Here is a 72089-nt window from a genome sequence, read left to right as displayed (position 1 = left end):
TTCGTAAAAAAATAGTGTTGGTAAAAAAAGTGTAATTGAGTAACAATGCAATATATCTGAGTAAAGTTTATAGTTCAGTGACAACAGCTATTAACAGTTTGGCTAAATAAAAAGCATTTTGAATATAAATCTCCATTTCTACTAGAATATCAGTACAGTAGTGCCACATTACAGAATTGGAATTTGAGAGAGTAATGGGTTCTGTAGTATATAGTGTTATGGTTAGGCAAAATTGCTTCACATATTTAGATACTGTATTTGTCATATTGTGAAAATGGATGGTTTTAATGGCAGAAGGTATTCATCTGGGTAAAACAAGTAAAATGTATTGTGCTGCTTAAGCTAAGTATACAAAAAACAATCTGTGGTCTGATGTCCCTCTGCCATTACAATACTGTGTGTATATTTTGACTTCTAGTGCACGAGCCATGATGGGGAGCACCCTCTTCACATCGTCAGGAACAAAGTTCTTCCACATGTTTAATATTTCACTTTGTGGAAACACCAGTGTCACCTGTGCCAACAATGTTTCCTACAACATGGAAGGAGAAGTAACTTCGGTGAGTATGAACTTCATAGTGGTACACCAATTATATCTGATGCCTATCAAACTACTACAGGGTATTGGTAATAAATGTGAATTATTTTCTGATCCTACACATAATATTGTACTGTACTGATATTCTTTACTTACAAAGACGGTACATAATGTTTTTATAGCAATTTTGACAAGTTTGTAATAATGTCTTAATCTTTTTACGGTATTTTGTCTACAACTTTTTAGTAAACCCAAATGTAGTTACAGGATGAGAGCTGTGCTTATGGTGTCCCATCTTCCCAGTACTCTTTGTCACATGAAACTTTGAAACTACTGATGGTTTTGACCTCCACCACCTTACTTATTCCAACCATCTACCACTATTTGCAAAAGGGAACTTTCTAATGTTTTTCAGCATCTTTGTTTCCTTAGTTTGAACCAATGTCCTATTCTTCATGAAGTTGCAGTTTTAAAAATTTTTAATTTTTTAATTTTGTCGATATGTTACTATACTGGGTATTTTATACGTAGTGATATCACCTCTTTTTCTTCTCTCTTCTAGCTTTAGTATTTCTAATACTTCAAACCTCTCCTTATAGTTCTTGTTTTCCAGTTCTGGGAGGCATTTATCTGCTTGCCTTTGCACCTTTTCTAGTTTATTGATGTACTTATTGAGATGAAATAGTGAATAGTAGTGTAGTGTATTTAGCAAGTCTTCATGAAAGAGGTAGGCTGAGAAGACACAAAAACAACAATGCTATGTATAGTCTAAATAAATTGCAAGTACGTACTGCACATTAGTAAGTAATTCATGAGCCTAGTTGTGAATGGGAAGGTTAATCTGTGAGAGCGAGGTTGGCAGAGAAGCAACAGGACCGTAGTATACAAGGTAGCTGCTGCTGGACATTGCAGGGCTGAGGTTGGGGAGAAGAGTATCAGGTGCTTAGTATATGGAGGGTAGCTGCCACTACTGTAGCTGCTGCTGAAAAAGGAAAGCTGTAGTGTTCCTGGTGTTGGTCTGAGACCGAGTTGATGTCATTGGCAGGGGTATGAAGCTTAGGGGTTGTTCAGCAATTGACCACTGGCAGAACCCAGAACCCTAGTGACTTCATGATCCTCTCTTCCCTTCCAGGTCATCAGGTAGGTCTTATCTGTTCATCTGCTCCAGAACTGACAGCTCAAATCTTGGGACGTGATGAACCCCTTTTCCCTCCCCTCAAACAAGTGGAGGAGGTAGGGCAAATGAGCTCGTGCTAGTTTTGAGAGATTTTATCGCTTATTTACATAGTTGGAGTTCATTAGGGAGGTTTTGAGGCTTTGGTCTCTTTTGAACCCTAAGTGGTTTGTTTTAACTCACTGACTTTCTGGATGTATATTATAATAATTAGTGTTAGCTTGGATTAGTTTGGTATAGCCGAGTTTTTACCATTATAAATTGTTGCAGGTTATATCACGTGTATGCCGGTCTACCATCGTGCCAGGGATGGAAGGAATGGCTGAAGCAGGAAGGATTGGTGCGGTAGCTACGCAGTCTGTGACCCTTGGTGACCACCTAGTTGGTGTTACTACAAACATTACACTCATGGATATCACTGTTATACAGGAATTCCAACAGCCAAATAATTCTTTTAAAAAGGACCTACACTTTTTCTATACAACACCATTGTAAGTTGAACATGTATTATAACGTTCATTGCCACACACAACCCTTCTGCTAATGTCTCGGTGCAGGTTCTTAAGCACAACTTGAAAATAATAACACGTTAAAAAATAACATGTTAAGGCATTATCGGGCTTCTACCCATGTTGCAAGATTAGAGACAATTTAATATTAGAGGTCTTCTCTTAATAAAGTGGAGTAGTTTAGGTCTGTATGACTTGTATAGCTCAGAGAACAGTTACAGCCAGTACACAACATACACAAGAAGGAATTATACAAAAAACTTACTGTAGAGATATTTATTTTAGTTAAAATAAAACTTGCTGAACCCTGATGGGGCCAAGTGCTGCTTTCAATATTTTTGGAAATGTAGACTGTAGAAAATCATATAAAAGTACAGTACTGTACATGCACTTTACACTGATATAGTATCTTGATTATCCGAGACAATTGGTTATGGGCTCTCCCAATACATTCCATTTTATTGTTTCTTTTGCAGTGGAGGGGGGCACAAATTGTGTGATATATTAATACAAATAATATTCATCTTTTATATGCATATTGTATTTTGATACCACAATAATATAGGAGAAGTCAATTTAGTATTGTAAAAACCTTTTATAAAATTTGTATTTGTTTAGAACTACAAATTCTGATTAGTTTGTATGACATAAACTGAATCCTTTAAGTGTCTGATTTTATATTGAATAATGGTATGTGTAAGTGTGATATCACTGCTTTCAGTCACCACCTCAGCATTGTACAGTATAATATGGTACAAGAACTGACAATTTTCACGTGTGTTTCCTTTGGAGATAGTCATATGAAATGCGTGTTAAATATATATTTTGCTATAATGTAAATGACACATTACCAAAACATTTCAGATCAACACATGCATGTCCCAAGGGCAGGAGCACAACCGTGACCCTACGCTGTGATCCTGATGAGCTAGGTGAAGGAAAGGTAACCCTGCCCCATCAGTGTCCGGACGGCACCTGTGATGGCTGCAATTTCCATTTTCTCTGGAGCTCTGCACTTGGCTGCCCTGAATGCTCAAAGGATGATCTGATGTAAGTTATTTATTATTATTGATTGATGAAAAACAGGTTTTTAAAAATTGGTAGTGTTTCGATAAATTCAGGTAGCTATTTATGATTACATGCTGTTAATAATGCACGCCTCAGATGCTGCTCAGAAAGGAGTGATTCATTCCACTCGATGCCTTTGTATTTTTACATGGTCTAGTGTGGTCCATGGGGAGTGTGAAGGAGGAAAGCAGGAAGTGCACTACATTGCTCCCAAGAATTGTCGTGCTCCAGATGCTATTCCTGGGGGTCATTCTGTCCGCTGTAGCACCAGACTTCCATTCCTTGTGGAGGTAAGATGACTTTAATACACAACATGTTTATTGCACATTTTACTGACCAACTTATCTTTTCATTATAATTAGTAAACTTTTAGTTAATATTGAATGTGAAATCAAGGTAATTGGGGGTTGCGTTATTTGAAACTGTTCTAGAAGTAAATTGGTATTTGGAAGTTAAGTTAGGAGTTTAGTTGTAGCCTAGAAAATAAGCCCAACAGGCTTACTGTTTCCCAACAGCAGGCAACTATAATGTCATGGAAAGATGTGGTTTGTGAAAGTGTGTGCTTGTAAGATTTAGGAGTGTCTATTACAATGATATGGATGACATCTCTACTCTGGCAGTAAATGTTTTGATGAAGCTAAAACTCATCATCAGATTGCTATTCATAAACATTTGTATATCCATTGCTGGCATGCACAACCTATTATAAGGTCAGTTAGTTTTTGCATCTGTTCTCTGAAGAATTCACTTGCAAACACTTTGACACCAAATTTATAGTTATGATCCAACAAATAACTTAGAAAACACAAAATGATTGTAAACATTTTTCACATTACTGAACAGCATTGTGAAAAATTGTGAGCGGCCTGGTTGGCTTAGAACATTCACAGTCGGGAGAGCATGGAGGGGCCAGACCATCAAAGTGTTGTTATTAATTTATTAACTTGACAAGTAATTTGACTTTATTCAAACCATTTAAAATGTTATGTTTTTGGTAACTTTTGCAGGTAATTGTTTTGAGCACAATAAGCATGGCATTGATGTTGTGCTTACTCCTTTTCTGTCTCTGGAAGAAGAATCAGCGCCTTGAATACAAATACATGAAGTTGGTAGCCAGCGCATCATCAAAGGTAGTTCTGAGGAAACTGATGTTTAAGAGTATTATAGTGTATTTAAAGGTCTTTGCCTTCATGCCCAGCAAATAGACACAGCTTAAAATATCCTAAGTTGAAGACTATATTTGATTGTCTTACACCATTTTAGTAATGTAGGTTTCATAAGAGTTCAGATAAGAATATAAATAAAGACAACCACAGAAGAATCTATTGGCCCATGTGAGGCTTCTCCTATTTATATTTTCTTATTGAATGAAATAATTTCTTTATTACCTATTTCATTGCCACTTTGTTCAACTGTCTTACTTGTTAATTAATCTTGCTGTAGTAAACATAGTTGAGTGTACCTGAAGGTATTCATGTTCATTTGCCTTACAAGATTGGATAATGGAGATTCTATAAATTTGTTTTTACAGCCCTGTGTATGTAATTTCATTTTTTGCAGGATGGGATGATTGACTTGCCACCAGCAGAATCTTGTGCCCTGGATGATGGAGAAGAGGAGGAGGTGCAGTTTACACAGACTCCACCTAGGGGTATCCTTAGCAAACTTATGCATAACAAAATAGCAGTAAGCAAATCATCTTCATGTTAATACACTTTGAAATTTGACTAAAATCAAATGCCAAATTTAAATTGAATTATTGCCTAAAAGTTTTGTTAAAATATGTATATATTTTGTGTAAGAATGATGTGCAGATAATACCGTTATTAAATTTAATGCAGTTGAAGATACTGTATATAAAAATAAAAAGTATTAGATAAATGACTGAAATAAGTCTAAATCAACAACAAGAATATAGTACATATTAAGTACTGTACACGAGTTGTAGCTCAGTAGTACAAACACAGGAGGATATAGGTCATTGCTAAACCATGATGGCAAAAAAATGGAGCATACAGGTAGAGTGCTGCTTCTGAGTCGGTAGCTCATTTACTCCCATAGCTTTAATGATCCGCCGAGAGCACTGTTCACTAATAGCCTCTATGCCACTTAACACCTCACTATGACACAAGACTTTTCAAACTGGCCTTATCTTGTAATTTTTGAAATGGGGAGATGGTGGAGAAGGTATCTTAACCCATCAACACTGCTCAACTTGCTATAATTTAAATTAACACTTTAGTCCGGGCATGACGCAGCATTGCGTCATTCGTTTACTGTCGGTAATCTCGGGGATGACGCAATGCTGCATCGTCCACTAAAATAATTGCCAAAAATCAGGTTTTTATCCGATTTTTGGGGGGACTGTTTGGTAACTGTCAACAAGCCGAATGCAATCTGTGACTACAATACAAACATGAAAGGTGTTGATCACTTTGACCAAATGATCAAATATTATCACTTCATAAGGAAAACTCACAAATGGACGAAGAAAATTACCTTCTATTTTGTGCAAATGACTATCTACAATGCTTATGTGATGTACAACTACTACACAAAAAATATTAAACTATAATACTAAATATACTAAAATACTAAACATTTGTGGGCAGGAATTGGGAGTGTAGGTGGAAGGCGTCTGGGCGCTCGCTCGCGGTTAACACGTGGCCCGTCTTCAACTCGTCGGCGGGTGGAGCGTGACCAGGTTTTTTATTTTATATGCTAATGTTCCTCTAGAGAATTCTATTGCAAACCCATTGATACCAAAATGAAAGACCTAGGACGAAAATTGAGGTGACCAGAGTGAAAAGAGTGAACACATTTATCACTTTTGTGCGCTCCTGGGTAACTCGTTCGCACTTTCTCTGTTTGCTGTGGGTAATTAGCCGGGCTTTTGGAATTTATATGCATTTAGTGCTGTAGAGAATTGTATTGCGAACACAATGATACCAAATTTAATCTCGTAGGACGAGAATTGAGGTGACAAAGTTGAAGAGAGTATACACTTTTCAGAATTAACGCGCGCTCCCGAGAAACGCTGGGACCCAAATCGCATAGTTGAGGGGTGGCGTGCTGGGTACGCTAAAGTGTTAAGCACCCCATACATTCAACATCCTTCTCAAAATGATAAATGGAAACCCGAGGAACACCTAATATTGATCTGCAAACCATTGTAAACTAATAAAAATTGTCTACAACTCTTGCTCTATAAAAGTACAGACCCAAGCAACAACACCAAGAGGAGCAGAAGCCGGCATGCCATCTAACAAGCAAAATGTTGATGTAATATCCACAGATTTAGCAAAAGCTTTCAACAATATGACCAGTGTTATTGCACACAAAAGGAATTACTGGCAAAGTATAGAGATGGATCTTTTACTTTATAATTAAAAGAATCCAGAGTGTAATAATCAACAAAGTAAAATCTGGATCATCCGGTGTGAAAAACTTAATCCCCAAGGTACTATGCTTACTCCAGTATTTTGTTCTCATCCTCATATCAGACATAGACAAGGATACAAACTATAGTACAGTATCGTCATTTGCCGATGATACTAGGATTTTCATGAGAGCAGACAATAAAGAGGACACAGCAAACCTCCAATGTGATGTTAAGTCTTTCTGAAATATTGTTGCACACTAACAGCCCCATTCAAAGCTGGAGAAATTGCTGACCCGTAGAAAATGTAAAGATCTTTTACTATTATAATCCACTCGGTAAAACTTCTAAATTATTAGCCCACTTAAAATCTTTTAATCTGGATTCCCTAGATTGCAGGCAGGAGAGATACATAATAATTTACACTTGGGCAATACTATGACTGGTTCCAGATCTGCACATAGAAATAACATCACACGAGACCAGAAGGCATGGCAGGATGTGCAAAATACCCTCGTTGAGAAATAGTTGTGCAATAGGCATGCTGAAAGAGATCTCAATCATCATCAAAGGCCCAAGACTTTTCAACACTCTCCCTCTACACATACAGGGCATAACTGGCCAACCTCTCGCAGTGTTCAAAAGAGAACTTAATATGACACCTTAAAGGGATATGTACCTGATCAACCAGGCCATAGCTTATACGTCAGGCTGCGAGCAGCCACATCAAATAGCTTGGTTGACTAGACCACTGACAGGGTATATGACAGGTAATACCCACTGGGTAAAGGGACTGAACAACCATGTGTCCAATGGTTGTTCAGCCTTTCTTTTTAGTTCGGTGTCAGTAGTTCACAGCAGGTAGCTTACTGTTTCATACAACTTTAGTCACATCCTCTAGACTGTTCTTGACACAGGTGTTTGTGGCAATGCATTACATCTGTTAGGTTATTTCATCGCTCCGTGTTGACAATTCATTCTGTGTATCTCCAGGTTAGGTAGTCAGTCACAGGTATCTGTGGCCTTGTATTCACGAGCATTTAAAAAGATCCCAGCAGAGCGATCGCCTGATTGTTCATGTATCTGGTTTATGACAGTGGTTTTTTACCTTAGGGAGTAACTGAATATGTTCCCTCAGAGAGGTGCTTTTCATACTGAATCAAAGCCTTGTTTTTAACTTACCAAATCTCCTTTGTATTCCTTCCTAAACAGCCAACTGAAGGACGTGGATTGCTGACGCCGACTATGATACTTTCTTCCAAAGACGCTTTAACGTGAATGATTCATTACTTACTACTGTAATGAAGATTTTCCCTTTTCAAAATTGTAGAAAGACAGAACTGAAAATTAGTTATAAAATACAACAAAGTTGAATGAAAGTAAAAGAATTCTGTTATGGCAAATGTTATATATAAACCAAAGATCTAAGCTCTACTATTTGTACTGGCATACACAAATTTAGGTACAGTTCTAGTAAATATTATAATAATTGATGTATGTGCTATACTGTGCAAATCAGAATTTTTGGTATGAGAAATATACTCAGTAGTATAAAACAAACATACTGCTGTATTATAAATGTAGAAAAATAATATGCCATAAAATAAAGATTAGCATTTTACTTTATGATATATTAATAGCATGAAGTTTCTGCTAATCATATTTTGTAACACTGTTCATATAACTATTTACCATTTTCATTATTAATTTGTCAGTTATATATATTTCAGAGTGCAAAGTGAATGAATGTTTACTTTGAACCCACAGTCTGTTTATATCCTAATGGGACTGATGGCCCTTTGAACCCATAACCTGTTTGTAAAGTCAATTTTGGGCTGTGACAGTTAATGTTTGGGCATTGCACTTAAGATGTTTGTTTGCACAAAGTTGATTGACTCAATATAACCACAAAAATATTTTTAAATCTATTAGATTGTATAATTTATTTTTAAGAGTATTACTGTATTCTAAAATTGTATAAAGCTTCTTATAAACTGAGAAACATTTAAATTTTGAGCATAGGCTTCGATAACACTTCATTTACAATTACTATGCCTATAGGCCTATTTTCTAGTCCTCGCAGAATATATAATTACAGAATTATGTCACGGCTATTGATACAGTAATATCAATAGATTATATTTCAGTTGTTAAGCCATTTGACAAACATTTTGATCTGATATTTAGTTTTACAACTTTCTATTAATGTGGTGCTTCAGGCACAATAATATATTACTGGCACCTGAAACACATTGCAGGTAGAATTCTACTATTAATGTGTCTCGGGAAAATGTTAAACAGGAAAATGTTAAATTTTTTTGGCATCTAAAACAGTTTGCAAGAAATTCTTTTGGTACGATGTGGAACCATGTAACAATACAACAAAGGCCATTATCATAGGATAAATAATTCATACTTGTGTAAAGATTTGAACCACACCAAGTCTTTCACACACTCCTGAGTGCATTATCACGGTCTAAGTATATGGTTTGGTTCCAAGAAGCTATTCTTGGAATTAAGAGTTGACTAAGTTATGAGATTTGTGTTGTTGCTGTGTACTGAACCTTTCCAGTGCAGTCATTTCTTTGAAAAGTCATGGAGAAAGTGGGGTCTCCATGCATGGATACAGTATTCCAGATGGGGGTTGTACAAGGGATTTGTACTACTAAAAAGCACAAAAACATTAAAAATACTGTAGTGTACAAAAAAGAACAAATCAATATAGTATCCATCTGGCTTCCATGATGAGTGCTATGGGAATCCGTATGGAAGGTGACTTCTCCAGACAATGTATGATAGGAAAATTAATTAGTTATTTGGATGCACAGTACGATAACTGTTTTAGAGTTTATTATACAGAACTGTAATTAAAATAAAGGCGCGAGACTAACATTCACAGTCGCAAATGGAGTGCTGTAAGCACAATATGTACTATTTTTAGATCGCAGTACCTGTATGCAGTAATCATGAAGAAGAAATGCATTTTATGCAACAAATATTTATGCGATATAAACAAATCCACAAGGGCTTACTGGATGCCTCTCCGAGGCACAAACCAGGGTTTTACAAACTCCCCCCATGCACTCGAGCTATGTCAATAGGCCGTTCTTCCTTTTCGCCCTTCATTACACACAGAAATCACAATTGCGTGATGCATCAAATGAACAAATCCACAAAGGCCGTGACGAGGATTCGAACCTGCGTCCGAGAGCATCCCAGACGCTGGAGATTTGTGATTTCTGTGTGTAATGAAGGGCGAAGAGAGAGAACGGCTTATTGACATAGCTCGAGTGCATGGAGGAGTTGGGTAAAACCCTGGTTTGTGCCTCGGAGAGGCTGCAGGATCCAATAACTTCTGTTTCAACTCCTTTTGACCATGTAGCTCAGTCGATTAAGGCAGCGTCTCAGACATAGGTTCGAATCCTCGTCACGGCCCTTGAGGATTTGTTCATTTGATGCATCACGCAATTGTGATTTGTGTGTGTAATTTATGCGATATAACCTGGAACAGCAACAGTACAGTAATGTTTTGTGAGTGCTCCAAAATATATTGCTGTAAAGTATGTTACATGGTTTTCTTGTAATCTTTGAGACATAATTAAGGTCACTACAGTATTTTTTATTTAAAGAATATTAAATTGTATATTTTATTTGTAAAGAATTTAAATTTATTTAAAATATTAAATATTTGTGTACATTTTACATGTAAACAAAATTGTAGGAATCATGAATATTAAATAGTAAGACAAATTTCCTGTCCCATTTTTTGCTTTTAACCCTGTTTACCCTGGGGTGCTTGTGTACCCCAGCACCCTATGTTAGTACCCTGGAATGTTTGTTTACCCCAGCACCGTATGTTAGTACCCTGGGGTGTTTACCCCAGCTCAAAAAATATACAAGAAAATTATTTTTTGGTTGTTTATATAACTTGACAGAGATTTATATTAATAATCTATTACAGTATCTTGTGGTTCTCTGCAGTAAATATTTTTCTGTGTACATTACGGTATATAGAATGCAATGCAGCAAATTTAGTGTTTTGTACATACATGGTGGCCAGCTTCCTGTCCTCATCGAGGCCACTAGTATTAGTGGCCCTGAGGTAAACGTTAGTACGGTAAAACTAATTTTTTTGTCAAGATGAGAACAAATACAGTATGGCTAGTTATTTGGCAGGTGCATCATTAATGAACAAAATTATTTAATAGAATTAAGCTTCAATGTTCCACAATCCAATGTATTTGTGACAAAATTTACTCCTCTCTGTGACTTATGATCTGTGGACTGTTGTTCCATTGAATGCAATTGACAACAACTTGCAGTGGTCACAACCAACATGCTTACCACAAGTGTTACACACTGCTTTTACTTTCTGATTTCATGACTTTTCACAAAAACTACATGGCTCTGCCCCTTGTGACATTTTGTGCTGGGAGGCTGTGGAGTGTGTTGCTGCTTCTGTCAAGATTCTAATGATATTATTTTGGATTCTACTTTAGCTTTCTGCTCTGCAGTCTCCTCTTCAGTAATTCTACTACAAACTTCATACATAAATTCTTTATGAATAAGCATCACTTCAACTTGCTTGGACGGTTGTAACAATACAATATAAAGGAATTTATGGTTGAGACAAGCAGAAGTGTGTAGAAAAATCAGAGGTCAACAACAAGAATTTCTTGATGTATCATATTTTTTGCCATCTGATCTACCATGTCACAGTGCCTTCTTTTGGTGAACTGTAGAATGTGACAATCTCTGGTTTCTTATCCCCCAGATTCTGGGTAAATTTTGTTATGGTGATGCATGCTGCTGAAGAGAATAAAATTTGCCATTTGTTTGGTGGGTGGTATGTTAGAAATAGTCACCTTATCTCCAATGCCAAACATATTATCATGAAGTTGGGTCTTCACCTTCAAACACTTTATAGGGAATTTTTTTAGTTTTCTCTCTTGTAAATATGTCCACAACAATCATATTATGGTACTCAAGCAGCCTCTGAATTAGTGGGTAAGTTGTGTACCAGTTATCAGACATCTCAGAATCTGCCAGATTCTGAGATGTCTAAATTAAGCCTTATGACTACAGCACAGGCAGAATTGTCTACTTTGAATGGACCATCTGGTTAGTAATATAGGGTGACTGTACGCATCCCCAACAGGAAGAAAGTCTGCCTCTCACACAATGTGCATTAGGACTGTTGGAACTTAGGTGCTTATTCCACTCTGTGATTCAGGAAGGTACTAGAAAGATCAGTAATTTCATTATTGCCAAATGAAATATGCTCATCCCAAAATTTGAGTTGGGTTGGGAGAGGGTGGGGGGGGGGGGGTATTTGCATATCCCAGGGTGCTAATGTAGGGTTACCAGATGAATATTAACATTTATATAACAAATTTTGTAATTTAATTTAGGATTGATACTCATTCCTTCACATCAATCTAAACTGGTAATGTCATCCAAAGTAGCCATTTATATAATGTTTTCCCTTATTTTATAATGCTCATACATTTACTGGCAAGCAGGTTAATAGACATCCTCAGTACTTCACATGTGCTTAAATACCAGGGGCCAGATTCACGAAAGCACTTACGCAAACACTTACGAACCTGTACATCTTTTCTCAGTCTTTGGCGGCTTTGTTTCCAATTATTAAACATTTAATGAGCTCCGAAGCACCAGGAGGCTGTTTGTAACAATAACAACAGCTGAATGGGAAGTTTCCATGCTTGTAAACTGTTTAATAAATGTAACCAAAGCCGTCAAAGATTGAGGAAAGATGTACACGTTCGTAAGTGCTTGCGTAAGTGTTTTCGTGAATCTGGCCCCAGGTATTAGTGAGCAAACTAAAAACCAATGTATGTAATGCATACCATAGACATAAGTGAAAACTATGTACTGTACCTATTTCTGCTATATAATTTTTTATATGAATAAATTATAACATTAAATTATGATACTTTCATAAATGATGTCCAAGCTTTCATTGCATCCAGCTTCAATTGACTGGGGTGTCATACTTAATTGGGGCAATAAAAGACTAATTAAAATATCTGTAGTGAGACAATTACTTATTTATCATACTTTATGTAATCAAGTTGGACCATAAAATTTTACTGTATTATGCATTGTAATTTATCTTTGGGAAAGGAAACAAAAAATTCATTTACCAAAAGCACTCCTGTAATACTTAAATAATAAAATTTACAAATGAGTTCATCGCATGAGCTTCTGTGAGTGATCATGCTTGTTGCTTCAACAAATACGTGAAACACAGTGTACATAAATTATACCAGTAAATTGCAAGCTAGATTTGTAAGTCATTGTAAATAATTTAAATTGTGCATCGTAAATTTTTTTTTTATGTGGAATGTATTGTAACTATTTCAAATGAGCATGCATTATTAAAGTACAAGATCCTGTAAAGCAGCAGGTCTTGGAAGACAAAATTTGCTTATTTTTATTACAGTATGCTATTTATAATAAAAGATTATTGCATATACAATAACTAATAAGTGTATTATATAGTGATATACAGTATAAGTGTACGTTATTTCTTTGTGTATTTTTCCAAATTTTGGGACTTCATCCAGGGCAAATGGCACTCAACATAGGCTTGCTGGCAGTTACCAAGTAATGTCAGTGTTATATGACAAAGTGTGCAGGGAAGATGGGACATGACAACCGTAGCTCTTATTCAATAACTACACCTAGGTAATTACCAGAAATGTTTTATAGTTTCTGTATTATTGGCAGTCACCAGGTGATTCCTTAAGTCACCAAGTACTGTATATCATTTATTAATCAAACAATAAATTAGTTGATTCAAATAATATTGTTTAGGGCAGTAATTTTTGTATTTTGAGGCATTCTCTCAAACAGTTTTCCATTGTAAGGACCAAAGTCTGTCAGACTTTTCCAAGTCCCTCTAGTCTAGTACTAGCCATTTCAGAGGATGCAACCCACAACTGTTAACCAACTCTTGGATGTACTCGCTTAGTTGTGATTGCGGGGGTTGAACTCTGCTCTTTCGACCCGCCTCTCAACTGTTAATCAACTGTTACTAACTACTAATTTTTTCCACACACACACACACACACCCCAGGAAACAGCCCGTAACAGCTGTCTAACTCCTAGGTACCTATTTACTGCTAGGTAATAGGGGCATCAGAGGTGAAAGAAATTCTGCCCACTGTTTCTCGCTGGAAAAGGGGAATCGAACCCCGGACCACAGGATTGTGTGTACAGCGTGCTGTCCCCTCAGCCACCAGCCCCCTCATGTACTCACCTATTTGTGCTTGTGGGGTTGAGCAGTGGCTCTTGGTCTCACCTCTCAACTGTCAAGCCAATTGTTTACTGTTATGCTAACAGAGGCATCAGGTGTAAAGAAACATTCTCATACATTTCACCCTGCCTGGGAATTGAATCTAGAACCAATCAGTTGTGAAGCAGCTGCAATATAAATCACATTGTTGGTGAATGAATTTGCAATTTAGTCTTTTATAAAGCCCCTAATTACACTCTGCACTTTGGATAAGCCTTATGGTTAAAGAAAATAATGAAGATTTAATGAGAATAGTAATAAATTGTGGTGATATTGTAATTTAGATTTTTATTTTTGTAATTCTACATTAGCTTCATTTATCTTTTTTTTCAAAGTTGATGCAGCTTGTTCTCAATTAAACAAGCATAAAATTTTAAATGTTTTTTTCCAAATGCCTGCAAAAATAGCCAACCCACTAGGTTTATTAGTTCGAGGAAGAACGTGTATTATGTTTTAACTTCACTAAATCATTGGAATTTTGATGCTGTGGTCAGTTGGGTAATGAGTACAGTATAATGCTCTAGGTCGAGACGGTTGTCATTCGACACTTTCCTTAGATTTATTACCCTGAAAGAAGATTTTATTGTTAACTTGTGCATTGTGGCTTGGCTAGCTTGGAAATGTTGCCTCATGTGTCACTGAAGTAATCAGAATTTGTATTGTCGTATATTATGTATCTTAACATCTCAAAGATCAGCACTGTTGTGCCTTGTTTAAAGAGTAGTCAGTTCTATAGCACTCAGCATTTACCGATATGGGAGCTGAATAAGTTTTGAGATGTTTTTTTCAGTGAGATGATGCTTTTTTTCATGCAATGTCTCCATACTTGAATGACTGTAAACAAAATTGTAAAGTTCCTCAACTACTTTTGTTCTTGTATTCAATTTTTTTCCAAGACCTAATGTTTAAATAATTCACTTTTATTATGCAATTTATATTTATCTAAAACATTTCCTAAGTTTTAAATAATGTTAATTATTGACTTTAACAATTATAATATACAGTCAGAGTGTGAGTGAGTTTGTATCCTAATAGCCAGACTGCACTACTTGGCCTAGTATGCAAGGTTTGATTTGCCTAACAGGCAGAGTAATTGTTGTTATTTTCAAATTAGTTTATTTGAAAAGAAATATCTTATTTATATTATCAGCATTGAAATTTTGATCTGTTTGAGACTGATTGCTTCATACATACTGTACAGTAGTACTGTACCAATGTAAAGACCAATATTTATACTAACTGTACTTGCTACTGGGTAAGTAGCATGTTTTTCCCCACCCTCATAACACATCTGTGGCATACTTCATAATTATAGGCTCTGCTGTTCTGCATAAACATTGTGGCAGTGTTGCTGTGTTTAATATATCTCCAGCAGAAGAATTGCTGTTTAATGTATCTCCAGCTGACATTCTATGAGTTAGCATTTGTGATTACCAATCAGTTGTCACTAGTGCTTTATTAAATTAAAGTACATGTACAGTATATTATACTGTAATTCATATATGGATTTGAACTTGTGACTGCTACAATAATTGTTCATCTCATTGGTATCTAAACCTAAATGAATGCAGGTACAGTATTGTATGTTTGAAATAAATATTTCATTTGGTATGCTGATTTTTAACTAGCCTACTAATTTTTGATTGCACTGTCTCAGTTCCATTTTGTCTATTACATGGCCTCAAATGACCATTCATGAACCCAGCAATGAATGTAATGAAATGCTTACTTTTGGTAAATACTGTTGCAGAGATTGTTCCAATTTAATGGGTCACATTTACCAATACAAAATTAAAGATCATGTACTTTTTTGTTTATTAACCATCTTTTATTCTGTATTATTAATACGGGAAAATTTACAGCATATAGTAATGTATATACAAAAATACAGTCTACAGAGAAGAATCATGTTAAACGGTTACTACTTTCACATAGCTGCTTTTTTACTTTTTCCTTAGCTGTAGCGACCACGGTAGCTTGATTCCTTTCCTGATCTCCATAAAAGTCGAGAAGCTCACGCAAACGCTGTTTTAGGCAATTTACTGAAGCTCTATTCTCTCGAGCCGAGCATGGTATAACGTCATCAAAATTAACTAATTCGAGTGGGCGAAATTCTTCTGGGAAATTCATGCATAATTCTGCAGAGAAAAAACAAAACAAAATGTGATTAAGAAGCAATAAATGATTTACCATCAGATGCTTTAATTCTCTACATGACAGATTAGTGAAAACAGGACACCATGAGTTTAACTTTCAAGCAGGTGCTGAAGCTAGAGCAAACCTCATAAGTAATTACAGTTCACTAGAAAACTATATTTACAAAATCATTTATCATCAACTGATGTGTGAAAAAATCTCTGAATGTTTTACACAAAATATATTAATTGGCATGAAAATACTGAGCAAAAACATTGATAAAATTAAGAACTCACCCTTCATCTGGCTAAGGTCTTTCAGGAGCTTCTTCAGATTGTCTTCAGCATTTAGGCAATCCATTTTGTTGATCATGAGCAAGGCAGGCTTATCAAGGAGGTCCGGGGAATATATCTCCAACTCCTAAGTAAAAGATACTACTGTAATTGAAAAGTTTATCTATAGTAAAAAGTAAGAGTAAAAACATGACCAAACCACACACCAGAAAATGAAGAGATGTGTGATTTGGTCATCATGTCTTCAGCCACATTACTGTGACTCATCGTCTGCATCAGAGTAAAAACACATCTGTTACAGAATACAAGTGGCTCTAATGAGCAATAGTTAGCAATTATAGATCTAATCATTTAAAAATGAGAAAAATGATTAGCTGAATTAATGAATGAATTAAAATGACAGACATGAAAATTAATCAAAATGCACTGAAATAAATTAAAAGTACAGTAAGCATCTGTACAGCATTTACAGACAGATAAAGTGGAATGTGAAAAGTGCATCGCTTTAGATTTTTTGCATGTTCGGCATTACTATATAAATATTTTTTTTAAAGTTTACAGCCAATGTGCGGGACTGTTCTGAAAGTATTGTTTAGGAATAAAGTGGCAAGGATAAAAAAAATGCAAAACTCATTTAACTAGCATATCTCTCACCACAGTACTGTATATCAACTAATACTTACATAAGTTTACATTTACTGAGGTCTCAAAAAATATCTTACCTTATTTAAGAGAATAATGTTTTCCACTGCAGTTCGGTATGGATGCTTGGGTCCCAACTGAAAACCATTGATATCAACAACAAAGAGAAGAAGCTTTGTTCTTTCAACATGTCTAAGAAATTTATGCCCCATGCCAACATTGGCCCATGCTCCTTCTATCAAACCAGGAAGGTCTGCAATGCTAATTTGGCGTCCATCTTCGAATTCTGCCATTGCAATATTGGGTTGCAATGTTGTAACTGAAACCAAACAGAGAAAGAGTATCATTAAAACAACCATAAACCAGTAGAGCTATTCACAATCAGAATTAGAGCTGTCTCACACACTTGTCTTGGAATCTACAAAAAAGTTCAATTTACTGTCATCATTACTACCCCCAATTCCCACTTTCATGGTGTAGAGACATATCAGGCCAGAAGAAATAGGAGAGCAACATGGAAAAAGAATAATAAAGATATAAAAAAATCCATTTGCAATATTTTCTATGCTACATACTGCATCATATAGAACTAGCACTATCATATGTGCAAGAAATTAACAAAAGTACTCCCAATGTTCCATACAACTAGGCAAGATGTGCTTTCCAAGAGTTGCCATTCAATGTTTTTTAAAAACTATTTTAAACTAATTCCATTTGGCATTTTTCCTTATGACTTCTTGAGTACTGTTCATATTTAATCCTTGCTTCCACACGCTCACTGTATCTGTCCATTCTTCTCTTCCACCTCCACATTCACTTCAATACACTCTTAACCACTACTCGCATTCTGGTATTCATATATATTTTCAAAAAGGTACTATGGTTGTCAAGTACAAATTTTGTTAGTACAGTACATTCATGCAAAGAGTCGTCCTACAAACATTGTATATATATAAATGTATATGTATAACAAGAGGCTCCATCTCATAATTGATAAAAAACTGTTTCCTGTTGCATTTTCTGTTACCAGAACCCTTCACTGGCACAATTCTTGTAATCTGAGTTGACAAGGTGGCAGGATGCTTAGTCTTGACTAAACCACACACTAGAAAGTGAAGAGATGACGACGTTTTGTCTCTTCACTTTCTAGTGTGTGGTTTAGTCAACATTTTTCAGCCACGTTATTGTAACTCCTCATCTGCAGGATGCTTAGTATTTTCAATTAAATATCGAGACATGCAAGACCAGCCTTTATTGTCAATGCATACGGTGAAACCCAAGCCGAGTCAATGTTGTCTGTAATGCCACAATATCCTCCTCAAGGTCTGTTCCCACTTAACAATTCACATTGCCCTAACAATGATTCTTTAACTTCTTCGTATCATACCAATCTCGCTACTAAACTATTTCCCCAAATTATTTTTCATTCTAGCTTTTGTCACCACCAGAGTATTTGCAATTTAACAAAATTTCACATGCAAGCACCTTCAACTATGCCATGAGATATCGTTCGTTACCCAATGCAAAGCCAGTTCTCTTGATCTGCCACAAAATACAAAACCCTAACCTAACCAGAAACATAAGAACCCAAGCAATACACCTAACCTAACCAACAGATGCACTGAAAAGGTGTATATCTGCGAGCCACTTCTTTCCATAGTACAGCTGTATTTTGAACATTGGGGGACCATAATGTACAAAATGAGATGTATTAGTTGAGAGGACAGGTTGCAATACCACTCTCCATCCATTCAAAGGTTTACTCCTTTCATTCTCTCTCTCACTCTTGCTCTTATAATCCTAAGCCATTCCCTCTCTTGATTGCTTTTTTAGCTTTGTTTCACATAAATCAAGAAATCTCTCCATAAAAACTTGCACCTCTTTTAAACTTCTTTTGCATTTCATTTATTACAATCATATTTCAAACAGCCATACAAGTCTGCTTTTGCTTTCTAGGAACCAGGCGGGGTGCAAGCTGCAAGCCGTAGACTCTGAGGGACGTTCAGGTAGATGGGTAGATGGGCTCAACATTCGAGGAATATGGTTATTTGCATCTCTCAGTGGTGGCAGGCAATAAGGATTGCCATATCCCTACCCTTCTGAGGAATAGGCACATAGCAACCAGTGGTATACCAAATTTGTACAATTTTTTGTAATTACTCGTATATACAACCAACAGTCTATCTCCAAGAGTTTTTTGTCATTCATTTATACTAGTATTTGGAACTACAGTAGTCATAAGAATTAACAAATATCACAGAAACACTACTTACATGGGTAACTAGCAATTTTGGGTTTAGCCCTGGAAATTGCTCTTAAAAGTGTTGATTTACCAGCATTTGGAAAACCAACAAGACCCACATCTGCTAGCAACTTCAGCTCAAGTTGCAAATCCCATGCCTGTAGACAATAAATTGGGGTTAAGTGATATTAAATACTTCTTTCTGAGCATTCACTTAGTTTTTTTCCCTAAGAAAACAGCCAGAGTCTACACAGGACACTACAAAGATGCCAGGTTGTCATTGACCTTCCCCCCACCACAAGGAACACTATAAACAGTATTGCCATGTAACTGGGGAGGGAAGACAGTCGAGCAAATGCTCGCTATCATACAAGATACGTGGCAACACGATTAATGAAGATGGAGATAGTGACCCTGACAGGCAATTAAAGAAATAAAAAACAAGGAGAAAGAAGATAACAGAACTAAAAATTACAACAGGCACGAGGATGGAACTGAGTAGGAGAAACAGACTTTCAGTAAACACCATGGTTGAAGCAGAGGAATAGAAGAAATTAACCAATGCAGAGAAGTGTGTCAACTAGCCTAAGGCAAGTGTTAAGGTAGAAGAGGAAGAGGAAAAGTGCAAAGGAAACAATAACAGGAAGATTACAAAAACTGGAGGTTGTTGGGTTGAGGACAGCAAAGTCTTTTGCAAAAGTAGTCAACAACAAAAAAAAAAAAAAAACCAGCGTTGAATGTAATGAAACGCCATTTTCTGGGTGAGACCCGGAGGCTCCCCGGAGCTTTACCGGCTGATATGCTAATGTCAGACTTTGGCATCAGTCATGTGTATGGAGTTCTAGGGCCTACCGGGGACCACGAGCCAGAACCTGGCCCCCTCAGAGAGGCAAGGGGAGCAATGGCCTATAGAAACCCCCGTGTGGTTGGAAGCATTCTATGTCTGCCATCGACCGGGTCAAGCATCCAGAAAGGTAAGCATTCCAAAACAAACCCCTATTCTGGTGAAAATTGCTACCTAAGCCGAACTAGTGGATAGAACTCTTCAACAGAAAACAAGGAAACTAGTATGACGTCATACGTCACCGCGCCGCTGTCTGCGCAGCTCCCCCCTCCCCAGGAGGGGGAAGGGGGAGCCCCAGACCTCCCACGCCGGCTATCCACCCACCAGTTCTGAGGCTGGATGTCAAAACACGCGAAAAACGCCGACCGGAGGGAGGGAGGGTTGCCGGGGAGCCTCCGGGTCTCACCCAGAAAATGGCGTTTCATTACATTCAACGCTGGTTTTCTGGGGGGAGCCCCGTCGGCTCCCCGGAGCTAACTACCCACAGAGGAAGGTCAAAGGGACAAAACCGGGAGGCGGACACCACGCACCCCCCAAGGAGGCGAGACAACTGGCAGCAAATGCCAACCCAAGGCGCCACAGCCCCGAAAATCCTGGGAACAACTCGAGAACCACGAGCAGCAAGGCCCCTGCACGAACACCAAAAATCCATGCCCGAAAGACTGCAAGGCCACGTCGCCCAGACGGCAGCGAGAGCAGCGAAGCCACGAACGCCACAGGCATGAGGGAAGAACACAGGCAGCTTAGCCGCAAGAACACGGCTGACCACCTGGGACACCATCACCCGCGAACCAGGAAGAACAGAACCGGATCAACGCAAAACGCGCTCCGGACCCAAACGCCGTGGCACGCAAACAACAGCGGAGGGCCGCCACTGAACACACAAACGACACCCCCGGCCCGACCAACGAAGCACCAACAAACCCTGGACCCCTCCAGAATGCAGCAGCCCCACCCCGCGCCAGAAAAGATGGAGACTGCTGCCATCAAACAACCAAAACGCTAAAACCGAAGGAGCAAGAAAACTCAGCGAACCGACCCCCAGAGACAAAGGCCCAAAGGAAAGAGCCGACGAAAAAACACACCGGAACCGAAGGGGCACTACCAACCGAGGAGAAGACAGAGCACGCTGACCAGAGACCAGGATGGTGCAAGCGGCGCACGAACAGGCCGGAGGTGAAACGACGCACAAGACAGCTGACTAACGGTGCAGAAGCAACACCAAGACCGAAAGCAAGCTGAAGCGGCTCCGCCTGCGCCGCACGAAAAGAGGCGACAGTATGTGGCAAGACGACGGCCCCCAACCCCCACTAGAAAACCAAGCCAACAAGAGTAACCACCTAAGAAGGGACAGGAAAAGGAAGGACCGCCAAAATACCCCATACTGCCACCAAGAGAAGCACGCAGGTGGGACACCTACCACGAAGCCACCCGACCACCAACCGGAGGCAAGACCCCAAGGCAGAACATAAGCAGCCCTGACAAGGCCCCCCCGAGCCCAGGAAAAAGGCGGAGCCGCGAGAAGATCTCGGGCGCGACCACCGAAACCCAGGCGGCACAAGGAGATGGAACGTCTGCCGAACAGAAAAACTCCCCAAAGCATGCAAGCCCGCCAGGAGTTCAGAAACGACGGGTCCGACGCGAGACATCGCAAGAACCCCCCCCCCCCAAAAAAAAAAAAAAAAAAAAAAAAAAAAAAAAAAAAAAAAAAAAAAAAAAAAAAAAAAAAAAAAAAAAAAAAAAAAAACGGCAGGGCAGGAAAACCAAAGAAGGCGGAAGGGTCGCCGCCAGAACAGGACCCGAACCAAGGGGCACGAACAACTGCAATAGACCGAGACAAATAAGCACATCACAGGACACAGGCTGACCAACGCCTAAGAATACACGCAGAACATCCCTGCTGCAGAGGAGGCAGGAAGAAAGAGCAGAAGCACAAAAAACCCCAGGAGAACAACCAGGGGTGGACAATCAGGCAGGGACAAAAACCGCACGCAATCCCCAGGCACAAAACAGCAGCAAAGTGCCACTCCACAACCGGACACAGGAACAAGGACACGCCACCGTGAAACACGGTACCAATGCACACGTGCAGCAGCAACAGCAACTTGTAAATAGCAACTCCCCTCTGCAAAGGCAGAGAACGGAGCAGGCAGACCCCAGACAGGGCCAACGGAGACACGACAAAAACCTTGCAGGCCCAGAAACCTGCACCAGGCGACCGACGGCGGAGAAACCCCGCTCGATACCTGCTGGATGAGGTACTGGGAGCTCTTTTACAACCGAAGCCTGGTCCAAGGCTAGGCCAGACCGGCCAGAGGATGGCCCACCAGGCAGCTGCTAGGAGCAGTCCACCGGCCCACATACCCCCACAACCAGGACGGGCCGGAACTGCCATACGAAAACAGGCCAGTGCGCCCTGGAAGTCCACGGACGAACCAGCAGGCTTATGCTTGCAAGTAGGTCGTGTAACAAGCACAGACCACTGATGGTAATACAGTGTCCCCCAAAAGTGCCAATAGCACCACTGCACTCCACTGGTACTATCCCGCAAGTTCTACCAGATAGGCGGGACCCAAGAGCCAGAGCTCAAATCCTGCAAGCACAGCCAGGAGCCTCACCAGGTGAGTACAGAACCAACCCTACAACCCCCACACCTCACCACATTAAAAAGGGAGGGTTCCCTGAATGACACCAGCATGGGTTGGACATGCACATGAGGGGGGACAGGAAGGGGTGATAAGGGACAGTCACTGGTGTGCGAACGGTCGCAGTCGTACAAAATATACCTAAATAAAGACAGGTATAGAAACACCGCCGCATCCAGTGCCCGGCCAAAAGACGCCAGACTGCAGAAACTCACCTGGCGAATGGTGGCACGAACTGGACACGACTCAACCGTGCCCAGAAGAACTTGAGAGCACCGCCAGGTGAAGACGCCAGAGCCGGACCCTGCCGGACCCGCAGGAGAACAGGGAGAGGCGAAGGAGGCGGTCCACACCCATGACAGGGAAAACCGCGGTGTCCTCCCCACAACAGGGAACCAGGACACCCCCGGCGCGAAGGGGCACATACCGCAGCCAGGGAGAACGAGAGGCGAAGCACTGAAGCAAAAAAGGGCGCAAAACCCCAGCACTGAAACACCGCCCAGACCAAAACAAACTCCACGGCGCATGCGCAGAACACGCCGGCCGAACCGCACACCCTCCCTGCGGGAAGGCGCCAGCCAGGACTACTGCACGAGAAAAGGCGCCAAAAGAGGAAGCAGGAACAAGAAAACCGGCCAAAGAAGCAAAGAGCCCAAAAAGGAATCCAACCGGGCGACAAGCAGCCCAACCGGGCGACAAGCAGCCCAACCGGGCGACAAGCAGCCCAACCGGGCGACAAGCAGCCCAACCGGGCGACAAGCAGCCCAACCGGGCGACAAGCAGCCCAACCGGGCGACAAGCAGCCCAACCGGGCGACAAGCAGCCCAACCGGGCGACAAGCAGCCCAACCGGGCGACAAGCAGCCCAACCGGGCGACAAGCAGCCCAACCGGGCGACAAGCAGCCCAACCGGGCGACAAGCAGCCCAACCGGGCGACAAGCAGCCCAACCGGGCGACAAGTAGCCCAACAGGGCGACAAGTAGCCCAACAGGGCGACAAGTACGAGGAGCCGACAGACGTTCCAATAATGCGGGAAGTAGCGAAAAAACCTTCCCGTACCCACGAGAACACAGAAGCCAACACTAGTCCCGAAGGCACACGAAGGCGCAGGCGCACCCGAGATCAGAAGTCACGCAGAACCCCACCGAACGGGGAAACATGACAAAAACACCGTCCCAAAAAGGGGGGGGGGGAGGAAACATCCACCCACAGGACGGAACCAACCGACTCAAAGGCCAAGGAACCGAGCCCGGGGAGGGGCCGACATCCAACAGCACGTACGGCGAGTGGGGAGGAAAGACCCCACTCCGCGTAACCACAAGCCCCGCCTAGAGGGGGATAAAAACCCCCACGGGGTCTAACGGGGCCAAGGCCCCCCCAAGTCAGCCCCTCCCCAGCCCCGGGAACCTACACGACAGGCCCCGGGGCCGAGCCGTTCCCCCAAAGCCCCGGCCGTACCAGAAAACCGGGGCAGCCGTGAAAACACTAAGGAAGGGAGCCCACTGGCAGACTCATACAACACGGCTGGAGGAACAGGCCCAAATGCCCCCGTCACTACCCCGGAAGGGGAATTCCCCGAGACTGCCCGAGTCTCAACACCACCAAAAACCCCGCCCCGAACCTACAGACCGTAAGGAACCGGATGCAGGCAGGGTGAACCAGGGGAAAAGACAAGGGGGCGTGGATGGAACCGAAGCAGCCAACACCCCCAAGTCCCAAAACGAACTACAACGGGGCAGCCCCGGGGCTCCCGGGGAGGAAACCACGAGAACGTTGCCACCACCAAGGCTCAAGTGCAACGCCCCTGCTGCCCGCACCCGCTGTGTTAGCACAACTGGGTAACCGAGCCACAACGAGCAACCAAACTCGCAGGACTCCGGGTCGAAGGTGTCACCGACCCCACAGGCAGCAGACGGAGGCAAAACAGAGAGTCACCCAGAGACAAAAGGTGAGAGCAACCCTCAAACTCGCTGGAAGCGAGGGGGGGGCTCTGGGGTCACATCCATCGGACCCGCGCGCCCCCAGGGGTTTCCCAGGGTCCCGAGCGTTTACTTTAAGAGGACTCGCGCTCAGGTAGTCCCAGGCAGGGTACTGCTAACCGGCACCCAAAGCTACCAAACAACTTTCTAAGAGCTAAACCCCCGGGACGTGTACACTCACGGGGACCTAGGAGGGGGCACCACCAGAAAATACTCAGAACACAAGGGACACAAGGGGCAAGAACGAAGGCAGACCCCCCCACCAGGTAGATAAACAAAAAGAAAAAGAAAACCCCGCAAGAGGACAGCGTACCCAAGCGGAACAGAGCCGGCCGCTATGATTGGTAAAGACAAGCTGCACAGTACCCCGCGCCCCACCAGTGCAAACACTGCCCCTTACTCTAAGGCGAACAAGGGAGACAGAACCCCCGAGCACACAAAGAGCGGCCGAAAACCAAGCAGTAAACGGCCAAGCAGGGGCAGGACCCAAGGAACTTGTGGAAGGTGGCCCCAAGCCCCAAGGGCAGTACTTACAGGGCACCTAGGGAAGGGAACCCTAGACGCATGCAGCCCGAGTACTGAAGAATCACTCCCGGCTCACGCACCACCTAGAAAAACAGACACCACACTCTAGGTACAGTGCTGAAACAACCACTGGAGCCGGAGCACATAACCATTGCCTATAGCATCAGCCGAAGAACTGGTGGGTGGATAGCCGGCGTGGGAGGTCTGGGGCTCCCCCTTCCCCCTCCTGGGGAGGGGGGAGCTGCGCAGACAGCGGCGCGGTGACGTATGACGTCATACTAGTTTCCTTGTTTTCTGTTGAAGAGTTCTATCCACTAGTTCGGCTTAGGTAGCAATTTTCACCAGAATAGGGGTTTGTTTTGGAATGCTTACCTTTCTGGATGCTTGACCCGGTCGATGGCAGACATAGAATGCTTCCAACCACACGGGGGTTTCTATAGGCCATTGCTCCCCTTGCCTCTCTGAGGGGGCCAGGTTCTGGCTCGTGGTCCCCGGTAGGCCCTAGAACTCCATACACATGACTGATGCCAAAGTCTGACATTAGCATATCAGCCGGTAAAGCTCCGGGGAGCCGACGGGGCTCCCCCCAGAAAAAAAAAAAAAAAAAAAAAAAAAAAAAAAAAAAAACAGAGGGAAGGGAGGCCTCATGGTAGGAGGAAAGAGGGATGGAGACTGAGTAGTGCTTGTGCTGCCACCTAGTGGTGAACAGGTGGCTGGTAGTTCAATAACTAATACAGTAGTTAGCAAAGGATAATGGGTTGTCGTGGTGATCTCAATTATTGCTAGAAGTGGATGTTGAGTGGCTCATGTTTATTCTTCTGTATGACAGAGTGGTGTTCTGATGATGGATTGTTAGCTTCCACTGTCATTCTCCAATCACATGTAAGACTAGAAAGGTTCCTTGTCACAGTGGGACAAAGGTAACAAGGGCCTGGCAAAAAGCCAATCATATTTTAAATGTTTAAAGAATTAATTAACTGAAAACAAGTATTGTGAGTATGGCAGTACCTGTAATACTATGGGGCACAATTATAATTTTAATGAATCAAACAGAAATAAAGTTTAGATATTAGTCCCTGCCCTCAGTGGATCAAGGTGAAACAGATATTTCTCTCTATCCCTTATCTAGGAAATAATGCATATAGAAAATATCTCAAATGTCAAAAGTGATAATGACATAGTAACTACTATATCCCTCCACTTAGTTAGGATTATACAATGTCATTTGAATACCAATGTTTCATCAAAATATAAACTAGATTTTTTATTTGGATGGGGGGGATAGTGGTAGATGATCAAGGAAGGAATCCTTTATTCCCTCTGAAAAAGACTATTTTATAATACAGAAATATATATACTTGTAAAACTTCTACACAAATACGTGCCAATACTACTGCATCTGGCCAATAACCAGGACAGTGGTTGCTAACCTTCTCACATGGACCACAATCTTGATCACCAATACACAGTAACTGGTTAACTTTTCAGTCGGTACAGTAGCTGAATCTACAGACTAGTGTCTCATGTCAGTTTATAGACCAACATCTCATTTATCAATTCATACTTCAGTTTTTGCCCATCCACTAAAAATAACTTTACCTACTTGAAAACTGGGATAAAATTAGATAAGCAGCAACGGCACAAACCTGCCCCTTCTGTCCATTGTACTGGTTGACAGGTGAGCCACCTGCTCCACCCCTGGCCACCAGCACCTTGTCTCCTACACAGTTAACATCACCTGAAATGTAAAGATTTTATTATTAAGCATACTGTTCTGTTCTATACACAAGTTATATAATTACATATATACAGGACATTGTATTTATTGTCCAGAATGCGTGAATAATTTGATTTGTCAGGGACAGGAAGCCTGTGTATAAACATACTTTAAGCTGGTATTAAGGTCCCCCCACGGACCAGCTACTGACATTTCCTAGGCTGAAACCCCACAAGTTGACTAACTGCCAGGTAGCTATTTACTGCTAGGTGAACAGACACATTAAGTGAGAATAAACATGTCCAACCATCAGGAATCTAATCCGGGATCCATGATTGTAAGTCAACAAGAGAACCAAATATACTACGAGATCCTCTGAATAGTGTCGGAGTGGAACATAAACAGTTCCACATAAACATTCTCACATAAACAGTGGAAAAGTTAGAGGTGGGTAATGGCAGTGTTAGTTTCTAGCTTGGATTAACTGGTTTCTGTAATATACTTAGGGATAAATTTAATCTTGCTAGAAGCTGAATAAAATAAAAGTTTCAGTGAAGATGTATAATTCAAAGATTAAATGCAGGAAACACCAAGATCAGAGAAGATTTCATTTGCAAATGATTATGTGCCTCTAAGGGCTTTCAGAAATTTAACGAAAATACAAAAGGCAAATGCTCATAAACAGAAAAAAAAGGACAATGGGGTTAGGTTAGTGACATTAAGGTACTGTGTTATACATAAAATAGGATGCAAGTAAGTACTGTAAGTAATTATCAAAAGAAGGCACCAAACTGGGAAGGCTATGTAGCATCATCAAATGTGCAGAATAATCAGAGAGCGCTAAATATCACCAAGGATGCCAATATGAGAACAAAAACGCATAAGGCGAACGATATCAAAAGTATCCGAGTCGCCAAGAATTCTATTGAGGAACAGGTGACCGCGAGGGGCAGTCGAAAAGCAAGACACACTCGTCCTGGAAGTCAGGACATTCAAGAAGGACATGCATGACCGTAAGAGGGACAATGCAACTAGGACAATAAGGAGCAGGGCGGCGCTTCATCAAGTGACCATGGGTTAAGCGAGTATGGCCAATACGCAACCTTGCCAGAGCCGTTTCCCATCGCCGGTTACGGTGGTAGGAGGACGGCCACAAGGAAACACAACATTTAAGAGTACTGTACGTAGTTTGTTACCAGTAACAGACGATCAAGAAGCCTGCCAATGGGTAAGGACGGAGGAATGGATAATCGGGTAAAAGTTGGAATATGGAATACCTTTAGGAGGGATGGGACAAGAGCGGACAGCTTCCTTGGCGGCAGCATCCGCAAGCTCATTTAAAGACACACCAATATGGCTGGGAACCCAACAAAACTCAACCAACTTAAATTTACTGTGAACAAGAAATAGCCAATGCTGGATCTCAACAACTACTGGCTGAATCGGATTAAAGGACCCGAGAGCCATGAGGGCACTAAGAGAGTCAACAAGTGTTACGACCCTGGGTTCTTTAGTTGGAAACCAGAGGTCAAAATTGAACTAAACTACCTTGTAGTAGTGGACACGCTTGTCGACGTGTAATTGTTCGTATCTTCCCTGCCAGACGTAGACAATTCTTGTTGCTCACAAAGCATTCAGACTCTTGAGCTTGTTGTGGATTAAGAAACATTGTTATAAGATTAACTCAACAACAACTACAAAGGAAGACTGACAACGAGAAAGCAGGAGACGAAGAGCATAGAGAATAGCACAAAGCTCCGCTGTAAAGATGCTAGTCTCCGGAGGTAAGTGACACATATAAGTGCGATCAGGAAAAACAACAGAGTAGCCAACACCGTCCGCAGACTTAGACCCATCGGTGAAGATAGAAACTGAGCGGGAGTGAGAAGAAAAGTGCTCAAGGAAAAGGCGTTTTAGAGCCGTAGAAGGGGTAAAAGCTTTAGTGATACGGGTCAAGGATGTACAAAACCGCGGAAGAGGGACTCTCCACGGGGGCAAAGAAGGAACAACACGAGGAGAAACATTAGAAATACGAACGGAAAGAGAATCCTGTAGGCGAGATAACTGGACAGAAAGAGGGAGGTGGTGAAGAGGAACAGGAACAGCAGGAGGGGTAAAAGTTAAAGCACGACAGAGGTGAGAGGAAGGATGTTGTAAGGACCGCGCAAGATAGCGAAGACAGTAGCAATCACGGCGGTCCTGGAGAGACAGGAAGCCAGTGTCAACATACAAGCTAAGGACGGGAGTCGAACGAACGGCACCAGAACTGAGGTGCAACCCAGTATGGTGCAAAGCATCAAGACAGCGAAGAGTAGAAGGAGAAGCAGACGAGTAAGCAGGGCAACCATAATCGAGCTTAGACAGGACGAGAGAGGAATGCAAAGCAAGGAGAGTGCGCCTATCTGCCCCCCCAAGAAGTATGGGACAAGACCCGAAGGAGGGTAAGGGCCTTAGAGCACTCAACACGGAGGTAAGAGATATGGGGAGACCAAGACAAACTAGTGTCAAGGAATAACCCCAAAAGCTTCGCGGAATCTTTGTACTCAAGGGGATGACCATAAAGTGACATAGAGGGACGAAGAACGACTCGTTTCCGCGTAAAAGTCATGGCACAAGTCTTAGAAGTAGAGAACTTGAAGCCATGATCAATGGCCCAAGACGACACGGCATCAATTGCAAGTTGAAGCCGGCGCTGAAGGAGAGGCGAATCATCACCCTGACAGCAAAGGGTAAGATCATCGACATAGAGAGCGGAGAAGACACCTGAAGGAAGAGAGGAAAGAAGACCATTGAGGGCAACCAGAAAAATAGTGCTCAGAACACTACCCTGGGGCACACCTTCATATTGCTGAAAAGAGGCAGAGAGAGCAGTACCAAGGCGCACCCGAAAGGAACGACGAGAGAGGAGCTGCGGAGAAAGAGAGGGAGATGACCACGAAGGCCAAAAGAATGAAGTTGAGATAGAATATGATATCGCCAAGTGGTGTCGTAAGCCTTTTCCAGGTCAAAAAGGACGGCAACAACGGAGGTCTTCGCAGCAAAAGCAGTACGAATATAGACCTCCAAGTTCACCAGGACATCTGTCGTGCTGCGGCACTTGCGGAAACCAAATTGAGAAGGGGAGAGGAGGTGATGGTGTTCCAGGAACCACATCAGACGAACGTTAACCATACGTTCAAAGAGTTTGCAGACACAACTTGTGAGAGCAATAGGGCGAAAGTCCTTAGAGGAAGTACCCAGAGACCCCGATTTGCGAACAGGGAGGACAACGGCATCGAGCCAGTCCTCAGGGACTGACGACGACTCCCAGATCCGATTATACAGACTCAGTAAATACTGAGACGTGCACGGAGGGAGATGGCGAAGCATCTCATAATGAATACCATCGGAGCCCGCCGCCGTAGAACCGCAGAGGGCCAGGGCAGAACGAAGTTCAGAGAGAGAGAAGGGATCATTATAGGGAAGCTGAAGACGAGTGCAGAAATCTAAAGGACGAGACTCAAGGACAGGTTTATGAAGAAGGAAAGATTGGGGAAGATGAAGATCAGAGCTAACAGAAGAAAAGTGGGAACCCAGTTCGGAAGCGACCTGCAACGGGTCCGCCACAAGAGTATCATGGTGGTAAAGGACCGGTGAAACAACGGGAACGAACTTAACCGCTATCTTGCGGATACGCTTCCAGATCTGGGGCAGAGGAGTTTCGGACGTAATTGTTGAGACATAAGATGCCCAACATTCACGTTTAGCCATACAGATGGCCCTACGGGCCACCGCACTCGCTTTCCGAAAGAAAAGAAAAGAATTGGCTGTCTGCCGACGGCGGTGCCTCTTCCAGGCTGCACGCTTACAGCGGACAGCTCGAGCACAATCCGCATTCCACCAGGGAACGCACTTCCGCGGACCCCGAGAGGAAGAGCGAGGAATAGAGCAGAGGGCAGCATTGAAGACAGTGTCATGAAAAAGGAGGAGAGCACGAGGGAGAGGCACAAGGGAGAGGTCAGAGAGAGCAGCACTGAGGGTAAATAGGTTCTAGTCCGCCTTAGCAAACTGCCACCTAGGGAAGGAGAGGGAAGGGCGAAAAGAGAAAAAGGAAACAAGGATGGGGAAATGGTCACTGCCATGGAGGTCATCAAGAACCTGCCACGTGAAATCTACGTAAAGAGAAGAAGAGCAGAGAGAAAGATCAAGACAGGAAAGGGTGCAAGTCCAAGAGTCCAAGTGAGTAGGCTCACCAGAATTCAGAAGAGACAGGGAAGAAGAGAAGATAAACGGTTCAAGAAGGCGACCTCGGGTATTCGTCAGAACATCACCCCAAAGAGAATGATGACAAATGAAATCACCCAGCAGGACCACAGGCTCCGGCAAGGAGTCCAGGAGGTGTTTCAAATCAGGAAGAGAAAGCGGGACACTCGGGGGGAGATAAATGGAACAAACTGTGTACCATTTCCCCACAAAGATACGAGCAGCAGAACAATGTAGAGGCGAAGGAAAAAGTAAGGGGGACAAAGGGAACATCAGCGCGAATCAAGAGAGCAGAAGAATTAGGAGCCCCAGCAACAGCTGGGGGGGGCAGAGAAAGGAATAGCCACGAAAACGACCAGGACGAGCACCAAGCATCGGCTCCTGAAGACAGACACAAAGGGGCGAAAAACGCGAAATTAGAAGTTGGAGTTCGAGGAAATTGGCGTAAAAACTTCGAACGTTCCATTGAAGAATAGACATCGACGAGAAGAGAAAGGACAACAACAAAGAACAAGGAAGAAACAAAGGCGAAAGAGCAACAGAGCATGTTAAAGAATATCAGGGTCGGGATCAGGGTCAGCAAAGTCAGGGTTAGGGGGCATGGGTAAACTGAGCAAAGACGGAGGGAAGGAAGCGGGAGAACAGACTAGAGGTGGGCGGGCGGGGTCCGGAGGAGGAGGAAGAGGAGGAGACAACGGAGAGGAGCAGTCAAGGACAGCAGCAGGAAGAGGGGGAGTAGAAAGAGGGGAGCGCACCTCAGCAAGGGCAGCAACCGAGAGGGAAGGGGGGGCCAAAGAAACCTCCATAGCAGAAACAGGGGGCACAACCACTGAAATGGAAGGGGAAGGAGCAATAGAGCTAGTAGTAGGGGCCGAGGAAGAAAGCGAAGCCTTCTTACCCGCCGGGGAGGAGGAAGGAGAGGAGCCAGGCTTACGCTTCTGACGCAGAGAGACCGGTGTCCCAGCAACTACGTACTGGGCAACGGATTCCAGCGTCTCAACAGGAGAAGCTGAACGAGAGCACACACGACGGCCGTTAGGAGAGCGATGGACATCCGCCTGCACTGACAGGTGGCGGAGAGAGTCAATAGATGGAGGAGAAGGATGGGAAGGAGGATCAGAGGGAGACGAGGAAGAAGATACAGGAGACATGACAGACCGGGTAGAAAGAAGGGGAACCCCAGACAGAGGACCAGGAGGGGACCCTTCGGGACAGAACTCAAAGGAACAGAGGAGGGGACAGTGGGCGCATCAGGGTCCAAGGCCCGGAAACAGTTGAGAGTCTGAGGAAGGTGGGAAGGACGAGGAGAGGAAGAGCGCAACACACGAGCATAAGAGACGTTAGCATAAGGCGGGAGCCGGCGAACCTGGCGCCTCGCCTCGGGAAAAGATAAACGCTCCCAGTGCTTCAAGTTGAGGACGGCTGCCTCAAGCTTGTAATGGATACAGGCACGGAAGAAGGTAGGATGGGCCTCACCGCAGTTGAGGCAGCGAGCTTGGGGAGAAGTGCACTCCGACTTAGAGTGACCTTCATCCCCACACAAAGGACAGAAAGAGACAGTCCCAGAGCAGCGGAGGGCACCATGCCCAAACCTCCAGCACTTGTTACAAAGCCGAGGAGAAGGAATATACTCCTGGACAGAGCACCCGGCACCAGCAAGAATGACAGAGGATGGAAGGGTCCTACCATCAAAGGTGACCTTCACAACTCGAAGGGGTTGAAGGCGACGACCACGAGGGGGACGAGTAAACGAGTCTATCTGGAGGACAGAATGGCCCTGGGCATCAAGGATATGTCGAATATCGTCGTGGCAGTCTCGCAGATCTCTAACACCAGTCGCAACATGGGACGGGAGGAGAATAGTGCCAACACTGGCGTTCAACTGAACGTTCTTTGAGACCCGAACAGGGATCTCGCCAAGGCAGGACAAGGCAGCCAAGCGGGAAGCAGCAACCTGAGAAGGAGCAGCAACGACACGTGTACCGAGACGAGTGGGGTTGAAAGTAACAGACGCATCCACGGAATCAACGAGATACCGATGGAGGGAGAAATCGTCAGGCGGCGCAGAATCAAGAGGGAGGAGATCAGAGTATTTGGCCCACGAAGCAGGACCAAATAATGCCTGATAAGCATCAGTACAGGAAGGAAACGAGCGAGTGCGGTCGTGGCTCCGACGGCGTAGAAAACCCCCAGAGAGAGAGAGAGGGGTCAAAAGGAGCAGTAGTCACAACGAGAGACTTAGCCGCACCAGGGGACGAAGTGGTCACCACTGGGGGAGTGAGGTTCGACCCAACCACAGAGGAGGGAGGGGAGCTGGGGGAAGAATTCAGGATGGTCAAAGGAGGAGCAAGGTCGGGGCCCAATGCAGCAGGGGCTACAGAGCCCGGTCTTCCAATACAGGCCGACTCGGGGGCTTGGTCGCCCACCCCACAAGCCTGAGAGGGTACAACAGAAACTTTTAACAACAGAGACGTAGAGAAAGAAATTCATCCACGAACGTGCCCCCATACCCACCATGGAGCCACAATTAGAGGCAGGACACCCAACAGGAAGCTATTGCCGATCATGCCGTGGCCCCCTTGGGGTGCGTCGTGAGTATACGCCCCACAAACGCCACCTTAAGAACCGTCAGTCCGTTGAGATCGGGTTCAACGACGAAAGGGGGATTGACAATAAAAGGTTCCCCCTCGCTCGAGACGTCGGGTACTACAGTTCTACGGGTGCAAGAGTATGGCTCCTCAAGCACCCGGGCGTCAAAATAGAAGAAGTCCAAAGGAAGAACCAAAACAAGCAAAAGATCGGCAGGAAAAGACAAGCAGATAGGAGAAGAGGGGGGAGAAAACCGAAACAAAAGGAAAAGGAAAAGCGATCCGGCACAATTAGAGAAGACAGCAGCAGGAGTGCAAGGCCACCAAAGGACAGAGGACTGTCTCACGGAGCATCACACTCCAGCAGCCGTCCACTAAGCCCCCCTCACGACGCCAACGGGCCGGATGGGGAGGGGGGAAATAGGATGCAAAACATTATGTAAACACATATATCATCATGTGTCTTCCCTCACTTATGCCACATTCATATCATCCATTGTCCCCTTCCCTCTTTTTTTTATCTTTACAAGCATTTGCCCTTTGTATCTTTGTTAGATTTCACAAATCCCTTACAGGCAAAATGCCATCTACATTTAAAGGCAATTCTTATCTTAGTTTCTCTACATCATTGCCAGTACTGTGTGCTCTCTTCAAAGACTAAAAACAAACTGGAATTTTTATTTATGAGTGACTAAACAGGAGGAACTTAACTGACCAGGTTTTGAAGAAGTTCAGCTGAACGATGGTAGCGATAACCAGTATGACACACTCCATTGAGACTAATATCCAGGAATGGTTTATGGCAAACTCAAGTATATCAAGACCAGAAATATACTTATATTACCCCACTCTTTAACTGGAGGAGTGCCCAATCAGTTTAAACACCCAGATCCGCAACATCATTTATGATATTATCAGGCATTTTGTGAGGAGGAAGCACCAAGTGCTGACAATGGTTACTTTGCTTTGAGGTTACCTTGAGGTGCTTCCGGGGGTTAGCGTCCCCACGACCCGGTCGTCAACCAGGCCTCCTGGTTGCCGGACTGATCAACCAGGCTGTTGGACGCGGCTGCTCGCAGCCTGACGTATGAGTCACAGCCTGGTTGATCAGGTATCCTTTGGAGGTGCTTATCCAGTTCTCTCTTTAACACTGTGAGGGGTCGGCCAGTTATGCCCCTTATGTGTAGTGGAAGCGTGTTGAACAGTCTCGGGCCTCTGATGTTGATAGAGTTCTCTCTCAGAGTACCTGTCGCACTTCTGCTTTTCAACGGGGGTATTCTGCACATCCTGCCATGTCTTCTGGTCTCATGTGATGTTAATTCAGTGTGCAGGTTTGGGACCAGCCCCTCTAATATTTTCCACGTGTAAATTATTATGTACCTCTCCCACCTGCGCTCAAGGGAGTACAGTTTTAGGCTCTTTAGTCGGTCTCAATAGTTTAGATGTTTTACTGAGTGGATTCTAGCAGTAAAGGATCTCTGCACGCTCTCCAGGTCAGCAATTTCTCCAGCTTTGAAAGGGGCTGTCATTGTGCAGCAGTACTCCACTCTAGAGAGCACAAGCGTTTTGAAAAGTATCATCATCGGTATAGCATCTCTAGTGTGAAAAGTTCTTGTTATCCAACCTGTCATTTTTCTTGCAGTTGTGACGGCTACTTTATTGTGTTCTTTAAAGGTAAGGTCTTCCGACATGAGTACACCCTGATTCTTTACATTGCCTTTTCGTTCTATGTTATGATTTGCCTGAGTTTTGTACGTGGTTTCCGTTTTTATATTTTCATTTTTTCCATAGCGCATGAGCTGGAACTTATCTTCGTTAAACACCATATTATTTTCTGTAGCCCATAGAAAGACCTGATCTACATCTGACTGGAGATTTGCCGTGTCCTCTATGTTGCCTACTCTCATGAAGATCCTAGTGTCATCTGCAAAGGATGATACAGTGCTATAGGTTGTGTTCTTGTCTATGTCCGATATGCGGATGAGAAAAAGTACTGGAGCAAGCACAGTACCCTGGGGGACTGAGCTCTTCACAGTTGATGGGCTGGATTTTATTTTGTTGACTATTACACATTGGGTTCTGTTGGTCAGGAAATTGTAGATCCATTTGCCTATTTTTCCGGTACAGGCATACCTCAGAATAAGAGTTTAATCCGTTCCTGGAGACGCCTCGCCTTCCGAAAACTCGCATTCCGAAGTTAATTTCCCCATAAGAAATAAAGGGAAATGAATTAATCCGTTCCTGACTACCCCAAAAACCCCACATCAAACTAAATTTTTATACCTAATTCATCTAAATAAACCTACAAAACTGTGTTCCAGTTATTACTTACCTTGCTGTCGAGTGCTGTAGGCGTATGGAAGATGGTGAGGAGGGGGGAGGAGGAGAGGAGTTACTGTTTGGAAGGGGAGTCCCCTTCCATAATCACATCACATAACCCCATGCCTTGTAACACTATGGATACCACTTCTCTTTCTAAATTTTTCAAACCAGCCCCTGCTTGCCTTAAACTCTTTCTTATCTGCATCACTCGTTGCAGGGGTATTCTTTAGAAGGTCTTCGTGCAACACCCTGGCTTTCTCACAAATAATGGCCTCCGAAACACTATCACCCCTCAACTCCTTGTCGTGTATCCAAATTAATAACAACTTTTCCACTTCTTCAAGTATTTGTGGTCTTTGTGCCGTTAATGTTCTTACTCCTTTTGCCACTTTAGCACCCATAATCTTATTTTTCTTCTTAAGTATAGTGCATATTGTTGATGTGGCTTTGTTGTACTGCCTACAAAGTTCAACAACACGTGTACCGTTCTCATGCTTCCGAATGATCTCTTGTTTCTCCTCTATTGTCATCCTCACATGAGCTTTCTGGCCTTTATCCTTACCACTGGCTTTCTTGGGACCCATGGTGAGATATATAATAACAAATTGTATAGACAAATTACCAAAAATCCAACAAAACACTGAAAATCCGCGAGAAGAATTGATGTGGGGGTAGTTACTGAGCGCGAGACAATAATAAACTGAGGGGCGGCGGGGCGGAGGGGCGACGAACGCGCTAGGTCGGCTGTACGCGTATCAACAAACTCGCGTCCAAACTCGCCTCCCGAAGTAACCCTCGCCTTCTGAGACAAATTTTTGGAGTAAATACACCTCGCCTTCCGAAAACCTCGCATACAGGGACAATCGCATTCCGAGGTACCACTGTAATTCCTTTTGAACGCATTTTATGTGCAATAACACCATGGTCACATTTATCAAAAGCTTTTGCGAAATCTGTGTAAATTACATTAGCGTTTTGTTTGTCTTCCATAGCATCTAATGCCATATCATAGTGGTCCAGCAACTGTGACAGGCAAGAGCGCCCTGTTCTGAAACCATGTTGTCCGAGGTTATAGAGATGCTGTGATTCCATGTATTTTGTGATCTTACTTCTTAGCACTCTCTCCAAATTTTTTATGATGTGCGATGTTGATAATACAGTTGAAACAAAATTTAGAGAAATCAGTTTGTAGATAATATTTATGTCACAATAGTTATGTATGGTAATATCATACATAGTTTCCCTAGTAAATATTAAAATATTACATTTGACAGTCTAAAATTGTTGTATGTATTGAGAATGTATAAACAATATGACAAATTTCGCCTATATATTAACTCAAAAGAAATTTAAATGTTCAATAAAAAGTAGGTTTTGCAATTGGAGAACAGAAACTTTTATTGTTTTAACAATTAATATGGAGTAAATAATAATGAATGATACACTCAATACATCACAATAATTTATTTGTAAATAATACTTCTACTAATTTAATGAGAAAGCACAAATGATATAACACATACACTGATCATATAATCACATGAAACAACAAATACACTGATCATATAGTCACATGATACAACAAATACACTGACCAAGTAGTTTTTGTTGATCTAATTTGATTGAAGTACCAACAGGAACAGGAATAGTAAGGTCTTCAGCTCCTTTCCCCAAGATGAGAAACTTGCTGCTATTGCCACCACTAGCTGCAATCCAGCGTTTTCCAGGTTTAGCATTTAATGTTTTCTTCAGGGTATATTCTGAAAAAGAAAATATACACCTGCAAAAAGTGAGACCATCACTGGACCAACCAGCCCAAGTGGTTGAGTGTTTATACAAGTAAAATGAAATACCATATGTAGATTGATTTGAAATCTTTTTTTAGTTTTTAATATTGCTTTCTTGAATATATACTGGAACTAAGGCAAAAGTTATCGTATAGACAGTGATAAATAAAACTATAATTTGAAAATGGATTTTACAACCTGTCCTCCCGATTAGATAGTAATTTTTGTAACTATAGTATTTGGACTATCATACGTGTATTGATGAAATGGACAATTACATAGTAAAATTTGGTACTACAGTGTTCATTTTATAGTCTAGAAAAAATAAAGCTAAAAATCAAACAAATATTTCTAGGTCTAGTATAGCACATATATACTGTATGTACTATTTTAGGTCTCAGATAGTGTGTATTAGACCCAAGATGGTTTTATTTGGTTAGGTTTTAGTGGCAACGAATACAAAAACTTTTCTGGTTTGTCCAAATTAAGTAGTACCAAATTCTACTTTGGTACTACTAAATTTTGTCTATTACATCAATGGTCCACACTGTTACTATAAGTACTATCTAAATAGGAGGATGGCCTGGGATTTTGTCACTCATATCAATACAGTATTCAGTACTACAGTATATTCAAGGCGGCCTGAATACAATCATAATATGCCAATTGTTAGAATTCTCAAATCAACATAAATATGTTACATAAGCGAGCCAAATTACCTTTACAAGCTTCCACGTAAACATCTCCACCTTTGCCCCCAACACCACCAAGTCGAGGAAACCCCAGACCTCCACTCCCACCCTTCACGTGCACTCGAAGAGTATCTATAAATTTTCTGCTGAGTTTCTTCATTGCTTCACAGATCTATTTACAGGTATCTGTAAACAAAATGTTCAGGGTAGAATGTTCAGGATAATCCAGGAATCACACTATAACATGACAATACCTTCTGAATTATGATGCAAGTGAAAGGAGTTTGCTTCCTATTATTCTCTGACTTATGTAAATTTAGTTTGAAGGCAGAAATGAGAAATCATTTATAGTGAAATATCTACAGATCAGTCTTTATCTACTTATAAACACTCCACTACCAAAGTTTCTTCCACTAAGTGTGGGGGGGTGGTCAAAATGGGCCCCCAGTGTAGGCATACTACTCTTTAAAGAAACTTACCCCTATCCTATTCTAACATATCCTTACCTAACCAAATTACCCCTATCCTATTCTAACATATCCTTACCTAACCAAAATACAGTAATACAAAAATTCGTTATTTTGACATACAAACACGTATACTCTGCTGCACTGCCACTGACGTTCTACCAATGATGCGTTTCATTTAGCCTTCCAATAAATGCACGAGCAGATGTGTAGTGTTACTTCTCTTCCTTTGTGTTGTTGTTGTTAGTGTTTAATGGCTACGGTAGATGAGAGCTGTACCAAGTCCTGCCACTGTTGGTGGGAAGACACTCGCCGCCGAGCACCAGCCACTCTCTCTCCTCAAGCAGCTTGATCGTTTGCATTAACATTCAACACTCACGTTTTCTTTCATGGATGATAACGCGATGGTTATGGATGGTTTCCTATTGTCATTAATATAATTTATCATTCGTTTTTGTCGGGATGATGATGATGATGATGATATGCTGTGTAACCCTTTCCACTACCGCCCACAAGATGGGTATGGGGTGCATAATAACTGACCTAAACTAACTGTGACCCCAGACAATATGGGCGTCAAGCATGGTACAAAGTGACCTGTTGAAGAGGAGTGTCAGACGACAGTATCGAATCCCAAAGGCCAATAATCGCGTTCCACTGAGCTGTGGTGCCAAGGCCGAACAGGTGTCAAGGTTTCACCAGGAAGGAAGGAATTATCAGGAGAAGCACCAAGCCATTATAAGTATAGGGTTCCACCAGGAGTCCCATAGAAAACGTGGACCTTTGCTCCATAGCATTAGCGATGTCGGGCGCCATCATCACAACATCCATCACCGCAAAGTGCTCATTACATCTTTATTTTATTTATTTATTTATATACACATACACAAGACGGCACACTGAAGTGTGTTAAGTGACGCATCTGCCAACATTACCACTCCTGCAGTCAATCGGCTGGAGGGCCTCGGCTGCTTGGACTTGAGTTTATTACCTCGGGAAGAAAGAAAACTCTCAGCACACTTCACGAATGACTTGGAAGTTCAGGCTAATACCCATATGTAATGGAGACCTCAGGCAGGGAAGGGAAGTCGATTTGTTATATGAGTCTGGCGGAGGCTTTCCTGACGCGGCTGCGGCAGGACGCTGAGCACAGGACCCGGACCAGGATCCTGAAGGGCGTGGGCGTTCATGTCCTCCCAGTCACCATGGACAGACAAGACTTTATATACGACTACTTAACAAAGCTCTATGATCAAAAGAAGGGTACTTTTAGTAAGCCAAAGATTTTCGCTAAACAAACTATTTATGAGTGTGAAAGGAGTAATGCTTGTAAAGGTGAGTACTTTCCTCTGTGTGTTGTTAAAGACAGGTTAGTAGAATTACCCCAAACTTTTACAATTGCATAAAGACAAAATTAAACATGTCATTATTGCAATACTGTATTTGTAATGAATGTAGAATGTGGATAAACATAATTGTAGTCAGAAACAAGCTCAATTTATATTGAAATAAGACCCATGTAAGATGTGGGATTGTATTTTTTATCCACTGCTGTTCAGTATTTAATATTTGTACTGTGTTTATATAACGGAGTTCATTGGTGGAATGGCCATTGTAGTTTCTGAAATACTGTACTATTCATTGGGTTGCAATGACTCCGTGGTCAAGACTCGAACACTGTCTGTCCTCAGTGAAGATTTGTTTAGAAGTATATCTTTTGCAATAAAATTACAGTATATATTGTCCTAGTAAGTTTATTACAACATTTCTTATTTCTGTATTTTCAGGAAGATCGTCTGGCGATCCGACAAAGACACGAGCTAATGGTTGCAATGCTTATGTGTCTTTTATGTTTGAAGAAGGAGCAACCGTGACAGCTTGTGTTATCCGCTTCAGGCTCATACATAATGGTCATGATCCCACCAACAGAGAGGAATCCAGGGTCAGCAGGATTGATCTCACATTGAAGGTTATGATTGAAATAAATATAAATAATGGTATGAAAATTAGTGACATCATGAATGAAATTGCTAAATGGAACAAAATACATAAAAATACAGATCACCGGAACCGTAGATATTTTCCGACACGACAAGACATTCAACAATTAGCTTTGTCACTAAAGAAACCTCTAACAATTACACGCAATATAACCTTCGACACTAAGAAACCCAGGAAATATGATACCGTCAACAAGGATAACATTTCAAGATTGATAAGAACAGAACTTAGAGAGACCTGTGTTTATTATCAGTCTCAGACCATCACTGGTGCTAATCCACGCCCGCTGATTATTGTTCTCCAAAACAATGACATGAGAGAAAATTTTATTCACCATGGCCAGCATATGGTATTTATAGAAAAGAATTATGAAGGTTAGTGAATAGAGAATAAATTAGAGCTGTTGAATTATATAGAGAAATTTTAATATCTTGGTGATATATAATAAATAATTATAGTACTGTATAGCAATCTCTTGATGATATATAATTATATATCAATCTACTAGGGTAGATTGTATAAGAGGTGTATATCTGTATACCTATATGAGGTATACGATAGGTTTGTTGTACATAGTGTACTGCATAATATATTCTCTTGATAATATCCACTTGAAGAGAGTTGAGAATCACTTTCCTCATAATTCTCTTGAAACTGCCTATATGACAGGTTTCATTACATTCAATGCCGAATTTTTGAAGATTATGATAACATTACCAGATTTCTGGTCTCGACATATTCTTCCTTGATCCAGGTATTATCTAAATAGTAGCTTTAGTGGTATACATAGCTCATTCTCTATTTTTTTGCATTTTGGACTGAATTCCGTCCTGGAAACTTTAAATGTTCCAAATGGGAATAAGAAATCTTGTTACATAAGGAGTGGAATAAAAGTAAATACAGTATTAGATTTTATTCACATAAATCATTATGTAATATTTGTTTTCTGGGGCTATCCCACTCAGTTGCCTTATAAATCATGATTCTACTGACCTCTGATTAGGGGCTAGCACACTCAGGGAAGGTCGGCAGTCAGCAGTTGCACAGTAGACTTTTTCCCTGTCACATCAAAGTCATACTGGTGCTAGGGAGACACTGGTGTTATTCAACCCGTCCCAAACTCACAGGGACAGTGTCTTAGCTACCAAATGGCCCACTGTCCTGACTGCAACCACCAGCACCACAGTAAAGTGGCTAGCCCAACCTCAACTTACCCCAGGGGGCAGCTTATATTGACTTGCAGACACCAAAATTATTCAGTAAAGTTGCTAATGTTATCCTCAGTAATTTTGCAGTTAATTTGTGTAGTGGGCTATGAAACATCGGTAAATCTCTTGTTTGTGGACTTTCACTAATTGTGAAAGTCCAGAAACATGAAACGTGTGTGTGTGTGTGTGTGTGTGCGTGCAAGTGTGCATATACACGTGCTCACATGTAAGTATTAGTATGTTCACATCTGCTTGGCCAGTACTTTTTAGTCTATAGCACATTGAAATTTTCAGGTCTCAGGCAGTACGGAAATGCTGTGTACGTCATAGTGGTGAGGGATGATAGTGGAAATGGTTTCCCCGTTGCTTATATTATTACTAGCGATGATGATGGCCTGACATTTGTCCAGGCCTTACAAAAACTAACCACCAGGTGCCAAATTAAGCCAAGGTTTGTGTTATCATGTACATACATATATATATACAGCATATATAACAGGCAGACTATTCAGGTGTTTAATGAGCACTATTTGGTGGTCCATGTAATGTCAAGTAATGCTTAGAAACACTTTGACTTTATTGAAATGAGTCATCTAGAGACCATTCTAAGCTGGATGATTATTATCCAGTGTCTCTTTAGTGTCAGTTTAACAGAGTGGAGAAGTTTGTAAAAGATCATAACTGTTCCAGTGCAGCGCTGACCTATCCAGACTATGCTAGGTCCTGATTGATTTTATCAGTAAATACTGAAAAAAGGGGAGATTAGAAGAACGAGAGTAGGGGAATATTTGGGAAAAAAAGTGCAGAGGGGAAGAGAGAGGGAAGGAGAGAGAAACTGGGTGCAGCTGGATATTCCATCTAGTCTCTTATAATTTAGAAATGTTAGGCACACTGTTACTGAGAAATGTTGTTAAACAAATTGCTTCATGAAATTGTGCTTCCTTGTTCAAGAAATAAGTGTGTGTTAAACTGTATATATGTTTATATTATAGTAAGTGCATATAGAAAAAAGCCAAGATAAAAGCAAACTTTATTTGTAATGACATTTGACCTGTAAAAGATATTAACAAATCCAACATATACTGTATACAGGTCAAAGTTTTTAAAGGTCATCATCTACAAATTGTCTACTTTCAACTTGGTGTTTCTGTACATTATTGTCAGTACCCTTGGGCTCTGTTCATCCAGTTATAAGTGAAGGTTTTAATTACACTTGCAAATATTTCAGGGTGTTCTTCTTAGATCGAGAGATACACACACTCTCAACAACGATGGCTGGGATTTATCCTGAAAGTAATTTTTTCATATGCTGGTATCATGTGGCTCAGGTAAGAATTTACTGTATATATATTTTTTGGGGTATGAAAAAGTATTCAAATCATAATCTGAATTGAATATGATTAATTCATACATACTATCTATGAATAGGAATGTATAATTGTGAAAAAGGCCTTTATGCAGTAGTGATAGATATAAAACTAAGCTATTGGGTATAGATTTTTCTTTGCATATTACAAATTATATAATTATTGTTTTCAGGATGTTCACAGGTGGCTTCAGAATTCAGTGGTATCTGGAAAGGAGCACGCAGAGGTGCGCAGAGTTCTTGTCCACTACATTCTCCAGCTAAAAGGATACACCATGGTAGGACAACACGACATCTTTATTAAACATTACAAAAAGCACTGAATGCTGTATATTCACAAAAAATATGCATGACATGCAGAATATTAATGTGAAACTTTTGTTTTCATGTGAGTAGATACACTTTTAACTATGGTAAACAAAACATTTACATGACGGCAATGAGTCACAATAACGTGGCCGAAGTATGTTGACCAGACCACATATTAGAAGGTGAAAGGACGACGACGTTTTGGTCCGTCCTGGACCATTCTCAAGTCGATTGTGAGGTTGTGATTGTCAAGTCTCACAATCGACTTGAGAATGGTCCAGGTTGGACTGAAACGTCATCATCCTTTCACCTTCTAGTGTGTGGTCTGGTCAACATTTACATGACCATGGTAGATGAAATTACATAACCAAGGTAGATGAAGCACTTAAATAACTGTGGAAGATGAAGCACTTACATAACCATGGTAGATGAATCGAATTATAAATACTGTATCCATGAAATTGTTGTTCTGAAACAAAATAACGACTGGATTGAGATTTTAAGGCCTTATTTTATGGATGGTGCCATGTTTCATACATGATCATATGACATAATGTACTGTAACACGTAAACCACAAAAATGCTTAGCCACAAAGCTCATACCATGGCACAATTGAAATCTGAACTTGCTAATTTGGGGTTGGAAATAATCAAGATTTATGAAAATTTGTTAAATTTTGGCTATCACCAAATGTTTGGAAGCTTTCTTATACCAAATGATGGACCACATCTTTGTGCATTATTTAACATGCCAATGTTCCATAAACAATGCATTTTGAGGATAGATAGACATAAATTTATGCTCATTATTTGCATTCTCCTTTCTCCACATCTTTTCATGTACAGTATAGAGTTGCATCTATTTAGTGAAATCATAAGTTCAATCCATCCCAATGTGATGGATTGAACCAGAAGAACCTGAGTGCACCGAGTCTTAGTCGTCATCTTTGGTCTTCTCTTGCCTATGCTCAGAATGTGACCAGCTGGAAATTACTATACATACTATGTATAGAATATTCTGATCTCACTGGGAGTGCTTTAATAAATCTGGATCAAATTCAAATTTTCTTGTTGTGCCTTTTTGGTATACCAATAGAAATGGTTTGTTGAAAGCAATATAAATCCTATTGAAATAATAAGTCCTTATGTTACATGATGTGTATTCAAAGTGATTTTGATCCAGGCTAGCACAGAGATCTGTGGCTGTATAATGCTTAGAGGTGAACAAATTTCTACAATTTCATGATATATTTAGTTTCTTAGTTATCCTATCCTTTAAGTTTTATTCTCATCATTTAAATTTGATACACTATGTATTCCCAGTATCAGTCTTACCACTCTAATTGTGAGCTAAGTTTCTGGGGGTAGCCCCAGTGGTCTCCTGAAGCTAACTCACTGAGATAGCTTCCCACTATTGAGTCACATCAGTCGTGTGAGTTTTGATGCCTACCAGGGACCAGAGCCAGACCCTGTCCCCCTCGTACAGTTGCACAGTTCTGGGTATTGTTCTGATCACCCACACACTGGTTTTTTATTGGCTGTACGTACACTTGCTCACTCAAGTTATAACTGTGATGATTTGTAAACATTACTAACAAATAAAGCTTCTAAATCTAAAATCTAAATACCCTAGTACAAAACACACACAAATCACAATAACGTGATGCATCAAATGAACCATGTCATAGCTCAGTCGATTAAGGCAGCGTCTGGGATGCTCCCGGACGCAGGTTCGAATCCTCATCACGGCCCTTGTGGATTTGTTCACCCTAGTACAAAATTTGTACTTTTTTTCTGGGGGAAGCCCCGTCGGCTCCCCGGAGCTATCCCAGGCTGATATGCTAATGTCAGACTTTGGCATCAGTCATTTGTATGGAGTTCTTAGACCTACCGGGGACCACGGCCAGAACCGGGCCCCCTCAGAGAGGCAAGGGGAGCAATGGCCTATAGAAGCCCCCGTGTGGTTGGAAGCATTCTATGTCTGCCATCGACCGGAACAGGCACCCAGAAAGGTAAGCACCTCAAAACAAACCCCTATTCTGGTTAAAATTGCTACCAAAAGCCGAACTAGTGGATAGAACTCCCCAACAGAAAACAAGCAAACTAGTGTGACGTCACACGCCGCCGCGCCGCTGTCTGCGCAGCTCCCCCCTCCCCGGGAGGGGGAAGGGGGAGCCCCAGACCCTCCACGCCGGCTACCCACACCTCAGTTCTTGAGGCTGATGCTATAGGCGATGGTCGTATGCTCTGGCTCCGGTGTCGCTACTGCACTGTGCTTTGCATGTGGTGTTTGTTTTTGTGGGTGCGAGAGCCAGGAGTTATCTTCAGTACTCGGGCTGCATGTGCCTAGGGCTGCCTTCCCTAGGTGCCCTGTAAGTACTGCCCTTGGGGCCACCTTCCACAGGCTCCTCGGGGTCTGCCTCTGCTGGTCCATTTTACCTTTTCGTTTTTTCGGCCGCCTGTTGAGCTCTTGGGTGTTCTGTTCTTCCTTGTTACCGGCAGGTAAGAGGCAGTTTGCACTGGTAGGGGCGCAGGGTGCTGCACAGCTTGTATTCCCGACATAGCGGCCGGCTCTGTTCCTTGGGGTTCGCTGTCCTCTTGCGGGGTTTTGTTTTTCTTTTTGTTTTTGCCTGGTGGGGGGTTCTGTCATATTATTCCATTAGTTTTTGCCCTTCCACTGTTCTCCTCAGTGGCACCCCCTGCTAGATCCCAGTGAGTGTACACGTCCCTGGGGTACAGCTATAGAAGTTCGCTTGGTAGTTTTGGGCGCCAGTTAGCAGCGCCCTGCCTGGGACTACCTGAGCGCGAGTCCTCTTAAAGTAAATGCTCAGGACCCTGGGAATCCCATAGGGGGCGCTTGGGTCCGATGGATGTGACCCCGGAGTCCCCGCTCGCTGTGTGCGAGTTTGAGGATTGCTCGGTCCCCTTGTCTCAGGGTGACCCTCATTGTTTTTGCCTCTGCCACGCTGCCTGTTGGGTCGGTGATACTTTCGACCCTGACTCCTGTGAGTGTTGCTGCTTGCTTGTGACTCAATTTACCCAATCCTCTGATGATTCTCTTCGGGTACAGGCAGCGCGTGCGTTGCAGTCTAGGTTTCGTCTGTTGCAACGCACTCGGTTGGTTGCTCACCCGGATGCCCCGGGGCTGCCCCACTTTGCTTTTCGAGACCTGGACTTGGGGGTGGGGGTCGCTTCGATCCTGGTTCAGTCCGCACCTCCTCGTCCTTCCCCTTCTGTTCGTTCTGGTCTTTCCCCCCCCCCTGCTTCTGGCCCCGAAGCGTCTGAGGGTTTCGGGGTCGGAGCAGGGGTTACTTGATCTCGAGACTCGGGCAGCTTCGGGGGGTGCCCCTTCCAGGAGGGGGGGCAGCAGAGGCAATCGAGTCTTGTCTCCCAGCCGAAGCTTCTGGGTCTGACCAGTGGACCCCCCTTCCTCCAGCTTTTCCGGCTGCTCCGTCCTTGTCTTGTGGGGTCGGGGCTTGGGGAGAGGACTCGGTCTCGGATCTTGTGGTGAAGGACCTCGAGGCTGGGGAGGGGCTGACTTGGGGGCCTTGGGCCCCGCTGGACCCCGCCTGGGTTTTTCTTCCCCCTGAGCAGGGCTTATTGTTACAAGGAGTGGGGTTTTCTTTTCCCCCCTCTGCGTACGAGTTGGATTTGGTGTCGGCCCCTCCTCGGGTTCGGTTCCGTGTTCCCCCGGGTGCGTCGGTTCCGTCTTTCCGGAGGTTTTTGGCTTATTGCATCCAATCTGGTGTAATGCGGGCGGCCTTTGCAGCTTACCTCCTGTGTGACCCGGATTATGCCTCGGAAATGGATTCGTCCGAGTTCAGGTTTGGGACTTCGTTCCCTTTCTGGCTCCGTTACGAGGTTCCGGAGTCTTCTTGGCTAGCGGACTGCCCCTTGTTTGTTCTGGATTCCTGGCATTCCTTTCTGTCATTCCCGCACGCTGGAGTGGCGGGAAGCTTCCACGGTGATTCAGGTTTTCCTGGGGGACGATCTTGAGTACCTGAATGAGTGCTTGTTTGCCCCTGCCCTTCCCCGCGATGTTGGTGTTATTCAGCTCCATGTGCAGGTTCCCACCCTTTCTGCGGCGCTCATTGCGGAGGACTTGCGCGCCCGGGGCTTTTGGCTTCAGCCTTGCAGTTCTTTTCCCTCCTGGAGCTGTCCTCGGATTGGCTTGTGGAGGATGTGAGGTTGCTTGGGTCCATCCTGGGGTCCGGCACCTTGCCCTCGGCTGCGTGTTCGTCGGCTGCCTTGTTGAAGCTGTTCACGCCGATTTTGCGGGATGCAGTTTCCCTGTTTTATGCTTCCCGTCTCACGTGTTGGCAGATGGTGCTGGGTTCCTCCGTGGAATCTGCTTGGGCTCTGGCTCTTAGGCGTTCTTCACCTTTTTGTCCTATTCTGTTTGAGCAGTCGGCTGTGGCGCAGTTTATTCAGGCTGCGTCGGTGGCTTGTCGTCCGATGTCGGACTTGTTGGTTTTCCGGGGGTCCCGGGGTGGGTCTTCCCGGAAGGGTCGTGCCAGGGCTCGGGGTTCCTCTCGTCATGGTAGGCCTCTGGTGTCAGGTTCGGGTTCGGCTCCTACTCCGGACCCTTCCTTGTCTGGTCGGCGCAGTGTTCGCTCTGTGCGGGGTTCTGGGTCTCATAAGGGTCGCCGGCCCTTTCGCGGTTTGCCCCATTGACGGGGCAATGGGGGGGAGGGCGGCTTGCGCTGTTCGCCCGCTCCTGGTCCCACGATTCGTGGGCCTTTCGGGTCGTGTGTGGCGGCCTGCGGTGGCCCCTCCCCCCTTGGGAGGGGTCAGGGCTGGCAGGACAGGTTTCTTCCCCTGCACTCTGTCGAGTCGTCTTGGAGTGGGTACGCTTGGGCGTCGTCGAAACGACGTCGTCCCTCAGATGGGTTTCCCGTCTGTTTCCGGTTCCGAAACAGGACTGCACGGACCTGCGGTTCATTCTGGACTTGTCCCGTCTGAACCCCTGGGTTCATTGCCCCTCCTTTCAGATGGCTACGCTGTCTCAGGTTCGGCTCCTCTTGGAGTCGGGCGCTTGGATGGTGTCCCTGGACCTTCGGGACGCTTATTGGCATGTCCCGATTCATCCGCGGTTCAGGGACTGGCTCGGTTTTGTTGTGGGGCGTCTAAGTTACAGCTTTCGTTGTCTCCCGTTCGGGTTGAACCTGGCACCTCGCGTGTTCACGCGCCTTACACGGGTTGTGGTGGCTCATTTACGTCTCCTAGGTGATCGGGTGTTGGCCTACCTCGACGACTGGCTGGTTTGGGCTCTCAGCTGGTCAGCTTGCTTGCTAGCCAGGGATTTGGTTCTTTCCCAGCTTGCTGGGTTCAGGTTCTTGGTGAACTGGAGGAAGTCCCATCTGGTTCCCTCTCAGGTTCCGAGTTGGCTGGGTCTCGTTTAGGACTCTCGAACCGCCTCCTTGTCTCTCCCTCCAGAGTCTCTCCTGCGGTTGTGGTCCCGCTTTCGTCTGTTTCTGGTGGGCCCTCGGGTCACCCGGCGGTTGCTCGAGGGGGTGTGCGGGAGCCTGAACTTCGCAATGGTGGTCTACCGCTGGGTCGGGTTTGGCTTCGTCGGCCTTTCTGGTTCCTTCGGAGTCCCCCCTTCTGCCTCTCTCGCGATCGCAGAGTTCGACCCCCGGGGGCCTTGCGTCAGTTGCTGCGTCACCGGTTTCCTTTTAGGGGTTTTCGGGGTTCAATGCCTTGGCGCCTACCCGAGCCCTCGCTCGATGTGTACACGGATGCGTCATCTCTCGGCTGGGGTTTTGTGACCAGTGCTCACCAGGCCGGCCAGGGGCGTTGGGATCCGTCCTTCCGTCGAGCTCACAGCATGATGCGGGAGTTCGCGGCAGTGTGGTTCGCTCTTGGGAGGATTCGGGTGGCCCGCGGATCAACGATTCGGCTCCATTCGGACTGCTCTCCGGTGGTTCATTGCCTGAACCGCGGGGGTTCGATGCGGTCCTTGTCTCTTTGGGGTTGGTCGCTTCGGGTGACTCGTCTGCTGAGTTCTCGGTGTTTGGCTCTCCTGGCGGTTCACGTACAGGGAGTGTCCAACGTCTTGGCCAACGCCCTGTCTCGCTTCGTTCCCCTCTCCATGGAGTGGATGGTCGACGACGAGTCTTTCCATTGGTTTTGCCAGACGTTCGGGCGCCCGAGGTGGACCTCTTCGCGTCGGCGTGGTCGCGGCGTCTTCCCGTGTACGTGGCGCCCTTCCCCGATCGCGAGGCCGTCGGGGTTGATGCCTTTCGGCTAGACTGGTCGAGGTGGGGGTTCCTGTACCTCTTTCCCCCAGTTCGGCTGTTGCTCCAGGTCCTGACTCGCTTAAAGACTTACCAGGGGAGAGTTGTCCTTCTGGCCCCTTGGTGGCCGGCCCAGCCTTGGTTTCAGGCGCTGCTTGCTCGGTGTCCGAACCCAGAGGTTTTCCCGCGGCTCCGCCTCTTTCAGCAGATCGGGCCGGTACGTCACGTGGCTGGTTCGATCTTCTCCTCGAGTCTTTGCGTATGGGTTTTTTGACTCGAGTTTATCATCATCTCTATAGTGATCAGGTGGCCTCCTTGTTGGTGTCCCACCTGAGGGCTTCTTCTCGGCGGCAGTATGAAGTTTCCTGGCGGTCCTTCTGTTTCCTTTTGCATCTTCGTCGTGTTAGTTCCATGTCTGTTTGGGTGGTCTTGTCCTTCCTCTCGTGGTTGTTTCAGGACCGTCATCTTATGCCTAACACTGTCGCCTCGTATCGTGCGGGAGCCGCTTCAGCTTGCCTTCAGTATCGATGTTACGTCTGCGCCGTTTCGCAAGCTGTCTCGTGCATTGTTTCACCTCCGGCCTGCTCATGCGCCGCCTGAGCCATCCTGGTCTTTGGACAGAGTGCTCGCTTTCCTTTTGTCTCCTCGTTTCGTTGTGGCCCCTTCGGTCCAGGATTGTTTTTCCAAGGCACTTTTCTTGTTGGCTTTGGCCTCTGGGGGTCGGGTAGGGGAGCTTCATGCTCTCCTCCGGCGCAAGGGTTTCTGCTCTTTTGGTCGTTGTGATAGTTTTGTTCGCTTGCAGCCGTCTCCTTCCTTTCTGGCGAAGAATGAGAATGCTGCGTTCCAGAGGGGTCCGTGGGTGGTTGATGCTTGGTTGGTCAGGCCGGGGTGCATCATGTTCTGTGTCCGGGGACGCGATGTGGGTTGATCCGGTTTCCCTTCTTCCCTGTTCGCGGGTTCGGGTCTCTCAGGTCGTCCGCAGGGTTATTAAGTCCAGCCAGCCTGCGGTCTATCCCCGTGCCCATGACGTTCGTAAGTTCGCGGCTCTTGCTGCCGTCTTTGGGAATATGTCTTGGTCTGATATTCGGGCGCGGGGATTTTGGCGGATGAACAGGGTCCTGGCTGCTCGTTATCTTGTGAATGTCCCTGGGCCTCGTCGGGCCTGTGTTGCTTTGGGTCGGCGGTTGCAGCCAGTTGTCTCGGCTTCGAGTTGAGGAGTGAGCGACGATCGCCTCCCGGGTAAGTCCCTCTTTTTCCGTCTGTGGGTAGTTAGCTCCGGGGAGCCAACGGGGCTCCCCCCAGAAAACCAGCGTTGAATGTAATGAAACGCCATTTTCTGGGTGAGTCCCGGAGGCTCCCCGGCATCCCTCCCTCCCTCCGGTCGGCATTTTTTTCGCGTTTTTGACATCCAGCCTCAAGAACTGAGTTGTGGGTAGCCTGCGTGGAGGGTCTGGGGCTCCCCCTTCCACCTCCCGGGGAAGGGGGGAGCTGTGCAGACAGCGGCGCGGCGGCGTGTGATGTCACACTAGTTTGCTTGTTTTCTGTTGGGGAGTTCTATCCACTAGTTCGGCTTTTGGTAGCAATTTTAACCAGAATAGGGGTTTGTTTTGAGGCACTTACCTTTCTGGGTGCCTGTTCCGGTCGATGGCAGACATAGAATGTTTCCAACAACACGGGGGCTTCTATAGGCCATTGCTCCCCTTGCCTCTCTGAGGGGGCCCGGTTCTGGCCGTGGTCCTCGGTAGGCCTAAGAACTCCATACACATGACTGATGCCAAAGTCTGACATTAGCATATCAGCCTGGGATAGATCCGGAACGCCTCCGGGACTCACCCAGAAAATGGCGTTTCATTACATTCAACGCTGGTTTTTTAGATGCAACATTACACATTTTATTCATTCTGTCAACAGTCATCATGGGTACTTACATTTATAATTTTTGGAGGATTAGTTAGGGAAATGAAAAATTATATTCAAACAGTTACTGTATTTTGAGGCCTAAGCAAAAAATATTACCTTAGGAAGATGACTTCATGCTGGCTGCAAGTGAAATGCAACAAAGAATAGATTTTGAAGCATTTACAACAATGTTCCAAGCTGAATGGATTACATGTGCAACTAAATGGAGTGATTTTGGAAGAAGTTCTTTTTATGGAAGCAGTGATGCTATTGCTGCCACAGAAAGGTTAGTATTCTAGGCTATAGTATTTACATGCTTTACTCTCATTGTTAGTCATCTTATTCAATAATGAAATATGAATCATTTTGATCCAATATGCAAAATAATGTAGATTTAAAAAATTGTCTCACTCTTTAATCTAAATCCATAGATAATTCAGTTAAATTCTTACATTCATCCTATTATTACCTTATTCTTACATTCATCCTATCCTTACCATATTCTTACCTGCCCCTCACCTCTCATCTTACCTTATATATTTTCCTGTACCTTCCTCTCATCTATCACACGACTTGATAATGGAACAGGACGGACCAAAACGTCATCGCTTCTCCATCTTCTGAGTTGTGGGGTTTGGTAAACATGTAAAAGGATGTCAAGTAATAAGCTTCATGTATGTGAGAACAACCTAAAACAGTGATGTTAACCAGTAAAGATAAGGATTTGTGTATGTTGCTATTGGAACCTTCTCTATAATGGTGTGGATGTGACATAAAGATATCAAGCCATTTCTAGGTGTACAACTTGTACACAGATTTTCCAAACACTGTCTTATGACAATAAAGAAAACAGTCCCTTCTTTTAGCCTCCCTTGGTTGATATCCCTCTTCTAAATGACTATAGCAATGCCAGATACAGTATATTTATAACCAATAAATTATCTTTTAGGCTTTACCATATTACAACCATTATAATCTTCCAAATTCAAACTTAATGTTTCAATAGCCAATGAATCCAGTATCAATTAATCTTCAGGAATGAAACATGGTATAACATCCACTGACAAAAATTAATCTCCAAATTTCCATTATTATGAGACATGTAGAACAATGTGTTATGTTCTCCTGAAGCTGGGAATACATGGACACACTGTTGTGGTAGTTTGATTTTCATTACTGCATGGTGACCTGCATCTGTGTGAATCAGATATGCAGTTTATGGTATTTGTACATTCTGCAACGTCGACATAGAGTAGTTAATATGTGATAAGGCCACAGAAACATTTCATGAAATACTCAGTTTCATGTCCCAAAATGCTGGGTAACCATTAATAATCTGAGAACAGGAAGCTATGCACTCTCTCTTGTTTTATTTTGCAGTGGTTTTGTGAAAGTAGTAACCAGCCTGTATAACTCTGAAATGATAAATGGCCCAGCACTTGGTCTTAGATCAAAATTTTATTTTGTTTCCAGTCAGATGTATCTGTAGAAATACAATTAAATAATGGAATACATTATATTCTTTATTTTATTTTTGTGGTACTGACCAAGCATTATTAAATAGATAACCATGCCTTTGCTGCAGCTTTTCTAAATTATTTCTTGTAATTTTCTTATACACAATTACAATATATCATCAAGGTTTCAAGTTTATTTTTATACAACAATTGGTACAACTTTATCAATCTGAAATTCTTGGTTCAAGTACAAATTATAAGATATACATCTTTTTCATAAATCCATTTGATTGCTTCCATTATTAATCTACAGTATTTAACAATCCACTATTGTAATGGGTAACTGTGACACCTACTAGACACATTAAAGGTCTAATGAATGGAAATGTTATAACTGGAAATCGGCTCTCAAGTTCCAGGCATCCGTACAGTTGTCATTTAAAACACAGGGATACAAAGGCTCTGTTATCACCCAGTTGTTGCTTCTTCTTCACGAATCATATGCTTTTCCTTTTCAGGTTTTTCTTAAGAATACATCATCGATATTTGAAAGGCTTGCATACCAGGAAATCTCTAGAGAAGCTTTTAAGACTCATAACACATAATGTCATGGAATATAGAAAGTAAGTCAGTTCTGTTTTTGTATTGAATTTTGATCATTTAAAGTTGTTCAGTAGGTGGAGTAAAAGCATTACTGCAGCTCTTTCAAGTATTCCTCTGGTACACAAGTTGTATTTCTTGTTATTTAAAGTGTAACCCTTCAGGTATGTTCTCACCTGACCCTGTGTTTCTTATGCTCAAAAATATTAATTAACGAAATTCAAATAATATACTGTTGATACAACTTTTGTATGTATATATCTACAGTACATATTTGTTTATCTTCATATGAATATCCATGTATTCATATGAAGATACACACACACACACATTATTATGTGTGTGAGAAGGATTAAGACAGAGGAGGACAGCTTGAGGCTTCAAGAAGACCTGGACAAGCTGCAGGAATGGTCGAACAAATGGTTGTTAGGGTTTAACCCAAGCAAATGTAATGTAATGAAGATAGGGGTAGGAAGCAGGAGACCAGATATAAGGTATCATTTGGGAGATGAAATACTTCAGGAGTCAGAGAGAGAGAAAGACCTGAGGGTTGATATCACGCCAGACCTGTCCCCTGAAGCTCATATCAAGAGGATAACATCAGTGGCATACGCCAGGTTGGCTAACATAAGAACGGCATTTAGAAACTTGTGTAAGGAATCTTTCAGAACATTATATACCACATATGTCAGACCAATCCTGGAGTATGCGGCTCCAGCATGGAGTCCATATCTTGTCAAGCATAAAACTAAACTGGAAAAGGTTCAAAGGTTTGCTACCAGACTAGTACCCGAGCGGAGAGGTATGAGCTACGAGGAGTGACTACGGGAATTGAACCTCACTTCGTTGGAAGACAGAAGAGTTAGGGGGGGGGGGACATGATCACCACATTCAAGATTCTCAAGGGAATCGACAGGGTAGATAAAGACAGGTTATTTAACACAAGGGGCACATGCACTAGGGGACACAGGTGGAAACTGAGTGCCCAAATGAGCCACAGAGATATTAGAAAGAACTTTTTTAGTGCCAGAGTGGTTGACAAATGGAATGCATTAGGAAGTGATGTGGTGGAGGCTGACTCCATACACAGTTTCAAGTGTAGATATGATAGAGCCCAATAGGCTCGGGAACCTGTACACCTGTTGATTGACGGTTGAGAGGCGGGACCAAAGAGCTAGAATATGCAGCGGTTGTGTGGTGCCCATATCTTAATTTAATTTAATTAATTAAGCACATCAACAAACTGGAAAAGGTGCAAAGACATGCTACTAAGTGCATGTCTTTGCACCTAGTAGACATGCTCTTGCCCTTCAGCTCCCAGAACTGAAGGGCAAGAGCTACGAGGAGAGGTTAGAGGCATTAAATATGCCAAAACTAGAAGACAAGAAAAAGAGGTGATATGATCACTACATACAAAATAGTAACAGGAATTGATAAAATCGATAGAGAAGATTTCCTGAGACCTGGAACTTTAAGAACAAGAGGTCATAAATTTAAACTAGCTAAACACAGATGCTGAAGAAATATAAGAAAATTCACTTTCGCAAACAGAGTGGTAGACGGTTGGAACAAGTTAGGTGAGAAGGTGATGGAGGCCAAGACCGCCAGTAGTTTCAAAGCGTTATATGACAAAGAGTGCTGGGAAGACGGGACACCACGAGCGTAGCTCTCATCCTGTAACTACACTTAGGTAATTACACATACACACACACACACACACACCTTTGTGTTGTCTTGGTAAGTACAATGTGGTCTATAGACCACTATTCTCCTGGGTCTGATGCCGAAAGAAGTGCACCCTCTATAGCTGTAAAGGTTCTGAGGCAGAGCCCCCATCCTGCCTGGGATGATGGATGCATTAACATCTAAAGATTGCAGTTAAAACTATTTGGCATCCATTCAGTGACAAAAATAACAATTATCACATTGTCACAGTCGAGTCTCTTCAAGATCATAATGTGGCACGAGCAACATTTATGAGATAATAAAAGAGCAGAGTAATGAAAGACTACAGGTATCATATCTGGGATTATTTTGTTAGGTGAAAAATATAAATAAACATTGAAAAAGAAACATTGCATTGCCACAGAAAGAATAATGAAGAAAAATGTTAGTTAATAAAGTGAATCAGGACCCCTGATTAGTCAAAAGCTGGGATATCAGAAGGCAAGAAATAGCTGCCATCAAAAGGAACTATGCAACAATATGCTCAGGAATAAGGGGAGCAGACAAAAGGACTAAGGACCAAGCTGAATCCAATAGTGGGCAAGGAGGGCATGCCAACATGCAAGGTGAGCAGTATAAAATGCTGTCACCACCTGCCAAAGGGTGGGTGCAATATCTTAGGGCAAGACCTGTGGCACTACAGTTCTCAAAGCCTTCACACCTGGAACCAAGCCAAGCCGAGTTAACGTCATCATGGAGCTGATCAGAAAAAATTTATGCTCCATAAAGGCAAAAGAAGCATGACCATCACCAAGTGCAAACGAGCCCTGTGATCTTCCGCAATAAGGGCAGCAGACAGCACTGGTAGTTGAATGTGAAGCTGCCACTTATCCACATCCTTGGCAAAACTGGGAGCAAACAAACAGTCCTCAAGTGGGAAATAAGGAGGGCTGCCCAAGAACACCTGAAGAACATTTGACACTTCACACCATTCAAGTGTATGGGCATGACAGAACCCCTGCCAAGCCTCCAAGATAAAAAAAAAGATAGGTCAGCCACCCAGGATGAATCTGGAACTTCATAATGTAGCCAAAAATGATGCCGACTTGAATTAAAAGGAAGCAGAGTTAGTCATGGCAGCGAGGTCCAAATTCTACAGGAAATACTGTACATCAAAAAGGTCTTCACATGCGACCGGAGGAAAAACTCGGGAATTGGGAACCTCTGGGAAGATGAATCCACAGGACTGAACGGCACAATAAGAGAACCTGTCTTTTGTGAGCATATAACCCTTCTCAGAATTAACAAATTAACAAGAAGAATCTATGGGCATCCAAGAGTCTAAATTGGCCTCCACTCCAATCCCCAGAAGCCTGCTATGAAAACTGGAACAGAGCCAGTCATTTTCCAATGCCTGGGAAAGAAAGGCATTCTCCAAGGAAGAATGCATGGAGGGAATATATGGTTGTGAAGGAGAAAACTCCATGACCTTGGTAGCTAGATGGCTCGGGTACCTCTGTGCTTGAGAACTAACCTCTGGAATTTGCAGTTACACCCAGGAAAAGAAGAAAATTTATGCTAAAACAAATCAGAATGATCACAATTGTTTATGGTAGTAGGATGAAAGAAAATTTAGAGATTCTGTTCATTCAAGGCAGTATTAAGAGTTAATACAGTAGATGTTCTGTATATGAAATAATTTGCTTAAATGTTTTTATTTTCAGTTTTGTTGATGGAATGGTGAATATGTCACTGCTGATGGAAGGAACAGCAAGTGAACAAGCAGGGTTACTACTCAACCAAGGGTGGTCTCAATTAGTTACGTGGCAAGGCAAGTGGATTGCTCTTGTCCCATGTCAGGATTTGTTGGAGACAACTTATCGGGTCAATCTAATTACAATGGAGTGCGAGTGTCCTACTGTAACATTTATGGGACCCTGTTTACACTTATGTTTGGCCACTGCTTTGGCTCAGTTAAGAGATGGGCCATCTCCTGAACAAGAACGTCACAGGCTTGCCTTAGAGGCATATGAAAATTCTGATTACATCATAGATTGTGTATCATGTGTTACATTCCATAATGGAATAATTTGTGTTACAAAGCTAAAAACCTGCAAGTGCACATGTATAGCTAGTGCATTTGACATTGAGTGTGTTGGAATAATTCTACTGAAAATTACAGAAAGTGCAGAAGCAGCCGTTTCCTATACCGTACCTGATCCCAGCACTTCAGCAAGGTTATCACCCACTCTTAGTACCTCAACAAAAAATATTAATAATAGTGTTATATCAATTAAATCCAAAGAAGTTCCAGCCTTTACCATTACAATGGCATCACAAACTGAAAGAAATAATTCATCAGAAGACTCTTTTCATGTAATTCAAGAGCCAATTATCATTCAAACTCATACTGGAGTAGGAAAGAAATCAAACACTTTGCCTCAAGTAATGGCATGTGGAAGCTCAGAAGCAGCATCAAATAATCTTTCCTCTATCAACATTATTAAAAAGGAAAGGGATGACGAGTCATTTGGGTTCAGCAATTCTTCTCAAGCTATCATCGAAAAACTATATCAGTGGTCTAAATCAAAAGACTTTGCAGATTCTGTAGTTCTAAATGACATGCTAAAAGAAACTCACAATTTAATATGGGGGAAGCAGAAATCCTTACTTCCTAAACAACCAGAGCTAAAAGGCAGACAAATTAAGGAATTAGGAAACAAAAAACTAAGAGCAGTCATTCGAGCTGTTAAAAGGCAAAGACCCATTAAAGAGGAAGAGGACTTTGAGCCAACATCTGCCATGATGCCATCCACAAAAGTGAGCAGAAGTGGCAGAACAATAAAAATAAAAGAAGAACCTGATTTTATCATGTAAAAGTGTACTGTATTTTTTTTAAATAAAAATATTAAAATTTTGATTCATTGTTTTCAATATCTGATATTTTATGCTTTTAAAATAATGTGTAGGTATACAGTATATATATTTACATTACTGTGTAACAACTGAAGCTGTTTTAAAATAAGTAATTGTATGGGAGGCAGTGGGATATGCCTTTGTACAAAAATTAGAGTCAAGATGTAGTTTGACCTGACCCAAGCACGGGGCATCTCCCCTGGGACTGGCGGTTGAGATACAAAATGGCCGCCACCTTTGTCTTAAAGCAACGTATAATGAATTATTTTACAGAATTCAGTAATTTAGAGAAATTAGTCTTCATTCATATTGTATTCATACATACTCAATAGTATTCCTGCTTTAAAGTATCAAGAGTATTCTAAATTGTCAGAATACTTTAGTAAGTCACCATCAGTGACGTCACTAGCGGGACTAGCCCTGGACTGCGGAGCGATTTAGGTGACCTTAGGTCATAAGGGTCACCAAAGTCTTCCATATTTTAGTAATTCTCAAAGGTCAATTAGCCATTTTGTAATTAGAAATAGCTTTTTCCTAAGATGCCTGTACAATTACCTTCAGTTTAAAAGAGTTCAACCATCTGGGCTGTTCAGGGCAACAGAGATTAGTTGTTCACCTTAAACCCTGCTAGTAACTTAGTAAGCCAAGCGTAGGAATACCCCGCTGGCTTCTGTGTTGAGCAGAGCGAGGTAGGATCAGTGTGGACCGGTCATCAACTGAGGGAAGTCATCCACTCTCACCCTCTCCCTACATAGATCGGCATTACATCTAGCTGGTCGCCATAAGAGGTAGTCTGCTATAGTTTAGTATAGGAAATTAGTTCATCTCATGGCTTAAGGCAGGGAGTGCTTTGATTTAGATTTTGAATAAATTATTTAGTTAGTAATTTGCATTTTCCCGTGTTACAACTGATAACCATCGACACAGCATAAGAACATAAGAACATAAGAACAAAGGTAACTGCAGAAGGCCTATTGGCCCATACGAGGCAGCTCCTATTCTATAACCACCCAATCCCACTCATATACTTGTCCAACCCGTGCTTGAAACAATCGAGGGACCCCACCTCCACAATGTTACGCGGCAATTGGTTCCACAAATCAACAACCCTGTTACTGAACCAGTATTTACCCAAGTCTTTCCTAAATCTAAACTTATCCAATTTATACCCATTGTTTCGTGTTCTGTCCTGTGTTGATACTTTTAATATACCCTATTAATATCCCCCCGGTTATGTCCATTCATCCACTTGTAAACCTCTATCATGTCACCCCTAACTCTTCGCCTTTCCAGTGAATGCAACTTAAGCTTTGTTAATCTTTCTTCATATGAAAGATTTCTAATTTGGGGAACTAACTTAGTCATCCTACGCTGGACACGTTCAAGTGAATTTATATCCATTCTATAATATGGCGACCAAAACTGAACTGCATAATCTAAATGGGGCCTAACTAGAGCAAGATATAGCTTGAGAACCACACCAGGTGTCTTGTTACTAACGCTGCGATTAATAAATCCAAGTGTCCGATTTGCCTTATTACGAACATTTATGCATTGATCCTTTTGTTTTAAATTCTTACTAATCATAACTCCCAGATCCCTTTCGCAATCCGACTTCGCAATCACAACACCATCCAGCTCGCATCCTGCAACTCTATCATCATTACCTAACCTCAGAACTTTACACTTATCAGCATTAAACTGCACCCGCCAATCCTTTGACCATTCCAAAACCCCACCTAGATCAACTCGAAGTGATAGTGAGTCCCCCCCCGAATTAATCTCCCCACCGATTCTCGTATCATCGGCAAACTTGCAAATGTTGCTACTCAAACCTGAATCTAAATATTGTTAAATAGGATCAAAGATCAAAGTTAACCTCGGCAACAGTTTGCATTAATAAAATTTAAATTACTATAAAAAGGGATAAATAAATGGGTTTCTGTCAACAAAAGAATCTGATCTTGACTCACTGGCTTGACTTGTGCATGAAATGCTCATCATGCTCAAATTTCACATATTTGCAAAGTGAAATGTTTCATACATTTAGTGGAACCTAGACTAAATGCATCACATTAATGGAACCCTTGACTTGTGGGAAAGAATATCCTACCAGAGAAAGGTAGGGAAGGGTATAAACCAAGGCAGCATTGGAGATTGATGACCATGACCCCATCACAAAACTGCTCTACATGGGTTATATTCTACATCCTGCTCCTTTCCAAATATATAGGGGGTAGCCCTTGACATTCATTACTATAAAACCTCTAATTAAAAATCCACATGTATCAGTTACTATACTGTATGTGGGAAAACAATATTAGGTTCATTTTAATTTTTGTTCTTTTACTTTTTGCCCAATACAACACCTATTTAACAATATTTAATGTTTCTTCCACTTTCCAATAAAAAATGAAACAATGAAGTTCAGAGTCATTGGGATATTAAATAATGCAAGAATATAATTAAAAATGTTTGTAAAACTAGAATGTAGTGTACAAGCCTAAAAACTGTGAGAATGTGATTGACCTACTTATTATCATAAATTATCTTAGCTCAACCAACTTGCTAACAAAATTCACTGGCACATTTCGAATCTTAGCATAATAGTGCTTATTTGTGTACAGCCATATCAGTGTTAAATAATATTGTACCATACAAATTAAAGGCTGCATATAATGTCTTCCTTGGATAAGGTATTTGCCATGTGTAGAGTTTCACCAAAACTGGAGTGCCTTAATTTTTCTTCCCCAGTATCCAACATCCAATCTTCCCATTATTTGATAGGTATGACTAATGACTTTTTAAACGTTAAAAATTAAACTCCATATATGTAAATAACTTGTTACACAAGCATTCCTTAAGAGATACAGAGAGCACAAATATTTATGAGGAGCTCTCAAAGTTGAAGAGCTTAATGTATTAATTCCTGTCATTAATTTAAACTTAAAATTAATGATGGGAATGTATTTTTTATATATTCTGAATGAAGGGACACTTCATTATGTATATACATAATGGAAAACAAGGGGCTGTAAGCCAAACAATGAAACACTGGGATCAGAGAACAAAAATTCTACAGAAAGTTTCAATTCATTCAGCAACATGCTGAAGTACAGTAATTCTGGTAATGTCTTAAATTAGAATTAACTTGTCAAAATGAGGGCAATAAAAAAAAGTGTGGTTACACATTTATCATAATTGTATTTATTAAAATGTTTGATGCCTTTTATATGTGAAGGCTGAAAACCCTGAGAATTTGGCTTCCTTCAAAAGGTAAATTTGGTCAGGTTGAACATGGGAATACTGTACAGTATTTAATTAAAAATATACAGTATGTATCTATCAGCAAAGACAACTCTAATTCTTAAATACAATACTTCTAGTACCATTTACATTCTGAATCCTTAAAATAACTTTTGAAAGATGATGCAGACAACTACTGCATTACACTGTGTGTGTACAATACAGTAATTTAATTTCCATGAAGATTCCATTGGTAGCCAAGTCCCAATTCAACAAAATGTTGTACTTTTTACTAAATTACACTACTGTACTCCATTATTATATATAAAAGAATTATTACAAAAATAACTTCAAATTCAGAACCAAACATCAATAATGAATTTATTAGTTTTTATTAGGTGAATTATTTTCTTTAAGTGTGATAGTTCATGTGTGAGAGGATAAGTGGTGTCTAAGTTTTTCTGAATGTGATAATCTCTATAAGAATATCAATAACGGCACGCATTATAAGTGGAGAGAAGCCATGGGTCATTAGGTTGAGATCCGTGTCTCTAACTTCAATTTCCTTCAGAATGTCTTGTAATAGTTCCCTGAAAAGATTGAGCAAAGATGTACAGTACTGAAAAAATTATAATGCAACAACCGAGACATCATAAACCAAGAAATTTATATTTAAATTTATATTTCTCTACCTTTTAGTAAAAATCACAAATCAGAACATTGAGTGTGGCAGAATTAAACATTCATCAACTTGTGTCAAGAAAAAAGTGAATGTGTTCCATAAAGGTGTTTGTAACTATATTTCCCATAGGTACAATTCTATTAATGAGACATACATTCCTGGACCACCAAAAATTATCATATAAAACCAAATTTTGGGAGACAAATATGATAAACTGCACATTATTAGAGTTGGCAATTTTTGAAGCATGGAGACTTCCAATTATTGTTGTAAGAACACTTGCTTATCTCTGACTTCATTTCAAGAGTAAAGGATTGCTTCTTCCTTGGCACTTTTTTTATTAACAGGTATACACAACAATGTGTTGATAACCTATTCCATATGAAAAATTACAAAGTGTAGATCAGAAACTAGCTAGGAGTTCATTTCTAAAACAGAAATTCGGGTTAAAAGGTTATACACATCATTATCAAGTAAACAGTGGGAGATGTATGAATTCTGCCCAAAACATGATGCGTGTTAGTGGCTTTGCAAGAATGTAAGAACACCAATATTATGTACTCTCACAACTCAATATACCTTCACGTATATAAATAAATAAATGTTGATTGTGGTACAAATTTTTTTTAATTTATTAATTTTTGAACACTCCTGGTAAAGGTTTGGCTAGCTTAAATAAAGGATTACCAAGCATAGACAGTACTGGTTGATACCTGGTTGATGGGGTTCTGGGAGTTCTTCTACTCCCCAAGCCCGGCCCAAGGCCAAGCTTGACTTGAGAGTTTGGTCCACCAGGCTGTTGCTTGCAGCGGCCCGCAGACCCACATATCCACAATAGCCCGGTTGGTCTGGCACTCCTTGGAGAAAATGATCTAGTTTTCTCTTGAAGATATCCACGGTTGTTCCGGCACTGCTATTACTAATTGCCTTCTTAAATATTTCTACTAGATTGTCAAAAAATAAATAAAATAGTATGATATTATAGTATGATAGTATGACACACATCTTACTTGGTCATGTTAGCCTGCATTTCAAATTGATCCCAACCACCTCGTGAAGCTATAATCTTTTCGTTTATTTCTTTTAGCCGTAGATTTTTTGAAGCCAAGTAAAAGTAATCTTCAGCAAGCTGGGATGCTTCAGCTGAAAAATAAAAAACGCCCTTTAAAAAACATTCTTAATCAGGTGTAAATATATCACGTGATAAATAGTTCTCTTAATTCATATTTTCCTATTAGAATGGCTCTGCACAAGTGATTTATGTAATTTGAAGTCATCACTAATAGAAATAGACATGTATATTTGCTATAACATGGACAAAAGTGTGTTTTATCATTTGCACAAAATGTTTCTTATTCTGTCTTTTTGTTTGAGCAAGAGTACAATATAGTACTCTTACTCAACAAGAAAGCGGCAAATGCCCAACAGAAAAGTGACACATGCCCAACAGAAAAGTAACACATGCCCAACAAGAAAAGTAACACATGCCCAACAAGAAAAGTAACACATGCCCAACAAAAAACTGGCAAATACCAAACAGAAAAGTGACAAATGTCCAACAGGAAAGGGGCAAACATCAATATACAAAGTTTTCAAACAGTTGCGCATTACCTATATACAAGTTTACCATAAAAAACCTACCTTCTGTGAGTTTTGTGAAGCAGGAAATGACAGCAGATTTAGATGTCAATTTCTTTATACCATTCTTAGCAAGAGTCTGCTTCAGTTCCCTTCCCTTTTCTTTGCTCAAGCGTAGAAGAGAGAGCAACATAGTCTGGCTGCAAGGAAATTCACATTAAAAAATTACGATAAATTCACGTGACACATTTTAACTTCCTTTTAACTTTTCTTCACTGTCTCTTTCTTAGGAATATACAATAGTCTACAATACATATTTTACATTATTCTTTTACTCTGTTTTGCATCCTCAGCAAAGTACCGTACACATTTCACTATTGTTTAGCTACTGTATCACATGCAACTTCTCCCTTAAGTAATGATCCACTGTGTCAAAGACAGGATCATACAGTCAGGCAGGCACCACATGGAATTAAATTTTTTAAGCAGTCTCTACTAGGTTATTATAGGAGCTAGGGCAGGAAACCTTTCATCATACGAAGGCCACATTTCACTTGGCAAAGACTTCATAAAGCCACACATTGTATTAAATGCCTTATACATTCAAATATGTGAAAAAGAAACTTTCAATAATCAAGCGTTTCAATAGTTTAACGAAAAAGTGCAATGCTGGCCATATATACCAATGTATTTTGTAATATAATTAGAGGCAACACTTTTAGTACAACAGGAAAGTATTTAATTAATTTTACTAGGTCTGGGGAAAAGTTTTTATTTTATTTTAAAGTCTGACTATTAAAGCATTGCAAGTTTTAAACTGAGTTGCATTATAATCTTATTGCTCATTATACAAGGTTTTACTGATATTTCACAGGAATTTTAAATTGATTTCAAAGGCCACACAGAGTACCTTAAAAGATCACGGATTCCCCACCCCATGCCGGGGTGCACTGGAAATTATTAAATCCAGACTGCCTGGATACCTATGCCAATTGCCATCAAGCTGCAACTCTACACCCAGTTATAAAAAAAAAATCAATTTTTCATCAAGGGACTAAGGCTTGTGTATATTGAGAAACCTTAAATACAAAAGATAAACATTTTGAGTATTATTATTTAAAAGTGATCAATATGGAATATTATGTTTCTGAGCGTTAATTAAAATATTGAAGTATTTTAATAATCATCTATAGTAATCCAATGTCCCTGGGTGATCAGATGCTAAATTATAATGTGATGTAGATTAATACTGTACTGTAATATGTTTTAAGATTATTACAAGTGAAAGTGGGTATAATATAGAAGAAATATACTGTACATGTTTATGGAGGTGAACTTTATCTAAAATGGGGCAAAAACTTCTTTAAAGCCACAGGCGCTAAAGTGGGCAATCTCTTGAACCAAGCCGAAACTTTGACCGTCGACATATTTTGGTCAGTATCCCAAAAGTACTGCAACTGCATCACAAATTCATTGCTTCTCTTTCAATTTACACTATAAATGTTAACAAAATGTTAAATAGAAAAATTACCTAAATAAAAGCTAAAAGTGGTTTAATTAACCAAGGACTGGTAACTTTCCACTGTGCATACAAACAAGTGACATACGGTAAGGTAATTATCAGGAGAAAGCACTAAGCCTTTATGACTATACAGTATAGCACTTGGAAGGGATAAGGATTTAGGATAGGATGGAGGAAAGGAATGGTACCCAACCACTTGGATGGTCAGAGATCGAACGCTGACCTGCAAGAAGTGAGACTTATCCTACCGCCTAGTCCAAGCGGCTAATAGATGACGTAATCACTACCACAGATGCACTGTACCTTACTTTGCTCTATTACATAACACTACATAGAGCACTTGTTTATAAATATAGTAACGTATAAGGTGCAGCGTTTCAAATGCTAGTCATTATTTGCTTAACTCTCAACAAAGCAGTTTTAATTCACTACACAAAAGAAAGACAATTGTGAAAGTGCATGACAGTACTTTCTTACCTGAGACACTCAGGAGGTCCAACCCGTCGATGCAGCTCATCTTGAGTTACTGTGATTCTCTGTTGCTCTTTACGAATTGTCAGTAAAGCTGGTACCCAAAATACTAGCTCTGCAACACAACCACAACCAGCAATTTAAGGTGATTTAGAAATTTGCTACTTGTATAAGAGGCTTCCTAATTTCTTTTCATACGCTAGGCCTATGAAATGTGTTTATTATGTAATAATAAATTTTGCCCTTTCTAAATTATATATTGGAATGCTTGAAAAGGTATTACTACATCACATATGACAAAATAGCACAAATTACAATATTACAATATTCTACAAAATTTGCAGGTGACAAAAAGATTTATGATAAAGTGGGAAATGATAATGATGTTGAAGCCTTACAAAGAGATCTGCAGGAACTCTATAAATGGTCAGATGACTGGCAAATGCTTTTTAATATTGACAAGTGCAAGATCCTGCGTGTGGGGCATAACAACCCGCACCACAACTACCAAATTAATAACATTACATTACAGCAGATTGATAAAGAAAAGGACCTTGGAGTCAAAATCTACCACTCAATGAAAGTTGCACAGCAGGTAGGGGCACCATTAAAATAAAAGGTTAACCAAACCCTAGAAATAATCAAGCAAACCTTTGACTATAAGGAAAAGAAAGCAGTTATTCTACTGTGTAAATCTCTGGTGCACCCGACTTGGATAATTGTTTCCAAACCTGAAGACCTCATCTTCAGGAGGATTTAGAGAAAGTTCAACACAGGGCAACAAAAATCATTCCAGAACTAAGTCGAACTTTTGTACCAGGAAGGGTTGAGAGCCACAGGGCTAACAACACTGTAAACCAGGCCTGACAGGGCAGATCTCATTGAAACTTTTAAAATACTAAACAATTTGGAGGATGTTGATCCAGACAATGTCTTCAGAAGCTCTAATGTAACACAAACAGGAAGCAAAGGTTTCACGCTCAACAAGCCACAATGTTGGACTGAGAACAGCAGATGATTTTTCACCCACAGGATTATTAACCCGTGGAACTGCCTACCCTGCAGAAGCCGTTAATGCCAAAACTTTGTTAACTTTTAAATTACAGCTGGAAAGGTTCATCAAGGCAAATGGGGGGATCTTCGACTAGCCACTGGCTTCCTGTCCTTCGTTGAGGCCACTAGTGTTAGTGGCTCTCAGGGTAAGCTTGGGGTAAATAACTTACTCCAGGTGTGTATTACTGACTGGCAAAGAAAGAAGCCCAAAAATAATTTGTTACATAAACCTTAATAAATCAGAACATTACTCATTTATTTCCCCCATTTTTGTTGGAGACAGGAAGCCTGTATATATATATTTTGATACAAGCCGAAAGTATATACTGTATATATGTATATACTTTCGGCTTGTATCGAGGTCCCCTTAAGGTTGAACTACTGACCTTCCCCAGGATGGAATCCCACAACAGTTGCCAAACTCCCAGGTATCTTTTAACTTCTAGGTGAACAGAGGCATCAGGTGAAAGACAATGTGACCACCCATTCCTGTCGTGCGTGGGGACCAACTCACAGATCTTCAACAATTGTGTGTGGGGAACGCTGCCACTGTGTTAGCCAGACCCGTTAGGTAACCTAATGTGCCTATTAGATAGATAGATAAAGATTAAGCCACCCAAGAGGTGGCACGGGCATGAATAGCCCGTAACCTAATGTGCCTATTGAAGCTATGGGGGGTTTATACCTTTGTTGCCCCGAGACGGAGCCTGTTGTGCCGTGTGGGACTGGTCGTCGTGCGACGTCTCGCCATCGTCCCCGACGACGTGCGACGCCGCCTCCTCGTCGTCGTTGGTGACGTGCAGCGCTGCCTCGTCGTCGTCAAGGGTGACGTGCGACGTTTCTTCATCGCCGTGGGTGACGTGCAACGCCACCTCGTCGTCATGGATAATGTGAATGATCTCCTCCTCATTCGCGGAACTGCTCGAGTTGAGGATTTCCTCAATAATTTCTTCCCGAGCGGCCATTTGTGGTTCCCGGAACTGGTCGCCGCCGCCGGCGCCGCCCCCACTATCTCAACTCAACCTCAACATTAACATTTAGCTTCTAAATATTTATTACATAAATACATAAAATAAATAAAAAAAATGCCAGTTCTGGGACCCCCAGTAAAAGTACACTCAGTTGTTATAGACCCATGGAACCGCCTACCCGCCGAAGCCGCAAATGCCAAAACGCTGTTAACTTCTAAAGTACAGCTGGAAAATATCATCAAGGCAAATGGGGGGACCTTCGATAAGCCGCCGGCTTCCTGTCCTCATTGAGGCTACTAGTGTTAGTGGCTCTCAGGTAAACTCAGGTAAACAGTGAAACTCCCGGGAAGTTTGGCCGATCGCATGCTCAACACATTCATATATATCACCTTTATATTGCAGATTTTAAATGTCAGTTAATTACATTAATGATAGAATTAAAATATTTTATTTCAAGGAAATATGTGACCATAGTCGGTCAGAGGATGTTTCACATATTCTTGGAATGAACTCTATTGGAGAACGTCCAGCGCTTTCTTGGGAGCAATTTTCTCGTGTCTCAAGACAATAATAATAATAATAATAATAATAATAATAATAATAATAATAATAATAATAATAATAATAATAATAATAATAATAATAATAATAATCACATTAAAGTGATCTATCAATGAGAAAATCAATTGGAGACACGCAGAGGATTCGAACCGATACGTAGGGTAAATTAGTTTAATTATTTATTTATTTATTTATTTATTTATTTATTTATTTATTTATTTATTTATTTATTTATTTATATATATACAAGAAGGTACATTGGGTTTGTAAGAATACATTAAATAGTACAGTATTTACATTCTTGTAAAGCCACTAGTACGCGCAGCGTTTCGGGCAGGTCCTTAATCTAGCAGATAATTTTAAGTAGGTAATTTCAATCAGAATTGATAAATGATAAAGATACATTACAAGAGAAAAATGAGATGAGAGAGATAAGTAAGTATATTAAAGCACATTGTTATATTAAAGCTCTGATTGATTACATTGACAGCTTGATTAGTAATTTAAACAAGATTAATAGACACCATACAGCAGATTGACAGCACATATAAAACAGCAATGATCACAATGGTAAAGATGTTCAGAATGGGTACATAAAGATTGGGAGACTGGGTAGCAAAAGATACAGATAAACAAGATTTATAAACACCATACAACAGATTGGCAGCACATATAAGAAAACAGCAATGATCACAATGGTAAAGATGTTCAAATTGGGAACATAAAGGTTGGGAGATTGGGTAGCAATTGATACAGTGCAATTTTAAGGCAAAAAGTGAAAAACTATGAAGATGAAATTAGGTACTTTTTAGTATTGATTTTGAATGATGTAAAAGTTGGACAGCTTTTCAATTCAGTAGGGAGTGAGTTCCATAAACTGGGTCCCTTTATTTGCATAGTGTTTACACAGATTAAGTTTAACTCTGGGGATATCAAAGAGATATTTATTTCTGGTGTGGTGATAATGGGTCCTATTTCATCTGTCCAGGAAGAGTTTCAGACAAGGATTTGCATTTAAGAACAGGGTTTTGTAAATGTAGTTGAGCGCCGTGGGAAGAGCCTACTTTCAAAATAGTAATAGAAAGTCTCCCAATGAAAAAGGCTGCCTATGATCCGACAATCCTAAGGCGCATAATAGAAGAGCAAATGTATAGCATAGCAGTAGCAGGAGCCACCCACATCTTCACAGACGGATCGGTGGACACAGAAAATGAGAGTGCTGGCGCTGCTCTTTGCACGACCAGCGTTCAGGCATATTGGAGACTGGGAGGACTAGTATCATCAACCCAAACTGAGCTGTTTGCCATACAACAGGCATTCGCATATGTGATTGCACAAAACACTCAAAATGCAATCATACACACAGACTCAAAAGCTGCACTTCAAATACTAGGACAAAAACAGTGGAAAGATAATGTGGAAATAATTACCACCATTTTGTATCTTGGAGCAGTCGCTAAAGGCAAAGGGCTCAACATAACTTTAAACTGGATCCCATCCCATATTGGAATCCCATTAAATGAAAAAGCTGATGAAATTGCTAAATTGGCAACTCGTCATCCAGTGATACATAAAACAATTCAACCCAGCCTAGAGAACATAAAAAACATCATCACCAAAAAACTCTCACATCTCAACAAAGCCTACCTACACCAGAGAATAGCTGAAGGTTCGCCATCTGCAACATGGTATCTTCAGGCAACCAAATTAGAAAGGTTAAATATCCCAAAAGGAATCCACAGGGAAATAGCAGTTAGGCTATATAGATTACGTCTAGGTTACAGATGCAACTGGGAGATTGGTGAACCCCGACAGAGAGAGTGCATCTTCTGCCAAACTGTCACAGAAAAGCCATTACTTCACTATCTTCTGGAATGTGAAGCAACCAATGACCTTAGAAGAGCTTTAAGAGTTCCTGAATCATGCAGTGGCCACCCTGAAGCCATCAACACAGCCACTCTCCTGGTCAACAAAGGTGTCCAGCAGCTGGACACCCTCATAAAGACTGTGAAGCAGTATCCTCCCCCTCGATAACAGCTTGATGGTTAAATGCAACCTCAGAATACTGAGAAAAAAAAATGTACCACTTACGGGCTATTCATGCCCGTGCCACCTCTTGGGTGGCTTAATCTTTATCAATCAATCAATCAATGTAGTTGACACAAGAGAATTTGTGGAGTGAGATTATGTTTAGCATGTTTAGGGAGTTAAACAAGGGGGCTGTGTGTTGTCTGAAAGCAGAATTTGATATTATTCTGATAGCAGATTTTTGCTGGGTGATGATGGACTTGAGGTGGTTTGCAGTGGTTGAACCCCATGCACAGATACCATAGTTGAGATAAGGATAGATTAGTGCATAATGTAGAGAGATGAGAGCAGAGTTAGGAACATAATATCTGATTTTGGAGAGTATACCAACTGTTTTAGACTTTCTTAGTTATGTGTTGTATGTGGGTACTGAAGTTGAGTCTCTTGTCTAGGAATATGCCAAGAAACCTTCCATCATTTTTATTGCTAATGTTTATTTATTTAATTATTATGCACTTCGTTTTGTTATACACAGTCTCCGTGGTGTAGTGGTAAGACACTCGCCTGGCGTTCGATTCTTCGCGGCGGGGATCGTATTCCAGGGACCTGCCCGAAACGCTACGCGTACTAGTGGCTGTACAAGAATGTAACAACTCTTGTATATATCTCAAAAAAAAAAAAAATATGTAATGGATGGCAACTCTCGTTTGAATTTACATATATTAAACTGTTATCATTAAGTTTTTTGTTATCTAAAACATCATATACAGCTTAGTTAGTTTAGTTCATTTATTATGCACCCCATACCCATCTTGTGGGCGGTAGTGGAAAGGGTTACAGAGGCACATAATGGGCTCAGGGACTGAACCCCACAATTCATTTAGCTAAGCAAGTTACAATCTTGATGAACTAGTTACAAAATTCAATATAAGTCGTCACATCAACAATGGGTTCGAGATCGACCTCAAGTACAGGTTCTAAATTAAGCAACTGACATATGTGGAGAGCTAGTGTCAAAATTGATATGTTTGTCCTGCACACCGCCCCCCATCCAGTGGGCAGCGGTGGATAGGTTACAATCACTCAGTTACTACCAACAGTTAGCAAACTGGGGATATTTGGCTAAAATTTCTGGTAGCAGATCATTTTGAATGAAATATTTACACATCGCTGGAACATTGGTTATAGAATTGTCTCTAAATTCACGTAT

The 72089-nt window shown here is 41.9% G+C and overlaps 4 protein-coding genes across 4 annotated transcripts in view; 2 read left to right on the top strand and 2 right to left on the bottom strand.

The window, feature by feature from the left end:
- LOC123761762 (endosome/lysosome-associated apoptosis and autophagy regulator family member 2) overlaps positions 1–9384 on the top strand; it is a 40044-nt gene extending 30660 nt beyond the window's left edge. Inside the window, exons 14-20 of the mRNA XM_045747948.2 lie at positions 419–560; positions 1983–2203; positions 3086–3271; positions 3447–3579; positions 4297–4419; positions 4850–4975; positions 7881–9384. Of these exons, the coding sequence (XP_045603904.1) occupies positions 419–560; positions 1983–2203; positions 3086–3271; positions 3447–3579; positions 4297–4419; positions 4850–4975; positions 7881–7946 (997 nt within the window). The 3' untranslated portion in view covers positions 7947–9384. The remainder of the gene's footprint in view (positions 1–418; positions 561–1982; positions 2204–3085; positions 3272–3446; positions 3580–4296; positions 4420–4849; positions 4976–7880) is intronic.
- Positions 9385–15792: 6408 nt separating this feature from the next.
- On the bottom strand, positions 15793–39460 carry LOC123761765 (GTP-binding protein 10 homolog). Its single transcript, XM_069330531.1, has 8 exons — positions 39234–39460; positions 38671–38829; positions 37760–37924; positions 26942–27033; positions 19334–19460; positions 17141–17379; positions 16422–16545; positions 15793–16127 (listed from the first exon to the last, which is right to left on the bottom strand). Exons 2-8 carry the CDS (start codon positions 38801–38803, stop codon positions 15895–15897), a joined length of 1113 nt encoding a protein of 370 aa, XP_069186632.1. The 5' UTR covers positions 38804–38829; positions 39234–39460; the 3' UTR covers positions 15793–15894.
- A 470-nt stretch (positions 39461–39930) lies between these two features.
- On the top strand, positions 39931–58771 carry LOC123761763 (uncharacterized). Its single transcript, XM_045747949.2, has 8 exons — positions 39931–40445; positions 40898–41485; positions 42614–42770; positions 43548–43647; positions 43859–43963; positions 52252–52415; positions 54105–54209; positions 57576–58771. The coding sequence occupies exons 1-8, from the start codon at positions 40172–40174 to the stop codon at positions 58726–58728; spliced, it is 2646 nt and encodes an 881-aa protein (XP_045603905.2). The 5' UTR covers positions 39931–40171; the 3' UTR covers positions 58729–58771.
- Positions 58772–61950: 3179 nt separating this feature from the next.
- LOC123761766 (transcription factor AP-2-beta) lies at positions 61951–68342 on the bottom strand. The gene is made up of 5 exons (XM_045747951.2): positions 68005–68342; positions 66273–66381; positions 64337–64473; positions 63706–63838; positions 61951–62603 (listed from the first exon to the last, which is right to left on the bottom strand). The coding sequence occupies exons 1-5, from the start codon at positions 68282–68284 to the stop codon at positions 62465–62467; spliced, it is 798 nt and encodes a 265-aa protein (XP_045603907.1). The 5' UTR covers positions 68285–68342; the 3' UTR covers positions 61951–62464.
- Between the last annotated feature and the right edge of the window lie 3747 nt (positions 68343–72089).

This window comes from Procambarus clarkii, chromosome 24 (assembly GCF_040958095.1).
Source record: "Procambarus clarkii isolate CNS0578487 chromosome 24, FALCON_Pclarkii_2.0, whole genome shotgun sequence".
NCBI lineage: Eukaryota > Metazoa > Arthropoda > Malacostraca > Decapoda > Cambaridae > Procambarus > Procambarus clarkii.
The sequence above is the reverse complement of the archived record's forward strand: the minus strand, read 5'-3'. Positions and strand labels throughout refer to the sequence as shown.

Excerpts from the sequence above, each read along its gene's own strand:
- LOC123761763 (XM_045747949.2), top strand. The coding sequence starts at position 40,172 with ATGGAGACCTCAGGCAGGGAAGGGAAGTCGATTTGTTATATGAGTCTG. Across the intron at positions 43,964-52,251 it reads AGCTAAAAGGATACACCATG|GAAGATGACTTCATGCTGGC; the intron begins GTAGGACAACAC and ends ATATTACCTTAG. Across the intron at positions 52,416-54,104 it reads GCTATTGCTGCCACAGAAAG|GTTTTTCTTAAGAATACATC; the intron begins GTTAGTATTCTA and ends TTTCCTTTTCAG.
- LOC123761765 (XM_069330531.1), bottom strand. The coding sequence starts at position 38,803 with ATGAAGAAACTCAGCAGAAAATTTATAGATACTCTTCGAGTGCACGTG. Across the intron at positions 16,546-17,140 it reads ACATTATTCTCTTAAATAAG|GAGTTGGAGATATATTCCCC; the intron begins GTAAGATATTTT and ends TCTTTTACTTAG. Across the intron at positions 16,128-16,421 it reads AGACCTTAGCCAGATGAAGG|AATTATGCATGAATTTCCCA; the intron begins GTGAGTTCTTAA and ends TTTTCTCTGCAG.
- LOC123761766 (XM_045747951.2), bottom strand. The coding sequence starts at position 68,284 with ATGGCCGCTCGGGAAGAAATTATTGAGGAAATCCTCAACTCGAGCAGT. Across the intron at positions 64,474-66,272 it reads GGACCTCCTGAGTGTCTCAG|CCAGACTATGTTGCTCTCTC; the intron begins GTAAGAAAGTAC and ends ATTTCCTTGCAG. Across the intron at positions 63,839-64,336 it reads CTTCACAAAACTCACAGAAG|CTGAAGCATCCCAGCTTGCT; the intron begins GTAGGTTTTTTA and ends TTTATTTTTCAG.